The sequence below is a fragment of the Anomaloglossus baeobatrachus genome, assembly GCF_048569485.1.
Source record: "Anomaloglossus baeobatrachus isolate aAnoBae1 chromosome 5 unlocalized genomic scaffold, aAnoBae1.hap1 SUPER_5_unloc_17, whole genome shotgun sequence".
Lineage (NCBI taxonomy): Eukaryota > Metazoa > Chordata > Amphibia > Anura > Aromobatidae > Anomaloglossus > Anomaloglossus baeobatrachus.
This window is the reverse complement of record NW_027441792.1, coordinates 214,868-286,956: the sequence shown is the minus strand read 5'-3', so window position 1 is coordinate 286,956 and position 72,089 is coordinate 214,868. Positions and strand designations below refer to the sequence as shown.

The 72,089-nt window shown below is 44.9% G+C and overlaps 3 protein-coding genes across 5 annotated transcripts in view; all 3 read right to left on the bottom strand.

Moving 5' to 3' along the window:
• The window catches only part of LOC142258901 (uncharacterized), an 18,734-nt gene extending 7,691 nt beyond the window's left edge, over positions 1 to 11,043 (bottom strand). The window contains exon 1 of the mRNA XM_075331461.1: positions 9,872 to 11,043. The gene's annotated coding sequence lies outside the window, so the exon portion shown is untranslated. The remainder of the gene's footprint in view (positions 1 to 9,871) is intronic.
• A 1,031-nt stretch (positions 11,044 to 12,074) lies between these two features.
• On the bottom strand, positions 12,075 to 68,218 carry LOC142258911 (uncharacterized). The gene is made up of 5 exons (XM_075331471.1): positions 68,005 to 68,218; positions 67,808 to 67,921; positions 59,506 to 60,878; positions 58,652 to 58,654; positions 12,075 to 15,321 (listed from the first exon to the last, which is right to left on the bottom strand). Exons 1-5 carry the CDS (start codon positions 68,135 to 68,137, stop codon positions 14,470 to 14,472), a joined length of 2,475 nt encoding a protein of 824 aa, XP_075187586.1. The 5' UTR covers positions 68,138 to 68,218; the 3' UTR covers positions 12,075 to 14,469.
• On the bottom strand, positions 15,544 to 38,326 carry LOC142258908 (gastrula zinc finger protein XlCGF66.1-like). Of its 3 annotated transcripts, XM_075331468.1 has the most exons (6): positions 38,267 to 38,326; positions 18,610 to 18,759; positions 18,301 to 18,480; positions 18,096 to 18,219; positions 17,907 to 18,020; positions 15,544 to 16,713 (listed from the first exon to the last, which is right to left on the bottom strand). In XM_075331468.1, coding segments are annotated over exons 2-6 (498 nt in total). In that variant the 5' UTR covers positions 18,688 to 18,759; positions 38,267 to 38,326; the 3' UTR covers positions 15,544 to 16,711. The 3 variants fall into 3 exon arrangements, with proteins under 3 accessions (XP_075187583.1, XP_075187584.1, XP_075187582.1); XM_075331469.1 differs by having other exon boundaries at positions 15,544 to 18,042; XM_075331467.1 differs by having other exon boundaries at positions 15,544 to 18,020.
• Positions 68,219 to 72,089: the final 3,871 nt, after the last annotated feature.

Here is a 72,089-nt window from a genome sequence, read left to right as displayed (position 1 = left end):
TTTCCCCCAACATTTGGGGGGAAAAAAGTGCGTCTTATGGTCCGAAAAATACGGTATATGTTCTGTTATTTTTATTGCGAAATACACTCCCACCAGGTGTCTTGCGCGCACCTTGAACCCCCTCTCAACAGGTGAGAGAAGCTTAGAGAAGTAACCAAAGATTCTCTATTCCCCCCCTTGCAGCTGCAGCAAAACCACAGAGATACTTGTCTCTGAAGTGTGTGCTTGGAGCGCAAAAGGTGCATTCTTTTCCACCATAGTTAACGCAGGTGAGTGTTGTAGATCATGTTTCAATTGTGTGAAGGCTTTTTCCTGTTCGACACTCCAGGGACCAAAATAATCATCATTATCACCTTTTAAAAGATCATACAAAGGTCTGGATTTGTCAGCAGAATTTTCAATGAAATCCCTTGAATAATTTACAAGTCCTAAAAAATGTCTTAGTGCCTTGTGTGATGTTGGAATTGGAAGGGATGCTATTGCCTCTATTCTGTCCTGTAGGGGTAGCCTTTTACCTGGACTTAGCAGAACTCCTAAAAATCTGACCTCAGTCTGCATCAGTTTGACCTTTTTGGTATTCAGTTTCAATCCTGCATCATGCAGAAGCTCAAACAACTCTGCCAATAGAGAAATATGCAATTCCTCATCCTCTGTACATAGCAACATATCGGCCACATATTGCAATATACATTCCAGATGAGAAAATTTTGACAAAAGTTTTGCTAGCGCCTGATGAAAAATGCTTGGCGACATATGCGCCCCCTGAGGTAGCCTACAGAACATGTATTGTTGATCCAGATGGTTGAACGCAACCTTATATTGACAACTTTTCTCAATCGGTATACTGAAAAAAACATTATTGATATCCAATACTGAGAAATACTTTGCCTTTGCATTCAATCTTGACATCATGTTATGTGTATCAGCTACAATCGGTGCAACATTGGGAGTAAATTTATTGAACATCCGTAAGTCCAATATCATCCGATAGCTACCATCGCTTTTCAGAACACACCACAATGGATTGTTACAAACAGAATTTGCCTTACGTATGACACCTTGATCCAACAATTCCTAAATAATTTTAGACATCGGAGCAATTGACTCTGGGGGCAACTTATACTGACGCTGTGGAGGCGCATCCCGCCCTTCCACTTTCACCACTAAATCCTTCATAGTTCCTACTTGATTTCTGTACTGACCCCATAGAGAAGGAAACCGTTGTACTATCTCAGTCAATACTTCATTACCACCAGTTTCAGGCCACAAATGATCAGAGGACACTACATCGTTCAAACAACCGTTAGAGTCTTTCCAAATTGTTTTGTTACCCAAATCAATAATCCAGCCATGCTTTTCCATAAAATCAGTGGCAATTATGTTCTCAGTATCCCGACAACACCAGATATCCATTTTTGTTTCCACAGAACCAGGTATTTCCAGAAAAACATCCTGAGCTAAAGTTACCGTTGTTCCATTTTTGCCACTGAAACCAACAATTGCACATACAGGGGAATCTGGCTTTAAATGTAGATCAACATTTGTTATGCTCAATTGCGCACCTGTATCAAGGAGAAACATTACTTCCTGGCCGTTAAGATGTACCTTTAAAAATGGTCGACCACAGCTATCCATTGAAACTCGAGTGACAAATTCCAGTGGATGGAGCCTGGGCACCGGCTTTGCTAGTCAGGAAGATGGAGAAGGAAGAAGAGCAGCAGGTGTCTTGTTCCTTGCATTCAACTCCTTTATGGTCATTTCCCTAATTTGTTTGGTCAGTGGTGCATATGGTGATTGGTTATTCCTGTAGTCAGTATGAGTGGGTGTGTATGAAGGAGGAGGCGCTGAAGATGGGGGAGGTGCGCTTGATGTAATTGGCATCAGTCCATTCTCTTTACCCAGCTTTTCATCAGCTCTCGCCCTTAGGAATTTCTTACATTCCCACTTAAGGTGGCCAGGAAGGCTGCAGAAGAAGCAATGAATGTTGCTTTTTTTGCTTGCCCCCCCTGAACCCTTGTTCTTAGAATTCAGTATGGGTCTCTTGTTCTTATTATTTTGTTTTTTCTGTGATACTGTTTTGTCATCATTTGTCTCCTTTATCATGGCTATTTTTGACTTTACCTGATTTTGCTTCATTTGTCTCCGTATTCTATCAATAAATGTCGTGGCCTCCTGTAGATTGTCCATCCTAGAAGCGATTTCGAATGAAGCAGGGTCAAATTTTTTAATTTTTTTTTAACAAAAGCTTTGACCATGGAAGTCGGTTCTTGTTCAGATCCGATTTCCATTATCATTCGGTAAGCTTGTTCGAATTTGACCAAAAAAACAAAAGGGTTCTCTTGTATGTGTGTTTTAAGATTTTCTAAAATTTCAACAGTTGGGGTACATTCTCCTGTTGTGAATAGAATTAACTGTTTCAGCCTATCTTCCTTTGTATCATGGATCAGGTCATTGTGTTCATTTGTCCTAGGTGTGGCTTGTAACCTTTTTGTCATATGAGAGGGAAGCCATACCCTAAATATTTTATTCCTTTGATCATCCGTAAGATTGTATTTATCTGCGTTCGATTCAAAAATGTCCGCATTATGGAAGGCGTCCATTTTATCATCATATTTGGGTATGTCTTTTATGATTTTCATTAATTGGTCATGGATTTTAATATTAAGACAGGCTGCTTTTTCATGTAATTTCTTTTTACGTATTTCTTCCTCGTTCAGACCCTCATCCACAGTTGTGTTCAACTGTTCAGGAACATCTGAACCTGAGGCAGGTGATGCTGAGGCATCCCTTTGATGTTGTCATGTATTGGCAGACACATGTTTTATATCTTTACGTAATTTTGATATTAAGTCTGCTCTAGTTTCCAATTGATCTTCCAAATTTTCAATATGTTCAGCCAATATTGAACAATTTGGACAATCTGTTGTTTCTGCATCTGCTATGTGTGTGTCCGTTGTATTGGTTATGTCTGTAACCATGCAGATGGTGTGTGTTGGCTGTGCCCCACTGTTACGGGGGGCTGTCTGATAACCTAAAGGAGTATCAGACAGTCAGGGTCCACCGTGCAAAGACTCTGCTGCAGACTATGGCAGAGTGCAATACCTCTGTTAACTCACAGAAGGATATAATAAGTAAGTAAAGCAATTCCTCCCTTACTTGGAGGGTGTGTGGAATGATCTCTGTTAATAATCACAGAGACAAAGGCAATGTGTGCGAAATGGCACCTACCTAGGTCCGCTCTTCTAGTGGTGCAAAAGAGACGAACAGCAGCGTAAGCCGCACAAAGCTCCTACCTGCGTTCGCTCCACTAGTGTGCGAGGACACGAACCACTAGATATGGCACCTGCCTAGGTCCGCTCTTCTAGTGGTGCAAAAGAGACGAACAGCAGCGTAAGCCGCACAAAGCTCCTACCTCTGTTCGCTCCCCTAGTGTGCGAGGATACGAACAACTGCCAGACGCAGTATAAGGAACGTTACCCTAGCGGCAACGTCCACCTACGAGTCGAACCACAAGGCCCAGCCAGACCATGTGCCTCAGGCACCTGCCTATGTCCGCTCCCCTAAGAGGTAAGGATACGGACAGCAGCCGAAGCTGTAAGGTATAAGAACGCTACCCTGCCGGTAGCGCTCACCTAGCATAGACAGAGGAATGCCTAGAGGAACGCGCACAGAGCGTCTACTCTTATGCATGAACCAAGAGGACTGAGCGCCATGCGGCGTGTGTCAGGGTCTTATATAGACTCTGTGCCTCATCCAAGATGGAGGACACCAGAGCCAATCCGCTGCCAGAACGACAGGAGTGACGTCATGCTGGCCTATCACCGAGCAAGGCATCACAAGCACATGACCAGCGACCAATCTGCATAGAAGGTGTCAGAGACATGTGACCTCGTGTCAGCGATGATGTCACCCGCACATGTGCAATGGCTCCAAGATAGGACTTAGTCTCCGGCGCTCGCACATGTGCAGTAGCAAGAAATCTGGACTTAGTCTCCAGAGCTCGCACATGTGCAGTAGTAAGAAATCTGGACATAGTCTCCAGTGCTCGCAGCAACCGTAACAGTACCTCCCCCTCAAGGGCCCCCCTCCCGGCGACGCAGGTAATCGGCAACTAAGTCGGGAGCATGGACAGCCTCCTCAGGCTCCCAAGAGCGATGTTCCGGGCCGTAACCCTCCCAATCTATCAAGAAGAACCTGCGCCCTCTAACCATCTTAGAACCAACTATGGCTCGTACCTCATAGCTAGAGCGAGAGGAATCAGAGGCAGGAGAGTGCACTTCACGAGCGTGAGGTAAAATAGCCGGCTTTAGCAGTGAGACATGGAATTTGTCATGAATCTTAAGATGGACGGGTAACTTCAATTGGTAGACTACAGGATTTACCTGTCGAAGAACCTCATAAGGACCCAGGAAGCGAGGAGCAAATTTGACAGAGCTCACTCTAAGTCTCACGTGTTTTGCAGAGAGCCACACAAAGTCCCCTGGAGAAAAGACAGGAGCCGGGCGACGAAACCGATCGGACACCGTCTTCATACGGTCCTTAGCTGCTTGGATCGACTCTTGAGTCCGATCCCAAACTTCTCTGGCATTAGTTGCCCAGTCGGCCACAAGAGGAGGAGGTGCAGCAGCGGGAAACGGTACCGGTACCCTAGGGTGTTGCCCATTATTGAGTACGAACGGTGTCTGCCCAGTGGCCTCAGCCAGCGAATTGTTAAGGCCAAATTCTGCCCAGGGTAGGAGGGAGGACCAGTTATCGTGGTTCTCAGCAACAAAGTGTCGAAGGTATATAATCATAGATTGATTGGTACGCTCAACCAAACCATTGGTCTCCGGATGGTATGCCGAAGAGAGATTCAACTCAATTTGCAGAAGGCTACAAAGATCTCGCCAGAAACGGGAAGTAAATTGCGGGCCTCTATCACAAATGATACGATCTGGCATCCCGTGAAGCCTAAAGACATGCTTGAGGAATAGTTTGGCTAGTACCCTAGAAGATGGGATTCTCGATAACGGTACGAGATGAACCATCCGGGAGAAATGGTCCGTAATGACCCACACAAATCTATGTCCCTGTGAACATGGAAGATCACCCACAAAGTCCATGCCTACCACCTCCCATGGCCTATCTGGCACTGGTAAAGGATGCAAGAGTCCAGCCGGTCTCTGCCGTAATGGACGGTTGCGAGCTCACGAGTAGCAGGAACCGACATATCTCTTGACGTGGCTGGCTAAGTGTGGCCACCAATACCACCTCTCCAGTAACTCTCGTGTCCGCCTAATACCAAAATGCCCACCCACCTTTGAGGTGTGGGCCCATGACAGTATATCATTCTGTCGATCAGGCGGAACAAAGGTCTTGCCCAGTGGGATTTGGTCTAACGTCACAGGGGAGAGCGTATGAAAAACCCTGGAGGGAAGGATAAGACGAGGTTCGTCAATCTCCTCCTGGGTAGAAAGCATAGAGCGAGACAGGGCGTCTGCCTTGTTATTCTTACTCCCAGACAGATAGTTGATGGAGAAGTGAAAGCGGGAGAAAAACAAGGACCAGCGGGCTTGGCGAGGATTCAGACGCTGAGCGGTTTGTAAGTACGTCAGATTCTTATGGTCTGTATAGACCTGGAAAGGATGTTTCGCCCCTTCCAGCAAGTGACGCCACTCCTCCAAGACTAATCTCAAGGCGAGCAGTTCCCTATCCCCAATGGTATAGTTTCTCTCTGCTGGTGAAAAGGTTTTCGCAAAGAAGAAACACGGCCTTTTTCTACCTGCACCGTTCTTTTGATACAAGACCGCACCAGCACCCACTGAAGAGGCATCAACCTCTAAGAGGAAGGGCTTACTCTCATCGGGTCTTTGAAGAACGGGAGCAGTTGAAAAGTGTCTTTTTACTGCCTCAAAAGCCTGAGATGTCTCAGTAGACCAGGCTTTGGGATTAGCACCTTTCTTAGTCAAGGCCACCAAAGGGGCCACCAAAGTAGAAAAATGGGGTATGAACTGCCTGTAATAATTTATGAATCCTAAGAAGCGTTGCACCGCCTTCAAGGAATGAGGTTCGGACCATTGCAGGACAGCAGAGAGCTTCGCAGGATCCATAGCCAGGCCCTCTTGTGAGATAATGTAACCCAAAAAAGGCAATGAGGACTGCTCGAATACACATTTCTCGAGTTTAGCAAACAATGAGTGCTCCCTTAAACGGGAAAGGACACGAACGACATCCTGACGATGAGTCTCCAGATCAGGAGAAAAAATCAGGATGTCGTCCAGATACACCACTACTGAGGATAACAGTAAATCCCTGAACACATCGTTTACGAAGTCCTGAAATACTGCGGGTGCATTACATAACCCAAAAGGCATGACGAGGTATTCATAGTGACCGTCTCGGGTGTTAAAAGCGGTCTTCCATTCGTCACCCTTTCGAATTCGTACCAAGTTATACGCACCCCGCAGATCCAACTTTGTAAAAACTTGAGCTCCTCTCAATCTGTCAAAGAGCTCCGAAATTAAAGGTAACGGGTATTTGTTCTTTATTGTGATTGCGTTGAGACCCCTGTAATCTATGCAGGGACGCAAATCACCCTCTTTCTTCCGAACAAAGAAAAACCCAGCTCCCGCGGGAGAGACAGACTTACGAATGAACCCCTTCTCTAAATTCTCTCTTATATAGGTCGACATGGCCTCCGACTCAGGTATCGACAGGGGGTAAACCCTGCCTTTAGGTGGAACCGAACCTGGGATAAGGTCTATGGCACAGTCATACGGCCTATGGGGTGGAAGAACCTCAGCACCCTGTTTGGAGAACACGTCAGCAAAATCCAGATAGGGTGTAGGTATGGGAGAGAGATCAGTATATGCAACCGCAATGACCTTAGGTGGTAAGGGAAGACATCGGGACTGACATTTTGAACCCCAACTAATAATGCTGTCAGACTCCCAGTCAATGTGAGGAGCATGAGTCCGAAGCCATGGGAGACCCAGAAGGATGTCGTCTATACCCTCAGGCAAAACAAGAAAAGAAATCTCCTCTATGTGACCCTGAGACAGGGAAAGGCGCAAGGGAACTGTCCTCAATGTAATGGAGTCAGACAACATAGTTCCATTAACAACACGGACAGGAATAGGCGCCTCTAACATGATAGAGGGAATATTGTGTCCCTTTACAAATCCTGAGGACACAAAAGTCCCGTCAGCTCCGGAATCCACAAAAGCCATAATAGGCCATGTATTCTCAGATAACGAGAGCTGACCTGGGATACAACACTTAGAGGGTGCAGAAGACGTCTCTAGTAACCCCCCTCTAATGGTTACTAGGCCAGGGAGTTTCCCTGACGACTAGGACACTTGTTGGCATAGTGCCCAGCCTGACGACATACGTAACATATAGGAGGACCAGACTTGCGTAGTCTGGAAGACGTATGACCTAACTCCATAGGAGTGGGAGATGTTTCAGATGCTGAGGAAGATGGTAGTGGACCCTCAACAACTGGAATAGCCCGATGCTTAGGGCGTGAGGAAGAGACCTCGAGTCTACGTTCCTTATGGCGTACATCGATCCTCGTTGCTACTGTGATCAAGTCCTCCAGAGAAGCAGGGACCTCACGAGTAGCAAGAGCATCCTTGACATAGCCTGCCAACCCTCTCCAGAAGATAGGAATCAACACCTTCTCTGGCCAATCTAGTTCTGCCAGAGTTCTAAAAGCAATGGCATAAGAACTAGTGGATAACGAACCCTGAGATAGATCTAACAGTCTCAGAGCCGCATCATGGGTAACCTGCGGACCCATGAATACCGCCTTAAGAGCATCAAGAAAGTCTTGATGTCTCAGAGTAACCTCATCAGAGCGCTCCCATAGGGGAGTCGCCCATTCTAAGGCTTTGTCCTGAAGTAAGGAGATGATAAAGCCTACTCTGGACCTCTCCGTAGAGAAGCGAGAAGAGTTGACCTCTAGGTGTATCTGACACTGACTAATGAAACCACGACATGATCTGGCATCGCCAGAATATCTGTTTGGCAGAGCAAGTCGAGGATCATGTGCAGATGTCACCATGGTCTGAGGTTTATCCTCTATACTCTTGAGCCGTGACTCAAGTACTTGTATGTAACGGTGTAACTGCTGATATTCTGCCATAACTGCCAGACCCTTGGCTCAGTCCTAATGTTACGGGGGGCTGTCTGATTACCTAAAGGAGTATCAGACAGTCAGGGTCCACCGTGCAAAGACTCTGCTGCAGACTATGGCAGAGTGCAATACCTCTGTTAACTCACAGAAGGATATAATAAGTAAGTAAAGCAATTCCTCCCTTACTTGGAGGGTGTGTGGAATGATCTCTGTTAATAATCACAGAGACAAAGGCAATGTGTGCGAAATGGCACCTACCTAGGTCCGCTCTTCTAGTGGTGCAAAAGAGACGAACAGCAGCGTAAGCCGCACAAAGCTCCTACCTGCGTTCGCTCCACTAGTGTGCGAGGACACGAACCACTAGATATGGCACCTGCCTAGGTCCGCTCTTCTAGTGGTGCAAAAGAGACGAACAGCAGCGTAAGCCGCACAAAGCCCCTACCTCTGTTCGCTCCCCTAGTGTGCGAGGATACGAACAACTGCCAGACGCAGTATAAGGAACGTTACCCTAGCGGCAACGTCCACCTACGAGTCGAACCACAAGGCCCAGGCAGACCATGTGCCTCAGGCACCTGCCTATGTCCGCTCCCCTAAGAGGTAAGGATACGGACAGCAGCCGAAGCTGTAAGGTATAAGGGTATGTGCGCACGTTGCTTTTTACCTGCTTTTTACCTGCTTTTTTGCTGCTTTTTCTTCTGCGCTGTTTAATGCCAAAATGGATGTGTTCTTCTATTCAAGCAAAGTCTATGGGATTTTGGGTTTCTTGTTCACACTATGTTGTTCAAAATGCTGCCTTTTTGTGGCAGAACTTTGGTCAAAAACTCAGCTTTGCAGTGCAAAACCCAAATGGCAAAAACAATTGACATGTTGCTTCTTTGAAAAGCTGAGTTTTTGACCAAAGTTCTGCCTCAAAAAGGCAGCATTTTGAACAACATAGTGTGAACAAGAAACCCAAATTCCCATAGACTTTGCTTGAATAGAAGAACACATCCATTTTGGCATTAAACAGCGCAGAAGAAAAAGCAGCAAAAAAGCAGGTAAAAAGCAGGTAAAAAGCAACGTGCGCACATACCCTTAGAACGCTACCCTGCCGGTAGCGCTCACCTAGCATAGACAGAGGAATGCCTAGAGGAACGCGCACAGAGCGTCTACTCTTATGCATGAACCAAGAGGACTGAGCGCCATGCGGCGTGTGTCAGGGTCTTATATAGACTCTGTGCCTCATCCAAGATGGAGGACACCAGAGCCAATCCGCTGCCAGAACGACAGGAGTGACGTCATGCTGGCCTATCACCGAGCAAGGCATCACAAGCACATGACCAGCGACCAATCGGCATAGAAGGTGTCAGAAACATGTGACCTCGTGTCAGCGATGATGTCACCCGCACATGTGCAATGGCTCCAAGATAGGACTTAGTCTCCGGCGCTCGCACATGTGCAGTAGCAAGAAATCTGGAATTAGTCTCCAGCGCTCGCACATGTGCAGTAGTAAGAAATCTGGACTTAGTCTCCAGTGCTCGCAGCAACCGTAACACCCACCCACCATGGAGTTATAAGTATAAACCATGCCTAATACATTCTGTATCTTTTTCTGCAATTTTTTCACAGTAAAGATCTTCTTATCTATCTTAGTATTCTCAATTTCACATTGCTGGTACAGATTTGACCATAATTGAGCATCACTATGCTCATGATCAAATGTATACTCCACATTACTTTTCTTAGAAATATCATGAATAAAATCCATTTTCTCACCTATATGTAGATGTAGATGCGTTTGTCCTGGAATGGGTCCAACCGTCTGTGGATTGATGGTCTTTGTGTCCTGGAAGGATTCTCCTGGGGATTTCCTGGATTGATGGTCCTGGATGGATCCTCAGATGTCCGTCAGGGCACGACTCATACGACCTTCTTGCGGTGGAATTACGTCAATCCTTGTCACTCTTCTAAGGTTCACTTTGATTTAGACGCAGTGTGGGTCTTTTCCTACAGTCTTTTGAACAAACACGTTGCTCCTCCTCACTGCCCCCCCCCCTCTTTGGACAAAAGGCCAGGGAAGTGTAACGGAAGAAAAGTCCCGTAAACAAAAAAACAGCAAGAACTAACGTGAAAGTGAAAATTCACCACGCATGCCAAAACGGGAAAGACACCTGTGCCTCTCAATCAATCAGGCTGAAGCTCGCCAAATGTGGAAAAATTAGGATTGGCATATATACTTAGCCAGTATATAATGATTGTTTAGAGAGAAAATGAGGTGCAAAACATATGGGTTTATTTAGAGTTAAAAATCATTACAGAAAAAGAATGCTTGGCTTAATTAAAATTGAGTAATAAGAAGAAAAAGAAAGAGTCCATTTATCTTACATAGCTGTGATGTCACGGCAATCTTCCATCAGCCTTTGGTTGAGAATGGTGGGGACATTCTGAACCCATAGAATATGACCCCGCTTATATACTATTTTGCTACAGCGCTACTCACTCCACTGACTAAACATGGTTCTGCAGTGTCTTCGGAACCCAATATACACCTCATTCCCATTCTTGGTTTTGCATGATGTAACCATCGAATATGAGTTCTAAGTTGTATGTATATGTCATGCGCAGCACTTGTTTACCAGAACAAGGGTAGTTAACCTTTAACCTAATGTAATGTACAGTTAGGTCCATATATTTGGGACAGTGACACAATTTTCGCGAGTTGGGCTCTGCATGCCCCCACATTGGATTTGAAATGAAACCTCTACAACAGAATTCAAGTGCAGATTGTAACGTTTAATTTGAAGGTTTGAACAAAAATATCTGATAGAAATTGTAGGAATTGTACACATTTCTTTACAAACACTCCACATTTTAGGAGCTCAAAAGTAATTGGACAAATAAACCAAACCCAAACAAAATATTTTTATTTTCAATATTTTGTTGCGAATCCTTTGGAGGCAATCACTGCCTTAAGTCTGGAACCCATGGACATCACCAAACGCTGGGTTTCCTCCTTCTTAATGCTTTGCCAGGCCTTTACAGCCGCAGCCTTCAGGTCTTGCTTGTTTGTGGGTCTTTCCGTCTTAAGTCTGGATTTGAGCAAGTGAAATGCATGCTCAATTGGGTTAAGATCTGGTGATTGACTTGGCCATTGCAGAATGTTCCACTTTTTTGCACTCATGAACTCCTGGGTAGCTTTGGCTGTATGCTTGGGGTCATTGTCCATCTGTACTATGAAGCACCGTCCGATCAACTTTGCGGCATTTGGCTGAATCTGGGCTGAAAGTATATCCCGGTACACTTCAGAATTCATCCAGCTACTCTTGTCTGCTGTTATGTCATCAATAAACACAAGTGACCCAGTGCAATTGAAAGCCATGCATGCCCATGCCATCACGTTGCCTCCACCATGTTTTACAGAGGATGTGGTGTGCCTTGGATCATGTGCCATTCCCTTTCTTCTCCAAACTTATTTCTTCCCATCATTCTGGTACAGGTTGATCTTTGTCTCATCTGTCCATAGAATACTTTTCCAGAACTGAGCTGGCTTCATGAGGTGTTTTTCAGCAAATTTAACTCTGGCCTGTCTATTTTTGGAATTGATGAATGGTTTGCATCTAGATGTGAACCCTTTGTATTTACTTTCATGGAGTCTTCTCTTTACTGTTGACTTAGAGACAGATACACCTACTTCACTGAGAGTGTTCTGGCCTTCAGTTGATGTTGTGAACGGGTTCTTCTTCACCAAAGAAAGTATGCGGCGATCATCCACCACTGTTGTCATCCGTGGACGCCCAGGCCTTTTTGAGTTCCGAAGCTCACCAGTCACTTCCTTTTTTCTCAGAATGTACCCGACTGTTGATTTTGCTACTCCAAGCATGTCTGCTATCTCTCTGATGGATTTTTTCTTTTTTTTCAGCCTCAGGATGTTCTGCTTCACCTCAATTGAGAGTTCCTTAGACCGCATGTTGTCTGGTCACAGCAACAGCTTCCAAATGCAAAACCACACACCTGTAATCAACCCCAGACCTTTTAACTACTTCATTGACTACAGGTTAACGAGGGAGACGCCTTCAGAGTTAATTGTAGCCCTTAGAGTCCCTTGTCCAATTACTTTTGGTCCCTTGAAAAAGAGGAGGCTATGCATTACAGAGCTATGATTCCTAAACCCTTTCTCCGATTTGGATGTGAAAACTCTCATATTGCAGTTGGGAGTGTGCACTTTCAGCCCATATTATATATATAATTGTATTTCTGAACATGTTTTTGTAAACATCTAAAATAACAAAACTTGTGTCACTGTCCAAATATTTCTGGACCTAACTGTATATAAGCTGTTCATGGCTAATCACAGACCGTTGCTAAGAGACCAGATGAAGAATAGCACTGGCTGTCAGCCAGTTAGCGATTTATCATGTCAGGTGCTTTGGCTAGAAATTCTTCAAACTCACAAACACACGTCTTAGGGATGAGGAGTCTATACATTCATACAAGCTAAAGGCCTGTATTTAATGAGTTCAAATAATCATTTTTAATAAACTCATTATTTTACAACTGGTCTGATGATATCATTATTCCCTTTTTGAGAGTTTAATGCCCTCTTTTCAGATCTGGATAAGTTATAAGGAATATTTCCGCATCGGGTTTTTAACAGGTTGAAATCCTGAAGCACCATTTCACAGAATGTGTGTAAATTGTGTCCTTTACTTTCCGTAGGATAAAAATGAGAGGTCCTTCTAAGGTCAGTGTGTAAGAATTGATCGGTGACTAAATCACCTGAAAGTGCACTATTGGATGTCGCCCTACCCGCCATAATGGTATAGTGTCTCTGCAGAGTCAATTTTCTAATAAATGTCTGTAGATCGGTAAATAAATCAAATTATTTTTTATTAAAAGTGGGACAAAAAGAAAGGCCCTTATTAAGTAAAGAAATTTCAGCAGTAGGTGTATAATCTGAAAGATGAAATATATTATTTGTCTTATTTAAGCATCCAGCAGATGAACTTTTTTCCATTTTTATCTTTGTCTTGGCTCCAGCTCTGGTCCCTCTGTAACGCTTTTTTTTTTTTTTACCGACTTGGGAGTTAGATAATTGGTTATCCCATTGTTCTGACCGGGGGTGGCCTTGGGTAAAAAAAGCACCAATGTTGCAGCATTAGTGCAATTATCAATAGTGATAAGTTTTTTATGATCAGGTAGAGTAGAGGATGAACCAGGGATTGCAGTAAAATCCTCTGTATTATCATGAATGGTGAGATCAAGCAAATCAAATGAAGTATTGCTACATGTATTAGATACTAGAGGGTTAATATTTCTATCAGATGCCAGAGGCTTAAGGGGGCTTTACACGCACCGACATCGCTAGCGCTGTCGCTCGTGAAAGCACCCGCCCCTGTCGTTTGTGCGTCACGGGCAAATTGCTGCCCGTGGCGCACAATATCGCTAGGACCCACACATAGTTACCTTCCTAGCGACGTTGCTGTGGGCGGCGAACAACCTCTTCGTTAAGGTGGAAGTTCGTGCGCCGTCATAGCGACGTCACACAGTGGCCGACCAATAGAAGTGGAGGGGCGGAGAACAGCCGCATTAACGACATGCCCACCTCATTGCCGGAGGACGCAGGTAAGCTGTTGTTTGTCGTTCCCGGGGTGTCACACGTAGCGATGTGTGCTGCCTCAGGAACAACGAACAACTTACGTCCATAACGACCAACGAGATTTTGGAAATGAACGATCAACGATAAGGTGAGTATTTTTGATCGTTAACACTCGCTCGGAGCTGTGACGCGCAACGACGTCGCTAACGACGCCAGATATGCGTCACGAATTCCGTGACCCCGACAACATATCGTTAGATATGTCATTGCGTGTAACGGGGCCTTTAGATACAGAGTCAACTATTCCAATCTCCTTAAAGGAGCTGGAATTAGCTGCCATCAAAGAAACCACAGATCTCTTTCCTCAATTTATCGATTCGCGTCTGAATGATAGCCAAATCCTGTTCTGTATCAGTGTTCAATTTGTCTGTATTGGTATGAAAAACCTTATTTCCATCCGAGGACAGAGTATTTGTCCCCATAAGCGTTGTATTAGTAGTGATAGGAGCAATAGAAGAAGAAATGTGTATTTTATTAACCTCAATAGAAGGAGGAAGATATGAGTGTTTCTCATGGACTGTAGGGGGGTAGTTAGTGGTCCGTACAGGAGGGATCGCTTGGTCAATGTTTTGTGAACTATTGTCTTTAACACTGACTAGTATTGGAGATGACACACTAGGATCCGTAGAATGCTACTGAACTGCTGAAACCTAGTCTTCTTATATCTACTGTTGGTGAAACCCCTTGTGTGGTTAGAACCACTCATGGTGGAGCCTTTTCACACAGGCTTCTCCCCTGTGTGAATTTTGTGATGTCTAACAAGGACTGATTTCTGAATAAAACATTTTCCACACTCTGAACATGAAAATGGCTTGTCCCCGGTGTGAAATTTTTGATGCTCAACAAGTTCTGATTTCCGAATAAAACATTTCCCACACTCTGAACATGAAAATGGCTTCTCCCCTGTGTGAGATCTTTGATGCCAAACAAGTTCTAATTTCTGAATAAAACATTTCCCACACTCTGAACATGAAAATGGCTTCTCCCCTGTGTGAATTTTCTGATGTCTAACAAGTTCTGATTTCCGAATAAAACATTTGCCACACTCTGAACATGAAAATGGCTTCTCCCCTGTGTGAATTTTGTGATGTCTAACAAGGACTGATTTCCGAATAAAACATTTGCCACACTCTGAACATGAAAATGGCTTCTCCCCTGTGTGAATTTTGTGATGTCTAACAAGGTCTGATTTCTGAATAAAACATTTTCCACACTCTGAACATGAAAATGGCTTGTCCCCGATGTGAAATCTTTGATGTCCAACAAGTTCTGATTTCCGAATAAAACATTTCCCACACTCTGAACATGAAAATGGCTTCTCCCGTGTGTGAATTTTCTGATGTGTAACAAGGTTTGATTTCTGACTAAAACATTTTTCACACTCTGAACATGAAAATGGCTTCTCCCCTGTGTGAATTTTCTGATGCCTAACAAAATCTGATTTCTGAATAAAACATTTCCCACACACTGAACATGAAAATGACTTCTCCCCGGAGTGAGATCTTTTATGCCCAACAAGTTTTGATTTCTGCATAAAACATTTTCCATATTCTGAACATGAATATGGCTTCTCCCCAGTGAGAGTTTTTTGATGATTGGAATTTTGGTCTTGTTTGAAAAGATCAGATGACAGAGCTTTCCGAAGAAGGACTGGAGGTAAATTTGGGACAACATCATGTTCTTCATATGTATTATGTGTGATATTGTCATTATCGGTTATAAATTCTGAAGATATTAGAGATCCATCTGAACTCCCAATACAGTCATGTGCTAAAAATAAACAGTATGTTATTATTTTTTAATCATATTATCTTGAAAGTTCATTTATTTTTTTAAACCATAACATCAGAAATTAAATTAGGAAAAAAATGTATTCTTAATCTGTTGGCCAATTTTGACATCTGTTACTTCTTCGTTAATTCAGATCTCCCATTCCTAGCACCAGTTCTCTGGAATGTGCTACAGTAAATAATCTGACTGATTGTCACAATGTGACTGCAGGATAATGAGGGACAGGGGGCTCCTATACTGTCCCTCACGCTAGAGGACCCTAAGCTATTCCTAACCTCTGGAATACCCCTGAAGATGGAGATGCTGGAGTCTCGTGCCTTACTATTCTGCTGATGAGATCTAATCTGTAATCCCCAGAGGAAGGAAGGGGCAGAAATATGATGGAAACAGAATAAGACAGACGGGAAACACAGATTAAGACAGATGAAACACATCGCAAACTCACAGAAACAAACAGTGAAAGACTAAGGAGAAAAGAAACAGCAGGAAAGCAGCAATAAAAAGACAACAAGGGTTAACACCACAACAGCTCACAGTAATAATGCACAACAACCACCCGTAAGTCTGGATCACAACACTTGACCAGATCAGTATAGGTAAGCTATAGCTGGCATTAATGAAATAGTCCAGCCAGCATATACAGGAGGGGGAGCAAATGATACTTTCTACTCTACAGCATGTGATCAAAGACATTAACAAGCAGCCCCGCAGAGAATAACTCTTGTTAGCCTGCCTAAGTCTGTGGTTCGACGCCTGTGTCTCCCTGCGCTGCTCACAGACATCAGAGAAGTTAACATGCAATGTATAAGAAGCTATAATTTCCATAGATCCTGACACCGCCATGACAGTTGGCAACCCTGCAAAAATCTCCTTGCAACAGTGATCCACAACATAGACATTTTCAGAGATTTTTTTTCGAAAATAAAAGTTACAGACAGATACCAGATATTTAACGGGGTTGTCCGGGACAACGATTGTGGCGATGTACACTGGAAAATTACGTCAGGGACTGGAGTGAGATTTTTGGCATAGGAATGTCCCAGTTTGGTATGAATTAGAGAAACCGTGTCATCACACCCTTGTTCTGGCTGAGCTTTGCTCATTTTGGCAAAGCTGATTAAAATTGGCGTGAACACACACACCAGCCTGTCTCCTCTTCACCTTTATACTCCTGCAATTAAGACCTTTGGTCACATGACGTGATGTCGAAAAGGTTTTTAAGCAGTCCTATAATCGGCATATAAACACTGGGGCACCTAGGAGAATGGGAGCCCTGTGAAATTGCCCACTTTGTTCTCCCTTTCCCTTAATGCCAGTCCTGCATGCCAGCCTGTCTTCTTTTCAGTTCTTTAGGGGTACTTTGCACACTGCGACATTGCTATCCGATGCTAGCGATGCCAAGCGCGATAGTACCCGCCCCCGTCGCACATGCGATATCTTGTGATAGCTGCCGTAGAGAACATTATTGCTACGGCAGCTTCACACGAACTTACCTGCCCTGCGACGTCGCTCTGGCCGGCGACCCGCCTCTTTCCTAAGGGGTCGGGTCGTGCGGCGTCACAGCGACGTCACACGGCAGGCGGCCAATACAAGCGGAGGGGCGGAGATGAGCGGGACGTAAACATCCCGCCCACCTCCTTCTTTCCGCATAACCGGTGGAGGCAGGTAAGGAGATGTTCCTCGCTCCTGCGGCTTCACACACAGCGATGTGTGCTGCCGCAGGAACGAGAAACAACATCGTATCTCTTATTGGTGCGACATTATGAAAATGTCCGACGCTACACAGATCACCGATTTAAGACGCTTTTGCGATCGTTTATCGGCGCATCTAGGCTTTACACGTTGCGACGTTGTTACCGGCGCCGGATGTACGTCACTTTCGATTTGACCCCGACGATATCGCAGTAGCGATGTCGCAACGTGCAAAGTACCCCTTAGACTCCTGCAATTAGTAGACCTTTCGTTACATCATGTCACATGAGTTTGAAGTCATCAGACGTCCCAGAATAACACTGATGGGGTTCCTAAGACAGTGGAGTGCCTGAAAAATTGCTCCCAAAGCTGGCCCTGACTGTAACTAGGGCTTATTTTTGGAGTTGGGCTTATTTTTCAAGTATTCTCCACAAATCCCGTAAATTCATACTAGGGCTTATTTTTGGGGTAGGTCTTATTTTCAGGGAAATAGGGTATTCACGAACCCTCTGCAGGTCTTTGAGTTGCCTTCACAACAACATAGAGAAGGGACTAGAAACAAACAGCAGAAGAATCAGAAGCAAAGAAAATACAGCTGAAAAAAAACAGAGCAAAGTCTAAAAATGTAAATACAAAATAAGTGCAGAAAGTACATGAGTAGATATCTCTTACAGGATAGAGCTGGAGGAAACACATCCTGAGGAACATCGGGATCTTCTTGGTTACAGTCCTGTGGGAGAAGAGGATGGGGACATCTCTCTGGTGTTGTCCTCTTACTGGATAGATCTGGAGGAGACACATACAGGGACTGAATTCAATACAGATAATTATAGGCCGTGTGTATTTACTCCTGTCTATTACCTGGTGATGTGAGGGGCTGGGGAACCTCCATCATGATGTCCTTGTACAGATCTTTGTGTCCTTCTAAATACTCCCACTCCTCCATGGAGAAATAGATGGTGACGTCCTGACACCTTATAGGAACCTGACACATACAATGATACCGTCACCCCCGATCCCTTCATAGCGTTACTGTATAATGTCCCAGCATTCCCAGCAGTGTCACCTCTCCAGTCAGCAGCTCAATCATCTTGTAGGTGAGTTCTAGGATCTTCTGGTCATTGATGTCCTCATGTATCGGGGGGTGAGATGGAGGCCCCGTGATTGGACTCAGGGGTCTTCCCCATCCCTCAGATACAGGGGCCTGACAGCGCTCACTAGAGGTCTTCTTCACTACTGTGTAATCCTGGTTATGGAGAGACACAGTAATAAATCTCACTACAGACATTTCCAGAGTCCTCACCTCTCCAGTTCTGTCCATCTGTTATTCCCATAGATAAGAATGATGTAATGTGACGTCATCAGAATCTCTCACCTCTCCAGTAAGCCGGAAGAGGATCTCTAGGGTGAGGTGTAGTATCCTCTCCGCCATCTTGTCCCTGTCCATATCCATCCTTCACGGGGAAATCAGGAGAATTCTCTTATATAGATTAAAACCACTGAGAGGATCTGAAATTATCAGGACCTGAATGGGAAGGAGATGAGCCCATATGTAACATACTGCAGATAATAAGGGAGGTGAGATATCACTTGAGTAGGAAAAAAATATCTACATGAAATGTGCTATATAAGTAGTAAAACTGACTGATAAAAGTAGAACATTATTTTTATAGCAATATAAATACAATGAAAAGTGATGAATTATCCATATTGCACCTAGAATGGTATTAATGAAAATGTCGGCTCATCAAGGAAAAAACAAGTCCTCACTCAACTCCATCGACGCATAAAGAATAATGTTACCGATGTCAGAAAATGGCGACGCAAACTGATTTTTTCTAGAAAAGTGATTTTTATTCACCACTAGAGATGAGTGAACCTGAAGTTCAGTGTCCGGTACAAACTCAGAGTGGATGCTTTACATATGTAAACCACTCTCGCGATTATCGCCGTGCTCGGGTACGCTCGGTGCTCATCCCGGTGCGAGCAGCTTGCAGTGTTTATCGGCTTGCACTGGGGGTAACAACAGCATGATCGGAAGTAGTGTGCACCCCCCCAAAAAAAAAAAAAAAAAATAGAAAATAAACTAACCAACTCTCCTATGGACGTGAACTGTTTATGGCTGCATGTGGGTGGAGATGCAAACTGCCCAATTAATGACTTCAAATGAAGTTTAAGTCAAGTTCAGGTCCTAGTTTCACCAAACACATTTACCAATGTGTAATAAAAACAGACTTCAAGCAACAGTCTCCTTATTAAGCTATGGTGGATAAAGGTTTATCTCCCTGTCAAGCTTCACACGCCTCAGGGCCCATGTAGGGAGGTCAGAACAAGGGCTTTATACTCAAAAAAGCCCCAAAAATCCTACTAGGGCTTATTTTCAGGATTTCATGGAAACAGTGTAGAAAAAACTGATGGTGCCTTCTCCCTCATACACAAAGGTTATGTCATCACTGCTGAGTCATTATATCAGCCCCAGTTATAAAAGAAGTAAGATGAAAATAACAAATATTTAAATACAGAACTAACCCCCTCCCCCCGAATGTGTGAACTATAGGACGATACCACTGTCAATCCAAATCTTATTAGCTCCAATCAGGTAAAGAAAACAGCCATATATACAAAATAATAAGTGTTACAAAATAGCTAAGAAATATTTACATGTGGTCATAAACATACAATAAACATATAATATGACAGTGTCCGGCTTTCAGTCATAGGGATGGCCCCGATGAGGTTTTAGTTATTGCTCAGTATACAGTGATCAGTGGTTGTATACGTGCTCTCGGTACTAACTGACAGCAGGTTCTAATGCTGAGCGGTATATACTGTATTTTTCATTTTTTAATATGCACCGGATTATAAGACGCACCCCAAATTTAGAGAAAAAAAACAAGAAAAAAAACATGGGGTCCGTTTTATAACCCGGTGGTGTTTTACCGGAGGGGTGTGGCAGCGGTGGTCACAGGAGGCAAGGGCAGTGCTGGAGTAGGCGATGCTGCGGGTGGTGCAGAGGAGGACCCAGATACTCACTGCGGGCTGTGGCACTACTCTATCCTGGTACTGTGGGTTCTGCTCTTCCTGGGGCATCGGGCTCTGCTCTTCTCTGCACTGGGGCGTCAAAGAAATGGCGGCGCCTGCGCTAATGACAGCTTGAGCTGAGATCTCCATCTGTGCATGCAGCGACTCTGGGCACCATTAGTTGAAGTACTCCCCGTCCTTGGCTGCCCAGATGCCTGCCATTGCCTGCTACAAGGATGGCGGTCGTACAGATACACGCCGCAAGCCACAAAGATGCCAACCACCGGCCACACAGATGCTATATTCAGATTTTAAGAAACACCCCTAATTTTTCTCCCAAAGTTTTGAGAGGAAAAGTGTGTCTTATAATCCGAAAAATACGGTATATGGTAATAACAGACATTTCCCTTATTTTCTCACCAGTATCGCTCAATATCAGCAATAAAAACTCGATGCTGAAGTTGGTTTCTTATTGGTCCAGTTTCTTATTCAGGGCTGAAGTCGGTTTCTTATTTGTATTTTTTTTTTCCGTTTTAACAACAAATGTAAAACAATCACAATACAGTGTGGAGTCATTAACCCTTTCCGTAACGCCCTTCGATGCCACGTTTTACCATTTTTGTTGGTGCTTTTCAGTGTATTCACATCTTAGCTCCACACTGCAGTGTATTATATTGGTTTTATTTTTGTTGCTAAAAACCTGTAAAACCCCCCCCCCCCAAAAAATATATATATATATCCCACCTATCTAGATTTTGACGGTTGGTGACTGTTCACATTCAGTCATCAGGCCCTGTCCACAGGCTATTTACTTCATGCAGCATTTGCTTGGACCTGTCCCGCCCACAGCCATGACTCAGTCACGAGTACGGGATTGAAATAGACCAGGTGAGTGCTGCTAAGAGCAGTTCTGCTATTTCATATGTGAGGCCGTTTGGCACATTTTATAAAAATATTTTAGCGTAGGACTGCCCCAATAGAGATTTGCCGTGACGTGGCGGGGTAGCTCAAGAAATTGCAATTTTTTGCCAAAAGTCTCAAATTTATAAAAAGTACAGTTGGAATTTTCTAGTGCTGTAGTGCACATTTAGTGCTAGCTTTTTTGTTTTTTCACCATGTCGCATTTGCAGGGCCCCTAAGGTACCTAAACAGCAGAAACCTCCCACAAGTGACCCCATTTTGGAAACTAGACCCCTCAAGGATTTTAATCAGGGGTATAGTAAGCATTTTGAATCCACAGGTAGTTCATAAAAATGTTGCTGAAGCAGCAAATTTCTCACTTTTAGACTATGTGCCCACGATCCGGCGCCACTGTGTCTAGGACGCAGTGCCAGCCCTCCTGCAGAGATATGAATGTTGTCCATGGAAGAACGCAGCTGCCCGTGCCCACAATCCGGGTTCAGTGCGCTGTGGTCCATAGCTATAGTGTCACTGCAGAGAACACTCTTATCTCCACAGCAAACAATTAACATGCTGAGGCTCAGGAAACCACGCCACAAGTCAGTTTATGCTACAGAGAAAAGAAGCACAGTGGGCAGGAGATTTCCAAAAATCCTTCCACTGCACTTGTGCTACACAATGCAGCGTTCTGGACGCAGTCCAAACACTCTGCATCCAAAACGCTGCAAACACTGATCATGGACACATAGCCTAAAAAGCTAGTATGAATGGATGGATGGATGGATAGATAGATAGATAGACAGAGGTAAAACACACATAGATGAGTGTCCCACCCCCCTGCATATTCTAAGCTGGCACCGTTTAGTTAGTGACTTTCATGTGGCACTAAAGGGTGTTTAGTAGAGATGAGCAAGCCTCTGAAGACTCGAGTTCAGTTGGTTCGTCGAACGGAGGCTCCGTTCGAGTTCGGTTTGGCGAACCGTTCAACGAACCTCTTGAGCCCCATTGAAACCAATGGCAGACAAACACATAAAAACACATTATACATGTACACATACAGTTAATAAACATTGCCATAACACTTACAGGTCCCCGCGACGCGTCCTGCACTCTGTCTCCCGCCGCTTTTCCTTCCGATAATCGCTGCGTTCTCCCGGTAACCAGCACTGATGATAGGACCTATCATGACGTCAAAATAGCATGTGACCAGTCGCGTGTCTATTATCTCATTGGCTACAGACTGGTCACATGGCTATGACATCATGCTAGGTCCTGTCAGTGCATTTCTCCGGTACGCGGTGCTCGTTTGAGCATGTCCATGTACCGGCAAAATGCTCTGGCACATGGTCGACTCCCCGTTCCTGCATGTGGGCGCTCTTTACAAAGTCAGCCACATGCAGGAACTAGTTGTCACAGCCGGTAAATAGCGGCATCGGGAATCACGTGATTGGAGCACCGTTGATATGGTAACCTGTCTGTCAGCAGTGACGTAACCGCTTACAGCCAGCAGCCTCTGCTCACTCACGAAGTGACTAGACTGCACAAGGAGCAGCAGCGTCTTCCTCCCATGCAGTGCTGCTGATGGAGCAGAGCTGCATGGGTTGAAGCAGAAAGAAGACAGAAGACCATGGATCGTGGAGGGCTGACAGGGAGTAATAAAGATGGAGTCTCTAAGTGTGTCTGTGTATTTATTTCTATTAAAGTACTTTTTCTCTGTGTGGTGTCTTTTTTTTTTTTTAACCCTTTATTGGAGATTCTTAATGGCCGGGTCAAACTTGCCTGACATTAAGAATCTCTGGCTTAATACTAGCTAGTAAAACAAAGCTAGTATTAACTTATTACCCAGCAAGCCACCCGTCACCAGGGCAGCTGGAAGAGTTGGATACAGCGCCAGACGATGGCGCTTCTATGAAAGCGCCATTTTCTGGGGCGGCTGCAGACTTCAATTCGCAGCAGAGGGGCCCAGAAAGCTCAGGCTAACCTGTGCTGTGGATTCCAATCCCCAGCTGCCTAGCTGTACCTGGCTGGACAAAAAATGGGACGAAGCCCACATCGTTTTTTTTTTAATTATTTCATGAAATTCATGAAATAATTAAAAAAGGGCTTCCCTATATTTTTAGTTCCCAGCCGGGTACAAATAGGCAGCTGGGGGTTGGGGGCAGTACCTGCCTGCTGTACCTGGCTACCATACAAAAATATGGTGAAGCTCACGTCATTTTTTTTGTAGTTTTTTGACAAAAAAAATAAAAAATGCTTCCCTGGATTTTCCATTGCCAGTGAAGGTAACACCAAGCAGTGGGGGTTAGCAGCTAGTAGCTGCTTGGATTACTCTTAGCTAGCAATACAAAAAATGCAGAGGGAGCCCATATATTTTTTTTTTAATTATTTATTTAAACAACTAAAAAAAAAAAAGAGCATCGCCGGTATTTTGATTGCCTGACATCACAGTGCTGTAAAAATAAATCTTTAAAAAAAATACCGTAGCGCTCCACGGTATTTCTGATTCTCAGCGCAGATAAAGCAGACAGATACGGGTTGCCACCCTCATCTGCCTGGCGTTACCTTGGCTGGCAATCAAAATACAGGGAAGCCCATTAATTTTTTTTATTTAAAAAAATAGTTAAAAAAAAAAAATGACGTGGGGTCCCCCCATTTTTGATAGCCAGCTAGGGTAAAGCAGACTGCTGTAGCCTGAAAAACACAGCTGGCAGCTTTACCGTGGTTGGGGATCCAATGTGGAGGTCACCCCAGGCTCTTTTTTTATAATTATTTTATAAATAATATTACAAAAAAAATGTAGGGTCCCCCCATATTGGATCACCAGCTAAGGTAAAGCGGACAGCTGTGGTCTGGTATTCTCAGGGTGGGAAGGTCCATAGTTATTGGTCCTTGACAGCCTAAAAATAGCAGGCCGCAGGCACCCCAGAATTGGCGCATCCACTAGATGCGCCAATCCTGCGCTTCACCCCAGCTCATCCCGTGCCCTGGTGCAGTGGCAAACGGGGTAATAAATGGGGTTGATACCAGCTGTAAGGTCACCTGACATCAAGCCCAGCAGTTTGTGATGCCATGGCATCTATCAGATACTCGACATCACAAACTGTCAGTACTAACAAAAAAAATAGACAAATAAAAATGTATTTGAAAAAACACTCCCCAAAACACTCCCTCTTTCACCAATTTATTGTAAGGAAAAAAAATAAGGGGGTCCCACGACGACTCTGGACCGTCTAGAATATGGGGGGACACGCTCAGGGAACGTATCCCCCATTTTCTAGGAGTGCAGACCCTCCATGTGAGGAGTGTGGTTGCAATGAATCTGCACCCACTCTCCCCGGGTCCACAGCAGCAGAGTCCATGTCGTAACTGTTGCTACCAAAGCTGCAATGCCCTGCTCATGAGGTAAGAGCATGCCTAATAAGGAGAACTATTCTACATTTCTAAATATTGGTATTTGCTGATATTATTGCTATTCCACCTACTATATATTGGGGATAGGATCTTGGAGATGGAATACCCCTTTAAGTCCAGTTATTCAGCTGAATGAATACTAAACAACAGAGCTCGCTATTTAGATATGTTTTCTTGTGGCGTATAATGGACTCTCATGTTTGGTAGTCGTTCAGCAGGGCAACTATAAAATCAAATACCTCCATTTGGAAATGTAGTATAGCTCTCCTGATCAACTATGCTCCTTACCTCATGAGCAGGGCATTGCAGTTGCTTACATATGCATGGTTCCCGCACTCACTGTGTCTGAACACAGGAAGCTGAGCTGCGGCGTCTATTGTGAAGGAGGGGGCCGTGGGGGATCAACGCTGCACAGGTACCGTGGGACACCGGGGAACACCGGTGGTGTTATAGGGGGTGACCTAGCAAGGCCTGGGGAGGAGTTTGCCATGACACATGCGACAGAAATCAGAGGAGTAGGGTGAATGTGGCCGGTGCGCTGCTGTGCGCGCGGCCATCTTTGATTTCCGGGAGGGGGTCAGGGGGGGCACTTTGGCGACACCGGGGGACCGGAGGGGACCGTGGAGGAGATTTATCTCTCATCTGACATGTTTGTTCATGCCAGATGGGAGATAAATAATTTTTTACAGGCGCTGTCATTTACGTGATCATCGGTGTACGGGAAAAACCGGCCTGAATCATGATCTCCAGGGTCTCAGCTACCCCCTGAAACCCCTGAGATTTTCTGATGCTGGGGGGCGTTATTCACTTTTTTCTGCCTGCTGTTTATAAACGGCAGATCAGAATAAGGCTACATTCACACGACCGATCCGTTTTTGTGGTCCGCAAAAAACGGTCCGTTTTTTTCACAGATGCATCCGTGTGGCATCCGTTTTAGTTCCGTATATGGTCCGTATGTCATCCGTTTGTCATCCGTGTGCCTTCTGTTTTTTTGCGTACTGCAAAAAAACTGAAGGAGGGAAAATAATAAATTTACCTAGGATCCATAGCTTCAACTTACATGAGGCGGTCACATGTTCACTCCAGTGCCATTTTCTACTGCTTTTCACAGCGTAGAGCGCTCTGGTGATTTTCCTGTGCTTGTACACACACTTCATATCAGTCTTTTATGTCATTATAATGGCAGAAAGACACATAATGTCCCACTCTCCTGCATTTTGTAATTTTGCACCCTTTGGTGCCTTTTATGTGGCACTAAGGGGAGCTTAGCCTTGTATTTAGCCAAAAAAAAAAAGCTAAAAAAAAAAAAATGACGTGCGGTTCCCTCTATTTTTGATAGCCAGCTAGGGTAAAGCAGACGGCTGCAGCCTGCAGACCACAACTGGCAGCTTTACCTTGGCTGGTAATCCAAAACTGAGGGCACCCCACGCTGTTATTTTAAATTAAATAAATTTAAAAAAAAACAACACGTGGGGATCCCCCCAAAATTGGATCACCAGCTAAGGTAAAGCGGACAGCTGGGGTCTGATATTCTCAGACTAGGGAGGTCCATTGTTATTGGACTCTCCCCAGCCTAAAAATAGCAGGCCGCAGCCACCCCAGAAGTGGCGCATCCATTAGATGCACCAATCCTTGTGCTTCGCTCCAGCTTATCCCGTTGCCCTGGTGCGGTGGCAAACGGGGTAATATATGGGGTTAATACCAGATGTGTAATGTCACCTGACATCAAGCCCTGGGGTTCGTGATGTCAGGCGTCTATCAGATACCCTACATCACCAACCCGGTCAGTAATAAAAAAAAAAAAAATAGACGACAAACACATTTTTTTTTTTAAAAAACACTCCCCAAAACATTCCCTCTTTCACCAATTTATTAGAAAGAAAAACAAATCTAGGCTGGTGTAATCCAAGGGGTTCCGATGACGATCCATACCATAGTCAATGTCCCAGTCAATGAAGAACAGAATGTTCCATATTGGCTGGGAGAGCAATACAGTGACCTGAGCTAACATCAGTAGGTCAGCCCAGGTCACTGCAGGGCATGACAAGTGCTGCTGTCAGGAGGATAGCGATGTACATTACCTGCGGTGATCGCTGCACTCCTGATAGCAGAGCTGTCACTGAGTTCAATGACCGCCGCCTTCACAACCAAGTATCGCGGGTGCCTGTGACGTCACTGCTAGTGCTAGTGACAGTCTCGGGTCAGCAGCGAGAGGAGATGTGACAAGCGGCGGCCATGGAGGACAGTGACAGCGCTGACGTCGGGAGGGCAGGACTTCATTACCGCAGGTAAGGAACTTCACTAACCTCCTGACGGCAGCGTTTGTCATGCCCGCGGCTGCTGTCACTGCAGTGTGGGCAGCTGTGGACACCGTACAGTGCGGGCATATGCTGACACTGCAGTGACAGCAGCCGCGGACACCGTACAGTGCGGGCATATGCTGACACTGCAGTGACAGCAGCCGCGGACACTGTACAGTGCGGGCATATGATGACACTGCAGTGACAGCAGCCGCGGACACCGTACAGTGCGGGCATATGCTGACACTGCAGTGACAGCAGCTATGGGCAGCCGCGGGGCTGGAGCCGGATACAGACTGCAGCGGCAGCCGACGGAAGTCACGCGGAAGTGATTCTGTGTGGCTTTCGGGGATTTTTGCACACGTAGCCAGGGTAAACATCGGGTTACTAAGCAAAGCGCTTTGCTTGGATACCCGATATTTACCTTGGTTACCAGCTTACCGCAGGCTGCCAGCGATGGCTCCCTGCACACTGTAGCTGTAAAAAGCCACGCTTTTGGTGATCGAACCGTTCTCGAACGTAACTCGAACTGTCGAGCTTTTAGCAAAAAGCTCAAGTTCGAGCTCGAGCTCGAACACCCCCAAAATCACTCGAACATGAAATTGTTTAGCCTTATAGTTAGCCAAAAAATAAATAACTTAAAAAAACGACGTGGGGTTCCCCCCCATTTTTGATAGCCAGCTAGAGTAAAGCAGACAGCTGCAGCCTGCAGACCCCACTTATCAGCTTCACTTTGGCTGGTGATGCAATTTGGAGTTTACCCCACACTGTTTTTTTTAAATTATTTCTAAATAAATATTTAGAAAAAAAAACAGTAATTCCATATTGGTAAATAAGTCAAATATATGCTGGAATTAACATGTGCAAAAGATTATATTTTTATTGTATCAAAATCATGTGTGTACAGGGTTAAAAACACTTAAAATCATTCCATGACAATGGATTATACACAACTGAATCTTCTCACAAAAATCAATATAACATCAAGGATAATTCCGCAGTATACAATAAATGATGTATTGATACAGACCCAGCCTATACAGATAGAGACGAGACAACAGATGTAATACTTGTCTCCTGTATCTAAATCAATAGCACCCAATAAACCAAACATTCATCTATGCATGTAATTACAATGAACAAAATTAAAGGCACATATTGAAGCAGTGACAAAGCTGGGTTCCTGAAGAAAAAAATGCCAACAATATAGGCAATCCCAGATGGAATTAACAATACTGCAGCATCTCATTATAATAAACATGGCAACAAAAAAAGTTCCCAACACACAAATGCTGATTTTATATATATATATATATATATATATATATATATATATATATATATATATATATATATATATATATATATATATATATATATATATATACACACTGTGTGCATAATTATTAGGCAAGTTGTATTTCAGAGGATTTGTTTATTATTGACCAACAACTATGTTCTCAATCAACCCAAAAGACTCATGAATGTCAAAGCTTAATATTTTTGGCAGTTGGAGTGGGGTCTTTATAGACTTGGCTATCTTAGGAGGATATCTGTTCGTGCAGATAACTAATATTGTGCAGAATTATTAGGCAACTTAATAAAAGACAAATATATTCCCATCTCACTTGTTTATTTTCACCAGGTAAACCAATATAACTGCACAAAATTTAGAAATAAACATTTCTGACATGCAAAAACAAAACCCCAAAAAATTAGTGACCAATATAGCCACCTTTCTTTATGATGACACTCAACAGCCGACCATCCATAGATTCTGTCATTGCTTGATCTGTTTACGATCAATATTGCGTGCAGCAGCCACCACAGCCTCCAGACACTGTTCCGAGAGGTGTACTGTTTTCCCTCCATGTAGATCTCACATTTTATGAGGGACCACAGGTTCTCTATAGGGTTCAGATCAGGTGAACAAGGGGGCCATGTCATTATTTTTTTATCTTTTAGACCTTTACTGGCCAGCCACGCTGTGGAATAGTTGGATGCATGTGATGGAGCATTGTCCTGCATGAAAATCATGTTTTTCTTGAACGATACCGACTTCTTCCTGTACCTCTGCTTGAAGAAGTTGTCTTCCAGAAACTGGCAGTAGGTCTGGGAGTTGAGCTTCACTCCATCCTCAACCTGAAAAGGTCCCACAAGTTCTGATGATACCAGCCCATACCAGTACCCCACCTCCACCGTGCTGGCGTCTGAGTCGGAGTGGAGCTCTCTGCCCTTTACTGATCCAGCCTCTGGCCCATCCATCTGGCCCATCAAGAGTCACTCTCATTTCATCAGTCCATAAAACCTTTGAATAATCAGTCTTAAGATATTTCTTGGCCCAGTCTTGACGTTTTATCTTATGTTTCTTGTTCAAAGGTGGTGGTTTTTCAGCCTTCCTTACCTTGGCCATGTCCCTGAGTATGGCACACCTTGTGCTTTTTGATACTCCAGTCACGTTGTAGCTCTGAAATATGGCCAAACTGGTGGCAAATGGCATCTTGGCAGCGTCACGCTTGATTTTCCTCAATTCGTGGGCAATTATTTTGCGCCTTTTTTGCCCAACACGCTTCTTGGACCCTGTTGGCTATTTGACATGAAACGCTTGATTGTTCGTTGATCACGCTTCAAAAGTTTGGCAATTTCAAGACTGCTGCATCCCTCTGCAGGACATCTCACAATTTTGGACTTTTCAGAGCCCGTCAAGTCTCTCTTCTGACCCATTTTGCCAAAGGAAAGGAAGTTGCCTAAGGCTGTGTGCACACGTTGCGCTTTTTACCGCGGAAACGCTGCGTTTAGAACCGCAGCATTTCAGTGGCAAATTGCATGCGTTCAGCTTTCCCAGCAAAGTGTATGAGAAAGCCGAAAAATCAGTGCACACGCTGCGTTTCTAAACGCAGCGTTTTGGATGCCAAAAATCGGTGCGGAAAGAAAAGCAGCATGTCACTTCTTTTGTGCGTTGTGGCTGCGTTCTCTCCCCCATTGAATCAATGATGTGGGTCAGAACGCAGCTACACCGCAGTGAGCTGCTTTTTTGCTGCGGTCCGCGGGCTTTGTCGGCATCCCAGAACGCAGGAATTTACCTAGAAGTGAGGTCGAGGTTTCCTGTTGACCTCACTTCCTGGCAAAGTCCTGGAAAGCCCCCGGTGTCGCCAAAGTGCCCGCCCCGACCCCCCTCCCGAAAATCCAACATGGCCGCTCGCACAGTAGCGCACCGGCCGCAACCTACTCCTATGATTTCTGTCGCATGTGCCTTGAAACATGCGACAGAAAAATGCCCCCCAGGCCCTGCCAGGTCACCCCCTATTTCCCCCGGTATTCCCCCTTACCTGTCCGGTCGCAGCGCTGATCGCCCGCGGCCCCCTGCTCCTTCACAGCACACGCCGGTCAGTGCGGTCACATGAGCAGAGCAGCTGACAGCCAGCACTGTGTTCAGAGAGCTGTGCTGGCTGCTCGCACTCTGCAGCTGTGACCCGGGGAGAGTGGATGCAGATTTTTGGCACCCACTCTCCTCAAATGGAGGGTCTGCCCTCCTAGAAAATGGGGGATACGTTCCCTGAACGTGCCCCCATATTCTAGAAGGTCCAGAGCCGACGTGGGACGTCCAAATGGATTTCTGCGGACCCATTTTTTTCAAATTTTTTGATTAAATTGGTGAACGAGGGAATGATTTGGGGAGTGTTTTTTCTAATAAAAAATTTTTTGTAATTTTTTTTTGCTTTCGTTTACTGTCAATTAGTTATGTCTGGTATCTGATAGATGCCATGACATCACTAATTGCTGGGCTTGATGTCAGGTGACATTACACATCTGGTATCAACCCCATTTATTACCCCGTTTGCCAACGCACCAGGGCGCGGGATGAGTTGGGGCGAAGCGCCAGGATTGGCGCATCTAATGGATGCGCCACTTCTGGGGCGGCTGCGGCCTGTTATTTTTAGGTTTGGAAGAGTCCAATAACCATGGCTCTTCCCACCCTGAAAATACCAGACCCCAGCTGTCAGCTTCACCTTGGCTGGTGATCTAATTTGGGGGGACCCCACGTTATTTTTTTTTTTAATTCTTTATTTATAAATAAAAAAAAAAGCCTGCGGAGCCCTCCAAATTGATCACCAAACAAGATGAACCTGCCAGCTGTGGTTTGCAGGCTACAGCTGTCTGCTTTACCCTGACTGGCTATCAAAAATTGGGGGGACCCCACGCCATTTTTTTCATAGTTTTTTTTTTTTGATAAATACTAAGCTAGGCACCCTTTAGTGCCACATGAAAGGTACTAAAGGTGCCAGCTTAGAATATGCAGGCGGGGGTGGGACGTTGTATATATTTGACATCCATTCATCCATTGACGCTTTTTTTGGCTGTGTGCCCACAATCAGGGTTTGCAGCGTTATGGGCGCTGAGTGTTTTCCCTGCGTCCATAACGCTGCGTTGTGCAGTAGGAGCACAGTGGAAGGATTTTTGGAGATCCCATGCCCACTGTGCTTCTTTTCTCCGCAGCATAAACTGACCGGTGGCGTGGCTTCCCGAGCCTCAGCATGTCAATTTATGCTGTGGAGACGAGGGTGCTCTCTGCAGGTAGAATAGAGCTAAAGTCCACAGCAGCCTGAACCCAAATCGTGGGCATGGGCAGCTGCGTTCTCCCGTGGACAACACTCACATCTCTGCAGGAAGGCTGACACTGTGTACTAGACGCCGTGTCGCTGGATCACGGCCACATAGCCTAAAAGTGAGAATATTGTTGCTACAGCAACATTTTGGGTGAAGTAGCTGTGGATTCAAAATGCTTAATATACTCCTGAATAAAATCCTTGAGGGGTGCAGATTCCAAAATGGGGTCACTTGTCAGGGTTTTCTGACATATAGGTACCCAAGGGGCCCTGCTAATGTGACATGGTGCGCGAAGTTTATTTCAACTTTTCCAAAATTCAAATGGTGCTCCTTCCATTCCAAGCCCTCCCATTTATCCCAACAGAATGTGGAGAAGGAGGAAATGACATCACAGGTTTTTTTTTCCTAAGTTCTGTGTTCAACCAACTTTATTAACACTGACAAGTCTTAAAAAACGCACCTAAAAAAAGCATGAAAAACGCATGCGTTTTCGATGCGTTTTTCTCAAAAAGCATTGTTTACAATTCTCCCCTCCAGAGGGTGTGTTTTTTTCCGCGCTGAAAAAAAAGCAACGTGTCCACATAGCCTAATAATTAAACACATCTTATATAGGGTGTTGATGTCATTACACCGCACCCCTCTTCATTACAGAGATGCAATCACCTGATTTACTTAATTGGTATTTGGCTCTCAGCCTATACAGCTTGGAGTAGGACGACATGTATAAAAATTATCATGTGATCAAAATACTCATTTGCCTAATAATTCTGCACACAGTGTATATTTGACTTATTTACCAATATGGAATTATTGGTGCCATTTGGATACCACCCAGTTTTGTTGTAGTCTCATTATCAGATACCTGACATCACTAGCCCAGTTAGTAATAAAAAAAATGAAGATGACAAGAAAATATTTGAAAAAGCACTCCTCAATACATTTCCTCTTTCACCAATTTATTGAAAAGAAAAAAATCAGGTCCGCTGCAATCCATTTTGGAGGACCCACGACTATTCTGTACTTTCCAGAATATGGGGGTACGCTCAGGAAATGTATCCACTATTTTCTGAAAGAGCAGGCACTCCATGTGAGCAGTGTGGCTGTAGTGACCTGAGAATACTGCACTCACACTACCCCAAGCCAACAGAGTGACCTCCTAGTATCCTCATTTCAGAATATGGGGGGCACACTCAGTGAATGTATCCTCCATTTTCTGGGGGTGCAGGCACTCCATGTGAGCAGTGTGGCTGCAGTGACCTGAGAATACTGCACTCACACTCCCACGGTCCACAGCACGGCAGTGTGAGCTGCAGTAAACTCAGTGTCACTGTGTGCAGAGCTGGCTGAGAGCTGCTCTGCGCGTGCGGCTGACATTTCTTCTGATGACAAGGAGAAGCAGGAGTGGCGGGAGATCGACATGCAAGAGAGGTACCGAGGGGCCCAGGGATGACTTTTTTTTGCCTCATCTGATATGTCAGGGGTCCGGGAACATGACAGATGAGGCAGAAATCAGTGGAGGAGGATGCGTGCAGCCGGCGCGCAACACATGTGGTGGACATGTTAGGTGATCATGAGGGCAAGGGGGAGGTGGACCGAGGGTGGGGGGCACGTTGCCACACTGGGGCAGCGAGGGAGGACATTTATCTCTCATGTGACATGTGATCAGGGGGAGATAAATCATTATTTACCGACCCTTCCTTTTCCTGCAATGTGATCACGATTCTCCTTTGTATACCGGTGACCACGTGACCGGGGAGCGGAAAAACAGCCCGAATCGTGATCTCCAGGGTCTCCGCTACCCCTGCTAGCTGACACCCCGGAGATTATCCGACACTGGGGGGCGGTATACACTGTTACCTTACCGCCATTTTAATACGGCGATATATAAGAAGTGCCCTTCACTACTAATGTTTTACTCTGTACGGCGGTCGTAAAGGGGTTAAACTGCATGTACAAAACAATATGAAAATGATCCCACAAAAACAGAGACCCTGCACCTACCTCCACCTGCAGAGCCGCACACTAGATATATAATACCCTGCACCTACCTCCACCTGCAGAGCCGCACACTAGATATATAATACCCTGCACCTACCTCCACCTGCAGAGCCGCACACTAGATATATAATACCCTGCACCTACCTCCACCTGCAGAGCCGCACACTAGATATATAATACCCTGCACCTACCTCCACCTGCAGAGCCGCACACTAGATATATAATACCCTGCACCTACCTCCACCTGCAGAGCCGCACACTAGATATATAATACCCTGCACCTACCTCCACCTGCAGAGCCGCACACTAGATATATAATACCCTGCACCTACCTCCACCTGCAGAGCCGCACACTAGATATATAATACCCTGCACCTACCTCCACCTGCAGAGCCGCACACTAAATATATAATACCCTGCACCTACCTCCACCTGCAGAGCCGCACACTAGATATATAATACCCTGCACCTACCTCCACCTGCAGAGCCGCACACTAGATATATAATACCCTGCACCTACCTCCACCTGCAGAGCCGCACACTAGATATATAATACCCTGCACCTACCTCCACCTGCAGAGCCGCACACTAGATATATAATACCCTGCACCTGCCTCCACCTGCAGAGCCGCACACTAGATATATAATACCCTGCACCTGCCTCCACCTGCAGAGCCGCACACTAGATATATAATACCCTGCACCTGCCTCCACCTGCAGAGCCGCACACTAGATATATAATACCCTGCACCTGCCTCCACCTGCAGAGCCGCACACTAGATATATAATACCCTGCACCTGCCTCCACCTGCAGAGCCGCACACTAGATATATAATACCCTGCACCTGCCTCCACCTGCAGAGCCGCACACTAGATATATAATACCCTGCACCTACCTCCACCTGCAGAGCCGCACACTAGATATATAATACCCTGCACCTACCTCCACCTGCAGAGCCGCACACTAGATATATAATACCCTGCACCTACCTCCACCTGCAGAGCCGCACACTAGATATATAATACCCTGCACCTACCTCCACCTGCAGAGCCGCACACTAGATATATAATACCCTGCACCTACCTCCACCTGCAGAGCCGCACACTAAATATATAATACCCTGCACCTACCTCCACCTGCAGAGCCGCACACTAGATATATAATACCCTGCACCTACCTCCACCTGCAGAGCCGCACACTAGATATATAATACCCTGCACCTACCTCCACCTGCAGAGCCGCACACTAGATATATAATACCCTGCACCTACCTCCACCTGCAGAGCCGCACACTAGATATATAATACCCTGCACCTGCCTCCACCTGCAGAGCCGCACACTAGATATATAATACCCTGCACCTGCCTCCACCTGCAGAGCCGCACACTAGATATATAATACCCTGCACCTGCCTCCACCTGCAGAGCCGCACACTAGATATATAATACCCTGCACCTGCCTCCACCTGCAGAGCCGCACACTAGATATATAATACCCTGCACCTGCCTCCACCTGCAGAGCCGCACACTAGATATATAATACCCTGCACCTGCCTCCACCTGCAGAGCCGCACACTAGATATATAATACCCTGCACCTGCCTCCACCTGCAGAGCCGCACACTAGATATATAATACCCTGCACCTGCCTCCACCTGCAGAGCCGCACACTAGATATATAATACCCTGCACCTGCCTCCACCTGCAGAGCCGCACACTAGATATATAATACCCTGCACCTGCCTCCACCTGCAGAGCCGCACACTAGATATATAATACCCTGCACCTGCCTCCACCTGCAGAGCCGCACACTAGATATATAATACCCTGCACCTGCCTCCACCTGCAGAGCCGCACACTAGATATATAATACCCTGCACCTGCCTCCACCTGCAGAGCCGCACACTAGATATATAATACCCTGCACCTGCCTCCACCTGCAGAGCCGCACACTAGATATATAATACCCTGCACCTGCCTCCACCTGCAGAGCCGCACACTAGATATATAATACCCTGCACCTGCCTCCACCTGCAGAGCCGCACACTAGATATATAATACCCTGCACCTGCCTCCACCTGCAGAGCCGCACACTAGATATATAATACCCTGCACCTGCCTCCACCTGCAGAGCCGCACACTAGATATATAATACCCTGCACCTGCCTCCACCTGCAGAGCCGCACACTAGATATATAATACCCTGCACCTACCTCCACCTGCAGAGCCGCACACTAGATATATAATACCCTGCACCTACCTCCACCTGCAGAGCCGCACACTAGATATATAATACCCTGCACCTACCTCCACCTGCAGAGCCGCACACTAGATATATAATACCCTGCACCTACCTCCACCTGCAGAGCCGCACACTAGATATATAATACCCTGCACCTACCTCCACCTGCAGAGCCGCACACTAGATATATAATACCCTGCACCTACCTCCACCTGCAGAGCCGCACACTAGATATATAATACCCTGCACCTACCTCCACCTGAAGAGCCGCACACTAGATATATAATACCCTGCACCTACCTCCTCCTGCAGAGCCGCACACTAGATATATAATACCCTGCACCTACCTCCACCTGCAGAGCCGCACACTAGATATATAATACCCTGCACCTACCTCCACCTGCAGAGCCGCACACTAGATATATAATACCCTGCACCTACCTCCACCTGCAGAGCCGCACACTAGATATATAATACCCTGCACCTACCTCCACCTGCAGAGCCGCACACTAGATATATAATACCCTGCACCTACCTCCACCTGCAGAGCCGCACACTAGATATAATACCCTGCACCTACCTCCACCTGCAGAGCCGCACACTAGATATATAATACCCTGCACCTACCTCCACCTGCAGAGCCGCACACTAGATATATAATACCCTGCACCTACCTCCACCTGCAGAGCCGCACACTAGATATATAATACCCTGCACCTACCTCCACCTGCAGAGCCGCACACTAGATATATAATACCCTGCACCTACCTCCACCTGCAGAGCCGCACACTAGATATATAATACCCTGCACCTACCTCCACCTGCAGAGCCGCACACTAGATATATAATAACCTGCACCTACCTCCTCCTGCAGAGCCGCACACTAGATATATAATACCCTGCACCTACCTCCACCTGCAGAGCCGCACACTAGATATATAATACCCTGCACCTACCTCCACCTGCAGAGCCGCACACTAGATATATAATACCCTGCACCTACCTCCACCTGCAGAGCCGCACACTAGATATATAATACCCTGCACCTACCTCCTCCTGCAGAGCCGCACACTAGATATATAATACCCTGCACCTACCTCCACCTGCAGAGCCGCACACTAGATATATAATACCCTGCACCTACCTCCACCTGCAGAGCCGCACACTAGATATATAATAACCTGCACCTACCTCCACCTGCAGAGCCGCACACTAGATATATAATACCCTGCACCTATCTCCACCTGCAGAGCCGCACACTAGATATATAATACCCTGCACCTACCTCCACCTGCAGAGCCGCACACTAGATATATAATACCCTGCACCTACCTCCACCTGCAGAGCCGCACACTAGATATATAATACCCTGCACCTACCTCCACCTGCAGAGCCGCACACTAGATATATAATACCCTGCACCTACCTCCACCTGCAGAGCCGCACACTAGATATATAATACCCTGCACCTACCTCCACCTGCAGAGCCGCACACTAGATATATAATACCCTGCACCTACCTCCTCCTGCAGAGCCGCACACTAGATATATAATACCCTGCACCTACCTCCACCTGCAGAGCCGCACACTAGATATATAATACCCTGCACCTACCTCCACCTGCAGAGCCGCACACTAGATATATAATACCCTGCACCTACCTCCACCTGCAGAGCCGCACACTAGATATATAATACCCTGCACCTACCTCCTCCTGCAGAGCCGCACACTAGATATATAATACCCTGCATCTACCTCCACCTGCAGAGCCGCACACTAGATATATAATACCCTGCACCTACCTCCACCTGCAGAGCCGCACACTAGATATATAATACCCTGCACCTACCTCCTCCTGCAGAGCCGCACACTAGATATATAATACCCTGCACCTACCTCCACCTGCAGAGCCGCACACTAGATATATAATACCCTGCATCTACCTCCACCTGCAGAGCCGCACACTAGATATATAATACCCTGCACCTACCTCCACCTGCAGAGCCGCACACTAGATATATAATACCCTGCACCTACCTCCACCTGCAGAGCCGCACACTAGATATATAATACCCTGCACCTACCTCCTCCTGCAGAGCCGCACACTAGATATATAATACCCTGCACCTACCTCCACCTGCAGAGCCGCACACTAGATATATAATACCCTGCACCTACCTCCACCTGCAGAGCCGCACACTAGATATATAATACCCTGCACCTACCTCCACCTGCAGAGCCGCACACTAGATATATAATACCCTGCACCTACCTCCTCCTGCAGAGCCGCACACTAGATATATAATACCCTGCACCTACCTCCACCTGCAGAGCCGCACACAGATATATAATAACCTGCACCTACCTCCACCTGCAGAGCCGCACACTAGATATATAATACCCTGCACCTACCTCCACCTGCAGAGCCGCACACTAGATATATAATACCCTGCACCTACCTCCTCCTGCAGAGCCGCACACTAGATATATAATACCCTGCACCTACCTCCACCTGCAGAGCCGCACACTAGATATATAATACCCTGCACCTACCTCCACCTGCAGAGCCGCACACTAGATATATGGCTGCTCTGTGCTTACAGGACCTGTGATGATGTCACATGGAGGGGAGGAGTCAGGGGTCACATGATCAGCTCCTCAGTGCATGCAGGACTCTGCTGTGCTGGTTGTCATGGTGCTGGATGAGGGGGAGTTTATGTGTGGGGTCAGGAGGGGTTTACAGTGTGGATGTAGCAGAGCCGTGTGTGTACGAGGTGTACGGAGCGGAGCCGTGTGTGTACGAGGTGTACGGAGCGGAGCCGTGTGTGTACGAGGTGTACGGAGCGGAGCCGTGTGTGTACGAGCAGAAGTATTTACCTCAGCCACAGTAAGCGAGGGTCCCTGAGCTTGTGAGGGGTAGTAAAGTCTGAGGGGGCAGGGAAGTGCATAGTTTAAACACAATGTCATAGTTTGGATTATCCTTGCAAGTTTCCCATTGTTTTTTTTTTGTTTTCTACTTGTATCTGTACGGTTCATCCCCATGTAATAGCGGCTCCATGGACAATGCTACCAGGTTGTGTCTTGTCAGATGTATGCCTGCCTTGAGCAGCCGTTGGAGGGTGAATATGTCTGCACTCGATGTCAACGTGTTACATATTTGGAAGCCCAGGTAACTGATCTAAATATGCAGCTCACAACACTCAGGAGCATTGCAAACCTGGAGAGGAGTTTAGAGCTCACTGAGCGGCTCTGGCTGGGGCCAGTGCTATGGAGGAGGGTGGAGGAGGGGAAGGTCAGGACCCAGAGGTAGGTAGCTGGGTAACAGAAGAAGAGGTAGAGGGAAAAGTGTCAGGGAGCCTGGTCCTGATCTGGCACAACCTTGTAAATAGGCCTGTTTGGCTGATATTAGGAATGCAGGCCCAGGACTAGGATCTCTACAGCAGGACGTTGCTACTAGCAAGCAGGAAAATGGCTGCTGTAGGAAGGAGGGAAATAGGAGTGCAGCAAAGGCCAGACAGATGTTGGTGGTCGGGGACTCTATAGTTAGGGGGACAGACATTGTCATCTGTCGCCGAGACCATGAATGCCAAACAGTGTGTTGTCTGCCGGGTGCTCGGGTTCGGCATATTGTGGATCGGATAGACAGATTGCTGGGTGGGGCTGGGGAAAACCCAGAGGTCATGGTGCACATTGGTACTAAGGACAAAGTTAGAGGCAGGTGGAAGGTCCTTAAAAATGATTAGAGGGAACTAGGAGAGAAGTTGAAGTCCAGGACCTCCAAGGTGGTGTTTTCAGAAATACTACCGGTGCCACGAGCATCACTAGAAAGACAGCGGGAGCTTAGAGAGATAAATACGTGGCTTATAAATTGGTGCAAGAAGGAAGGGTTTGGGTTCATGGAGAACTTTTGCTGACTTCTCAGTTGGCTACAGGCTCTACGGTAGGGACGGGCTGCACCTCAATGGGGAGGGTGCAGCTGTGCTGGGGGAGAAAATGGTCAGACGGATGGAGGCGCTTTTAAACTAGGATCTGGGGGAGGGAGGGTAGTGGAGCAAATAAGTAGATTGTTGTGTCCCATGAATGGGAACAAACTGTTGTATATACAGTATTTCTTGCATTGCGTATTTTTACTCCTATCAGGAAATTCCTTTATTGTTACTATGTAGATTTAGACTGTATGAAGTTTGTCCCTATGTTCCTCCCTTAGTTGGCTTCTGTACAGAATGCTCCTCTCTTCTTCCTCAGTGTAGTCTAGAGGAACCATTGCTGAAGACACATGTACAGATTATTCCTTTTCACCTGCCTTTACTTTGTACTTAATACAAGATTCTAGAAGAAAACTACAGCGTTTCTCCTTGTCTTCCTACAAGTCATCCTTTCTGGCGACGTTTAAAACTATCTGTTGATGCTTTGAAGTGTGAGTACAAGCATACAGTTATCTAAGGGACTGATAATTAGAGCGCTTGGGATTCACAGCTTCTAGGAAGAGACAGAATAGGGATAGATAGAGCAAATAGAGACAGTGAGACAGTAGGTGTCAATGAAGATTTGGAGGGGCTGGGACATGCAAGGAAAGTAGGGAGGCAAGGAGTAAGGAATGTGTTAATAGTATTAAATATCTACTGGCAAATGCAAATAGTCTTGCAAAGAAAATGAATTGGAAACTCTTATGTCAATCATGGATTATGATGTGGTGGGCATTACGGAAAACGAATGAGAGTCATGACTGGGTGACAAACGTAGAGGGTTATACTACATTCAGGAAAGATAGGAAAAACAAAAAAGGTGGAGGGGTATATTTATAAAATCCAACCTAAGACCTGTGCTCAATGATGACACTGGGGGGAGCTGCAACAATGTAGAGTCAGTATGGGAAAATGTACATGGGGAGGGGAATAACGGAAAGCTGCTAATTGCAGTTTTCTATAAGCCTCCTAACATACCTGAACAGGTAGTGGGTAAAATCCTGCAACAAATTGAAAAAGCAACAAATAATAATAATAATCGGGTTCTTATTATGGGGGATTTCAACTATCCAGACATTCGGTGGGACATAGAATCTTCTGTGCTAAAAGCTGTAATTTCTTATCTACAATTCAAGACAATTATCTCTCTCAGATGGTAGATGAACCGACGAGGGGAGATAAATTGCTAGATCTGGTCCTGTCAAATAGACCAGATATAATTTCAGATCTACAGGTCTGGGAGCATTTGGGCACCAGCGATCATAATATAGTAAGCTTCAAATTATTATTCAATAGAGCATTTGAAAGGGGAAATGCTAAAACCTAGAATTTTAAGAAAGCTGATTTCAACAAATTAAAGGAAAAACTTAATTGTGTTGATTGGGGCAATGTCATGGTTACTGGGGATACCGAACATACAGTAAATGGGGCAAGTTTAATGATATACTCATAGAGTCCTGTAAAAACTTATACCTTCTGGTATAAAATGTCTAGGAATAAAAACAAAACCTCTATGGATAAATAAGACAGTACAAAGTATAATAAAACAAAAACAAATGGCATTCAAAATCTTGAAGGCTGAGAATACAGAAATAGCATTTCAGGAGTATAAGAATCTCAAAAGGAAATGTAAAAAATAAATCAAGCAAGCAAAATTAGCTACTGAAACAAAAATGGACAAGGACATTAAAATAAATCTCACATTTTTTATAAATATATTAATGCCAAAAGGAAAATAAAGGATGGTATGGGTTCCTTAAAATATAATAACCAGTTAATTATAGAGGACAAAGAAAAGATTGAGATATTAAACAGTAACTTTTCATCTGTGTTCACCAAGGAACAGACTGTTCAAGGGAGCATTCAACAAGTCAAAAATCAAAGTTCACCACCTGATATTAATTTAACACAAGAAGAAGTAGGCCTGCATCTGAGTAAATTAAATATTGACAAATCCCCTGGGCCAGATGGCATTCATCTACGAATATTGAGTGAATTGAGCTCAGTAACTGACAGACCACTGTATCTCATCTTCTTAGACTCGCTTGTACCAGGATTGGTTCCTCAGGATTGGAGGATTGCTGATGTGGTACCAATATTTAAGAAAGGTAAGAGGGTGGATCCAGGCAACTACTATCCAATAATTTGTAAAAATATATTGCAGAAAATAATATAATAACTGACAGACAGCATGGATTCATGAAAGATAAGTCGTGTCTAACTAACATGTTGGGGTTCTATGAGGAGGTAAGTGCAAATATGGATATTGGTAAAGCAGTTGATGTGATTTATTTGGACTTTGCAAAAGCATTTGATACTGTACCACATAATAGCCTTATATTGAAGCTCCAGAAGCAGGGACTAGGGGAAACTATATGCACATGGGTAAAGAATTGGCTAAAAGATAGGAAACAAAAGTAGTCATAAATGGTATATTCTCTAAATGGGCTATAGCCAGCAGTGGGTTACCGCAGGGATGTGTGCTAGGACCGATCCTTTTTAATCCCTTTATTAATGACCTTGTGGATGGGATTGATAGTAAAGTGTCAATCTTTGCTGATAACTATGTAGGATATTAAAAAGATGTCAGAATGGGCAGACACTTGTCAAATGAGATTTAATGTTAAGAAATGTAAATTAATGCACCTAGGATGGAGAAATCCTATAGTTGCATATATATTAAACGGAAGTAAACTCGGGACTACAGAGCAGGAGAAGGACTTGGCTAATCAGGATACAAATAAGCTGAGCAGCAGCACTCAATGTCAGGCAGCAGCTGAAAAAGTAAACAAGATTTTAGGGTGTATAAAAAGAGAGATTAGATCCTGTGATCCCAACGTATTGTTACCTGTTTATAAATCACTTGTAAGGCCACAGCTAGAATATGGATTCAGTTTTGGGCTTCAAATTTTGAAAAGAACATTCAGAAGTTAGTTTAAAGGCAGGGGGCATTTGTGCAGATTTTAAACAAGTGCTGATTTTAATAAGTGCACAGCAGTTATTCATGGCATGAATCTAACATTCATCTCTCATCTCTTCATACAGGTATATATAATCAACTCATCTCCTCTCATCTGCTGAATTCTAACTCCGCTTTCTGCTTATAGCAATGAAATGGTATATATCATTATTTGCAACTGAGCTTTTTCTTGGATGTTTAAATTTCATCCCACTTGCTCCTGAGGTTTATGATCCTGCTAGCATGCAAGCATGTTTGTTGTTATTACAACTTATTGCCTCTTTTTGTTTAAAGTTAGATGATTGATTAACGCGCTAAACTGACACAGATCTAAGCACAAACCTTAATATATAAGTAAACCTAGCTAAGGGTAAGCATTTATGCAGGGGGCATTTGTGCAGATTTTTTTAATAAGTGCACAGCAGTTATTCATGGCAGTTGTACAGGGCAGGAGACAGGTAAGGCTGCTTTCACACATCCGGCTTTTGCAATGCGGCACAATCCGGCACTTTGCAGGAAAACCGCAACCGTTTTTTTTTTGCTGCCGGTTGCGTTTTTCCTGCATAGACTTTAATTAGTGCCGCATTGTGCCACATGGGCTTGCGTTCGGTCCGGTTTTTGCCGCATGCGGCAGATTTAGCCGATGCGGCGGCCGGATGGAACGTTCCCTGGCACGTTTTTTGCTCCGGCAAAAAAAAACCGCATCGCGCCGCATCCGGCCGATGCGGCGCTTTTCCCAATGCATCCCTATGGATGCAAAAACCGCATCCGGCCGCCGCATGCGGTTTTTGCCACTGCGGATGCTCAGTAGCATGCCGCAAGCGGCAAAAACCGGACCGGCCGCATGTAAAAAACGTATGCAAAGGATGCGGTGTTTTCACCGCATCCGTTGCATAGGCTTCACAGCCGAATTGAGCCGCACTGCTCAAACCGGATGTGTGAAAGCAGCCTAAGGCATGCAAAACAATCAAACAAACTTGCTCCACATTTTGGTGTATTGCAACATGTTTCCACCCTATGTATTTGTACCATTTATATGCTAGCTGCTTCAATCCCTCATTTCTGCTGCTCTTTCACACACCCAGTACACTCCATCTATATCAGCCCTTCTCTCCTCTCCTCTCCTATGTACTGCTCTCATGCTCCTTTTCAAAATTATAAACCATCAAGATCCATTCACACCCACCATGCAACGTAATAGACACTCTCAAAAATCTCTTATCCACATGCTCACTCTCTCTATTCTCCTTCTCCTTTTAGCAGGAGATATTGCACCTAATCAAGGACCTTCTTATAATAGTAAGCTCAATTCCTTCCCTGGCATATTCAGAAAACCCCTAAATCTCATTAATATTCCTTGCATACCTTCTGTCTCTTTTAACTGTGCCCTTTGGAACTTTCGCTCAGCATGTAACAAACTCTCCTTCATCCATGACTTCTTCCTTTCCAATTCCGTTAACCTCCTGGCTCTTACTGAGACCTGGATTCAGCAGTCAGACACCACCGCAGCTGCTGCTCTCTCATATGGAGGCCTACAATTTTCTCACACCCCTAGACTTGACAACAGATCAGGTGGAGGTGTTGGTCTGTTGCTTTCCCCAAACTGCACTTTTCAGGTCAACCCTACTGTTCCCTCACTTATCTTCCCTTCTTTTGAGGTCCACACTGTCAGGCTTTACAGACCCTTCTCCCTGCAAGTAGCAGTTGTGTATCGCCCTCCAGGCCCAACAAGTCAGTTCTTGGATAATTTTGCCACCTGGCTTCCACATTTTCTAGCCTGTGACCTCCCCACTCTTGTCATGGGGGACTTTAACATCCCCATTGATGATCCCCTCTCCCCAGCTGCCACTCATCTTTTATCTCTAACCTCCTCTCTTGGCCTTTCACAACTAACTAACTCTCCTACACATGAAGACATGAAGGTGGGAATATGCGGGACCTGGTCTTCTCCCGTCTCTGCTCAGTGCATGATTTCACTAACTCCCCTCTCCCACTCTCTGACCACAACCTTCTTTCATTCTTGGTCAAGAGCTGTCAACCCACTCAGGACACCCCCACTTACCTCCCATATAGGAATATACATGTCATTAACAACCAGAAATTTCTGAAGAAGTTGCAGTCATCACTGGCTCCAATATCCTCCCTCTCATGTCCTGACTCTGCTGTAAAACATTATAATGAAACCCTACAGAGCGCCCTAGATGAAATTGCACCTGCTACACGCAGAGCAACTTGGTGCAGACGGCAGCAGCCCTGGCACACGTTGCAAACACGCTTTCTCCAGCGGTGTTCCAGGTGCGCTGAACGCTTGTGGAGAAAATCCAATCTAGCCGAAGATTTCATCCATTATAAGTTTATGCTCAAAACATACAATGCTGCCCTTCACCTCTCCAAACAAGAATACTTTAACACCCTCATCACCTCTCTAGCCAACAATCCTAAACGACACTTTGATACTTTCCATTCCCTCCTAGGACCAAGAGTTCTGGCCCCAACCACCAACCTGAGTGCAGATGACCTGGCCAATTATTTTGAAGGAAAAATTGCCCATTTACGCTAGGAAATTTCCTCCCAGCCTCATAACACCACACATAACACCACACATTGTCTGCCCTCCTACACTTCATCTAGCTCACTTTCACTCTTTGATCCAGTCACAGAAGAAGTCACCAGGCTCCTCGCATCTTCTCGCCCTACTACCTGCACCAGTGACCCTATTCCCTCACATCTCCTTAAATCTGTCACCCCAGCTGTCACCACTCACCTAACTAAAATATTCAATCTCTCACTCTCCTCTGGTGTCTTTCCCTCCTCCTTCAAATATGCCAGCATACACCCATTACTTATAAAACCATCCCTGGACCAAAATTGTGCCGCTGACTACAGACCTATCTTTAATCTCTCATTCATCTCCAAACTCCTGGAACGTCTGGTCCACTGCCGTCTAATCCGCTATCTGTCAGATAATTCTCTCCTCGACCCTCTACAATCCAGTTTCCACTCTTTACATTCTACTGAAACTGCTCTTACTAAAGTCTCTAATGATTTACTAACAGCTAAATCTAATGGTCACTACTCCCTGCTGATCCTCCTGGATCTCTCTGCTGCATTTGATACTTTGGATCACCAGCTCCTATTCACTATGCTCCGCTCTATCAGGCTCAAGAACACCGTTCTTTCCTGGTTCTCATCTTACCTCTCTAACCGCTCATTCACTGTATGCTTTGCCGGCTCCACTTCCTCTCCTCTTTCCCTTACGGTCGGGGTTCCTCAGGGTTCAGTCCTAGGCCCCCTCCTGTTCTCTCTATACACAGCCCCTATTGGACAAACAATCAGCAGATTTGGTTTCCAGTACCATCTCTATGCTGATGACACCCAACTGTACATATCTTCTCCTGACATCACCCCTGCACTATTACAAAATACTACCGATTGTTTGTCCGCTGTCTCCAACATCATGGCCTCCCTCTATCTAAAACTGAACCTGTCAAAAACTGAACTTCTCCTGTTTCCTCCCCCTCCTAACCTTCCGAAACCCAATATTACCATTTCTGTGTGTGGCTCTACCATTACGCCCCAGCAGCACGCCCGCTGTCTTGGGGTTATATTTGACTCCGATCTTTCCTTCACTCCCCACATTCGTTCACTTGCTCGTTCTTGTCACTTCCACCTCAAAAACATCTCAAGAATTCGACCTTTTCTTTCCGTTGACTCTGCAAAAACTCTTACTGTCGCTCTCATTCATTCTCGCCTGGATTATTGTAACTCTTTACTAATTGGTCTCCCTGTTACTAAACTCTCCCCTCTCCAATCCATTCTGAATTCCGCAGCCAGGATCATTTTCCTCTGCAACCGCTTCACTGATGCCTCTGCTCTTTGCCAGTCATTGCACTGGTTGCCTGTCCGTTACAGAATCCAATATAAACTTATCACTCTCACTTACAAAGCTCTCCACGGTTCTGCACCACCCTACATCTCCTCCCTCATCTCTGTCTATCACCCCACCCGTGCCCTCCGCTCTGCTAATGACTTAAGACTGACATCCTCAACAATTTCGAACCTCCCACTCCCGTCTTCAAAATTTCTCACGAGCTGCGCCTATGCTCTGGAACACACTACCAAGAGAAATCCGATTAATTCCCAACATCCGCACCTTTAAGCGGGCCCTAAAAATGCATTTCTTTAGACTAGCCTATCAACTCACTGCCCTGATCTAATTTAGTCCCTTTCTGCCCTTCAAAAAACTTACTTCCAGTTCTCATCCCCTGTACCTGTATAAATTCTCACCGACGGGTTCATGCAGCTGGTTTTGAATACCCTATTAAATCGATGGCTGGACCATATATGACAAGCTTTTCTCCCCCCATTCACCTTTTCTGTCTCTCCTATTTCCTCATAGACTGTAAGCTTACGAGCACGGCCCTCACTCCTCCTGGTATCTTAATTTTGTTATTTTGTATTGTCTCATATTGTCTGTACATGTCCCCTCTTAATTGTAAAGCGCTGCGGAATATGTTGGCGTTATAGAAAGAAAACGTATTATTATTATTATTGAGTCCTCTCCTTTGATACAATTTTCTCTTTTGATACAATTTCCACATCTCGTCAGTACTAATCCCGTCTATTTTATCCCAGGGAACACCATCCTTCATCAGGGCCATAAAAATATCTCTCCTGGTGACACGGGATCTATGATTTTTACTACTTTTGACGTTGTTACACTGTTCTTCAAAATTAAGCTGACCTCTCTTGGGACCCCATTCTCCCAGACCCCCTAACTGTTGGATCACCTCCAATGTATTGGAGATGGGTTTCCCAGTCTGATTTACCATTAATGCCATCATGACATGTTTATAAGCTGGAGGGGCATTTCTAATGATACAATTTCTAATAGAAACACTTACAACAACTTGCATGTAATCATCATGTGTACTTGCTGAAATAGCATTTTTCATGGCCTCCTCCTTCAATCTCCGAGCACAATCTTTCAATGTAAACCATGGTTTTTCATTGGACGGCCAGTCCACCTCAGATGGGTATTTATGCTGCAATGCCATAGCCACAACATCTATCATAATACACACCACATGTGGTCGCTGAACTATCAAGGAACAAAATGCCTCCTTCACTACAGGCTCATGGCTGAGTTGAACAAACTTTGGTCCATCCACAGCATCCAGCTGTACTCCATGAGCCCCCGCCTGCCACTCCACAGCATCCAGCTGTACTCCATGAGCCCCCGCCTGCCACTCCACAGCATCCAGCTGTACTCCATGAGCCCCCGCCTGCCACTCCACACCATCCAGCTGTACTCCATGAGCCCCCATCTCCCATAATCTGACTATCCAAGTTATCAAAGGTTCATTTGGCATTTGTGAAAAACGATCATGAAGCTGACTGCAATCCTCTACCATATTTCTGTTCTGTTTACCTGTAGCTGTTTCTAAGACTTGTCTATGGTATATAGGATGAACTCTTATTTGGTTAAGAGGAGGATCAATTTCCTTCTCCCAACTGAAATGTTCATCCTCCTGTTCTGGATCGGTGACGTTTTCAGAATCAGTTGAGTTCTGTACGTCACCATTCCACTCATCTGAGTTCCCCTCTGTCCCGGCTTTGGCTATGGCCAAAGCTAATTCCTTTCTATTCTCCTTTCCTCTCTTCTTTCTGTATTTATACTGCTCTATACATACAGCAGACTTGTCTGCATCATGCTGATATCCATCACATTTGTCCACTGACAACTTATTCTGACACTGTGCTGTGACCAATGCTGTCTGGACCTCACACAACTGTCTCTCTAATTCCTGAACTATTGTTACCATACGTATTTTTTCCTCATGCTGTTTTCTATATGCAGACAACAGGATCCATCCACGCCTACCAACAGCACCCAATTCTTTACCTTTCTCCACTTTCACTTTCTGCAAGCATTCAACCACATCAACGAGTTCAGCATTTTTCAAACATTTTTCCCATGGTTCACTCAAACCAACACTGTGCGACCACTTGGTTGCTAAAATATCAAAGGGACTCTGTTCCCAACCTGGAATCTCAATGCATTCACTCACAACCACTTTTTTCTTAAAAAGAGGCATATTTTACGCAATATCACACTAACAAAAATACTCAAAGCCTTCTGCGTATATCCTGTTCACAGCGCCAAATGTTTTGCTATATTTTTAGCACTAAGGTTCAGATACGGCTTTAAAGAAGGCAAATAAGTAATTTTATTATAAAGGTTAATATGAAATACAAACTTAAAGGAAAAGTATGATATTGCGTACACTTTTGTATATTGAACATACAAAGGTTAAGTACAGTTAAATATACTTACATCACCAAGGAGCTTTGGACATCATCTGTCTGGAAGTCAGAGAAGCATGACATAGACAGAGGACTCCTGGACATCACTGCCCGGACGTCTCACGGAGGCAGGAAACACGAGCTTCTGTCTGTGTGTCTATACTTCAGCTGATCTTATAGAGGCTTGAACAATATTATAAGCCTTAAAGTTAATGTGTTGTAGTCTTATTGATCCATGCTCTTTGATGGCCAGTCATTGGGCATAGATGAATCAGAGATAGGGCTGGTTCACACTAAGCGACAGCGACAACGAGGTCGCTGTTACGTCACCATTTTCTGTGACGTAACAGCGACCTTGTAAGTTGCTGTTATGATCGCTGCTTAGCTGTCAAACACAGCAGCCGAAGCAGCGATCATAACCGCGAGAGCAGGGAGTCGCGCACACTGCTTAGCGCTGGCTCCTTGCTCTCCTAGCTACAGTACACATTGGGTTAATTAACCCGATGTGTACTGCAGCTACATGTGCAGAGAGCAGGGAGCCGCGCACACTGCTTAGCGCTGGCTCCTTGCTCTCCTAGCTACAGTACATATCGGGTTAATTAACCCGATGTGTACTGCAGCTACATGTGCAGAGAGCCGGAGCCTGCAGCACAGGCAGCGTGAGAGCTGCGGACGCTGGTAACTAAGGTAAATATCGGGTAACCACCTTGGTTACCCAATGTTTACCCTGGTTACAGCTTACCGCAGCTGCCAGATGCCGGCTCCTGCTCCCTGCTCGCTTCATTTCGTCGCTCTCTCGCTGTCACACACAGCGATCTGTGTGTCACAGCGGGAGAGCGCCTTTGAAGAAAACGAACCAGGGCTGTGTGTAACGAGCAGCGATCTCGCAGCAGGGGCCAGATCGCTGCTCAGTGTCACACACAGCGAGATCGCTAATGAGGTCACTGTTGCGTCACCAAAACCGTGCCGTAGCAGCGATTTCGGAAGCGATCTCGCTATGTGTGAAGCACCCCATACACCACACATCAGATAATGGGGTAATAAACCCACAGACATTCAAATCTCCCAAGAATACACATCAGGTATTTGAGCTAGGTAAATGGATATATTGTCTGTCTGTGTATATAGCAAACACCTAAAACATCAGATTGTTGAACTAAAGTAAATCATAGTTTCAATTTCAATGGATAGCAAACACACAAAACCATCAGATATTTGAGGTAAGTAAATCATAAGGTTTCTGTTACAATGGTATATTGTCTGTCTGTATATTCAAGACAAACACACAGAAACCTTTAAGCATACACAAGATTTTGTAACCATGTACTTTGTCTGTCTGATTAATCAATATGTTATAGTATAACATAATGTATAGACTCAAAAAATAGCCATTTTTATATTTGCAATACAGCGTGTATGTGCGATATCGTCAGTGTGTGTGTGAGTGTATGCGATCGGATGTGTGAGTGTATGCTGTCTGATGTGTGAGTGTGTTCTGATGTGTGAGTGTGTGTGTGAGTGTATGCGATCGGATCTGTGAGTGTCGGCAGAGGAGCACGGCGTGCAGCACAGCTGCTGGGACCGCCCACCGGAGGGCACAGGGAGAAGTGAGGTGTGTGTGTGAGTGTATGCGATCAGGTGTGTGCGTGTATACTGTCTGATGTGTGACTGTGTGTGAACGTAAGAGATCGGATCTGTGAGTGTCGGCAGGGGGCAGAGGAGCATGTCGTGCAGCACAGCTGCTGGGATCGTGGGGTGGGTGTGTGTTTGTGTGTGAGTGTGATCTGATGTGTGTGTGAGATCTGATGTGTGTGTGAGATCTGATGTGTGTGTGAGATCTGATGTCAGCCAGACGCAGGGGAGCACAGCTGCAGGGAGATCACAGGGAGAAGTGTGTGTGTGTGTGTGTGTGTGTGTGTGAGATCTGATGTCAGCCAGACGCAGGGGAGGCGTGCAGCGTACCTGATGGGAGATCACAGACGGATCTGGGAGCCATACAGACGCCCTGGGCTGGTAAGTATGACGATCCTGGGATGGGGGGGGGGGTCTGCTTTTTGTGGGGGGTAAACTTACCCCCAACCATGTCTCCTCGAGAATAAGACACCCCCTGAAAATAAGACATAGTGCTTTTTTCAGGGCAAAAAAAAATATAAGACAGTGTCTTATTTTCGGGGAAACAGGGTAGCTCTGTGTGTTATTAGGTTGATCCCAAAGAGAAAGGTCACTGGTTGGAATCGAGGAGAAAAACCGGATCATCCAGCTAATCAATAGCGGTCTCTTGGCCAAGAAAATTGGCAAACTGCAACTTTTGTGGCCATGACAGTTGGAAGAATATGAAGTGAAGTCCGTCCATCCATTCAAAAGCCAAGAGGTGACATCCAGGCAAAATATTGGAGTCAACAAGTAGAAAAGTGGAAAGAAGAAGATTGGAAACGGGTGATTTGGAGCAATGAGATGAAAGTCAATAGACGGCCCTAATGGGAGCAAATGGGTCTGGAAGAAACAAGGGAAAAGAGGGGCAAACGGATCGAGAAATTGAAGGAACTGTCAAGTTCCATGGTGGAAGCCTGATGATATGATGGTTTCTCAGTCAAAAGCGATACTTGACCAGGATCGATGGTGTTCTCAATGCTGAGCTATATGTGAAGATCCTACAAGACAGACCGTTTTTTTTTTTGTTTAATAATATGCACTGGATTATAAGACACACCATATATTTGAAGGAGGAATATAGAAAAGAATGTTTATATTGTTAAAATGAGGGTCCGGCTTATAATTCTAGTGCCTCTTATATTAACTCGCTAGTGGAGGCAGGGTAGGCGATGCTGTCTGCATGAAGGAGGGGTGTCACGGCTTAGGAGGGTCAGCGATGCTGTGGGCTCAGAGGAAAGGGTGTTGTGGCTCAATAGGGTCAGTGTGTAGAGGGTCGGCAACACTGCTGCGGGCTCGTTGGGTGTCAGGGTGGTGGGCACCATTGATCTGCCAGTGGGTTCGCAAGAGGGGGTGTTGTGGCTCAGTGTGTGGCAGCGGAGGGTCGGCGATACTGCGGACTTGTGGGGTGTCGCGGCGGCAAGGACTATTGATCTGCTGGTGGATTGCGGGCTGCTTTGAATCACCTGCAGTTGACGAGATAGACTTCAAGAAAATTGCCGCGGAGCAGGCGCATGTGCAGATTAATGTGATGGACTTCAAGAAAATGGTCATGGAGTCCTATTTGCGCATGTACCGCCTCCACAGCCATTTTCTTGAAGTCCATTTCATCAACTGTGGGAGATTCAAAGCAGCCCGCTGGCAGATCAATGGTGCTCACTGCTGCGACACCCCACAAGCCTGCAGTATCGCCGACCCTGCGCCACCATTGCTGCCCTGGTAAACCATATGCGGTTTGTAAAATGCACCCCCATTTTTCCCCCAGTTTTGGGGGAAAATAAAGTGCGTCTTACAAACCGGAAAATACAGTACTTCATACATTCGAGTACTATGGGTACAAAAAGGACAAGATATTGTTCCAGCAGGACAATGACCCAAAGCATATGGCAAGATTGGGGAAGAAATGGCTCAATGACAATGAAGTAGAGGAGATGGATTGTCTCCACAGTCCCCAGACATTAAGGCTATGTGCGCACACTGCGTCTTTTTGACGCTGCGTTTTTGTGCGTTTTTGGCCGCTAAAAACGCACAAAAACGCACCTGCGTCGAAAAAACGCATCAAAAAAACGCATGCGTTTTTGCCGCGATTTGGTGCGTTTTTGGCTGCGTTCCCACTCAGCTTCTTCCCACTCCTCACAAGGAGATACAGGCTGCTTGAGAGGCTGCACAGGCATTCCTCTGACAGAGGAAACAATGCAATCTCTGCTGAAAACGCTGAGGGCTTCCCTGCAGGCTGATCTCAGAGAAATAGTAAGAGAGCTGAAGGAAGAGATCAGGTCTCTGGGTGATCGCACAGAGCATGTAGAAACTAAAATGGCTGAATTTGCAACATCACATAACAATCTGATAGATGCTAACACAGCTTTGGAAAAGGAGGTGGAGGCACTGAAACTTAAAATCAGTGATATAGAGGACAGATCCCGAAGAAATAACCTAAAAATCAGATCGATTCCCTCATCAGTAGCAGATAAAGACCTCCAGGAATACTTCCACAAGTTTCTGCAGCTTATACTCCCTGGATGGGACACCAGAGACCTGATAGTGGACAGGATTCATAGAGTCCCTAAATACAAAGGCATAGATCCAGCTCTGCCTAAAGATGTCCTGGCTAGACTTCATTTCTATAAAACAAAAGAAGCTGTGCTGCACACACTGAGGGGAAGTCCAGCCCTGCCAGACACTTTCATGGGACTAAAAATCTTCCCAGATCTTTCTGCTACAACTCTTAATAAAAGAAGAGAATTTGCCCACCTTTCTAAACTCCTTAGAGATCAAGACATCAAGTACAAGTGGGGTTTTCCGGTGAAGATGATAATTTTCAAAGATGGAGGCACTCACATATGTCATACTCCTTCTCAGCTGGGCAAATTGCTGGATGACGGGGGAATAGCCCACCCACCAAACCCTGATGGGCATGAGAATCAAAGAGGCCCTCCAGACAGGATTAACCCTGAATGGTCAGTAGCTTAGCTAGGACTCCTTCCTGCTTATGGCACCTGCTGTCCCTGCTCCTGTGACACGGGATGTCACGTAGCCACCCTGATGTTCTCGCCTATGGCGAGCGGTTATACACCGGGCACCCTACTCGGGGAAAACCGGTGCTGTTAGAACTTTTTTGTTTTTGTTCCTCTTCTCACAAATGTTCCTTAATTTTTTTCAAAAATTTCTCTCAATGCCTTGCTGGTCTAACCCCTCTCATCCCTGATGGCGTCCCTAGGAATTCAAACCCCCCTGCGGCTCCAATATGAGAATTAAGATATTGTCTATTAATGTGAACGGACTCAACTCCCCAGCAAAAAGGTCAATGATGTGGAGAGAGGTGAAGGCATCTAATTGTGATATAGCGTGCATTCAGGAGACCCACCTTCTTTCCACAGATAATAAACGGCTACTTCATCCAAGGTTCCAACACGCCTTTTTTGCTAATTATTAAAAAAAAAGAGGAGGCGTGGCCATTTTAATAAAGAACTCAGTGGCGTTTAAATTGATAAATGTCAGTTATGGAGCGGATGGAAGATATATTATTCTGTCTTGTTATATCAACAGCGTCCCTTATACCTTGGCAACGGTCTACTCCCCAAATTCATCACAATTGACCTTTGCTAGGAAATTTTTCCAAGCCTTCGAAGATACTGCCACAGGGGCGGAAATCATCTGTGGAGACTTTAATATACCTGTTATACGCTCCATGGATTGCTCCAACATCAACATCCCACATGCTAAGGAACTTAAGCATCTCATCAATGAATTCCATTTTCATGACATCTGGAGATATTTGCATGCATCAGAAAGAGACTATACATTCTTCTCTTCCAGGCATCGCTCATACAGTAGAATTGATTTCTTTTTGGTCGACAGCATATCTGTAAGTAATTGTGTGGCAGCTGATATTGGTTTAATTACTTGGACAGATCATGCGCTGATCTCTTTGTCTGTTCAGGGTAGCTTTAATGTTCAAAATTCCCCTAGGTGGAGACTGAATACCAGTTTGCTTGGTAGGCAGAAGGTACTTGATGAAGTAGAGTCAGTGTTAACAGAATATTTCAAACTTAATAATAATGGGGAAATTTCTGACGAGACCCTGTGGGCTGCTCATAAAGCAGTAGTCAGGGGGCAGCTCATAAAAATAGCCTCCATCCAAAAACGGGAAAAAGACGCAGATATTAAATATATATTAACCCGTATTCATCACCTTGAATCCCTGAATAAAGCCAAAGCAACCCCTAACTTGACTAAAGAAATTGTAACCCATAGATTCCAACTAAGATCCCTACTCCTGCAAAAATACAAACATAATCTTAAAAAAAGTAGATCAACATTTTATGCTATGGGGGATTGAGCGGGGGCCTTATTGGCAAGAAGGTCGAAAAAACGTGAGATTCAACCTAAAATAGAATTCCTCAGGGACCCAAACGGAACAATCACTAGACAGCCCATTGAAATAGCAGAAGCATTTGCGAAATACTATGAGGCCCTGTATAATCTAAAATATGATTCCAACACATCACAGCCAACTCAAGTGGATATATAGGTTTTCCTAGACACCTTGGATCTTCCCCGGGTCTCAGATGAGCAATTAGAGGAACTTAATCTTCCCTTTACTACACATGAAATCCTAGGTGCCATCAAAATGACTAAGTCTAACTCTGCCCCGGGCCCCAAATGGTCTGCCATACGAATATTACAAACAATTTATATCCACTCTGTCCCCCTTTATGTTAAAAATCTTCAATTTTTGGCAAAATAAAGGGTCAATTTCCCCAGACAACTTAGAAGCGATTATTATCGCACTACCCAAGCCAGGGAAACCTGCAGACACCCCGGGTAATTTTAGGCCCATTTCACTCCTAAATTGTGATTTGGGTTGGGATTGACAAAATTTGGATTCTTGGGGAAAATCAAGTCATCCATTCTAGCTCTCTACTCTCACCCAAATGCGTCAGTGTTGGCATCGGGGTTTCTGTCATCTAAATTTCAAATAAGTAATGGCACTCGCCATGGGTGTCCATTGTCTCCCGCTATTTTTGCGTTAGTGGTAGAACCTCTGGCAGAAGCTATACAAAAAAACATAGGCATTTCTGGTATGAGTCGGGGAATTTGAACATAAACTTGGTTTATACGCAGACGATGTGATAATTTCCTGTTCTAACCCTGTAGTTTCGATTCCAGCAGTGGTGAACACATTATCGAACTTTTCTAAAGTGTCGTATTATAAGCTTAATGCGGCAAAGTCTTTGATATTGACGTTTAATGTACCGGTGGAAGCCAGGAGTGCGCTGGAGGGGGCCTTTCAATTCACATGGTGCAACAGGGGGATACCTTATTTGGGTATTAAGCTGACTCCATCGCAGATGTTGATTAAAGAAAATTTGTAACCTTTGATCCAAAATTTAGAAAAGGAATTGGGAAGGTATGAAAAAATATCGTTGTCCTGGATGGCCAGGATACAGTCCTTTATTTTGGGTAAGAAAAACAATTTATTGTATGTGCTCAGATGCCTACCCATCAAAATTTCTCACAAAACCCTGATGAAACTTCAATGGTTGACTAACAAATTTGTATGGGGTAATAAAAGGCCTAGGGTCGCAGGTAAAGTGTTATACCCCCCATATGGGGGATTGGGCACCCCAAACATAACGGCATATTATAAAATGTTACTAATTGAATCACTAAAGGAATGGTGGCGTCCAGGTAATTCACATAGATGGGCTCAGATTGAAAATTTCCTGTCTCGCCAGGGCTCGGTGAGAAGAATGATAAAAGCAGAATATTTGAGCCGTTCACAGTTTTCCCCGTGTGTTCCCACCATGTCAGCCTCCCTGGAGGTCTGGCGAAATGACTTGATTCATAAGATTCAGACTCCTCTTTCAGAGATTTCCCTCAAGTTGTTGGAATCTCAAATCCCCTTTTTGAATCTGGCCAGGTGGGAGGGATCGGGCATTACAGTGCTGGCGGATCTATACTTTGATTTGGTTCTTAACCCCTTTAATGAAATAGTACGGGAACACCCCTCTTTTAAGGGCTGTTTCTATCAACACATCCAAATTAGTCATTTTCTGGCCTCTAAATTTCCTCCAAAGTTGAATCCTCTGTTACCTACAACAAAGGCTTTGGTATTTAAAAAGAAAATTAAATCCAAAGGTATCTCCTCGACATACAAATGGCTCAATAACCCCCCCGAAGAGCAAAAATCTCCTTATATGAATAAATGGGACGTGGAGTTGAGTGTCTCCACCTCTCCTTCAAACTGGCACTCGGCATCAGCAAATATCCAAAAATATTCCAAGTGTATAAATCATCTGCAGCAACTGAAAAAAGTACACCTGGAATAGTATCGGTCCCCAGCCAACTTAGCACAATTCCTCCCAAATTATTCGCCACATTCTTGGAAGGGCTGCCTCCAAAGGGGTACTCTTGGTCACTGCTGATGGGCTTGTCCCAAGGTTTTCTCGTTCTGGTTGGAGGTGTTTGGCCTGATGACAGAGCTGACAGGCAATCCTATTAATCCGAATCCAGGTCTGCAGTGCTAAACGTGGGTATAGAGGAGTTCTCTTGGGAATCCAGGGGTTTATTAGTTCACATTCTAGTTGCTGCCAGATATTGCATAAGTAGCTATTGGAAATCCCCAAAGACACCTACATTAGTTGAACTATATAACCGAATTAATCTCCAATGCCAATACGAGTTCTGTCTGGCTCACTCCATCCGCGCCAAAAACAAAATACTACAGATTTGGGACAGGTGGCTAAACTCTGTATATGCTTCCCCTGTCAGGCATCGGTTTCCAGGGCAAACTGATAATAAAAAGTGGGTCAAATAAGGTCAAAGAGAGTGTGACGCAGGGAGTTCACCCGTACCACATTTCAATATTCAAGGTGTTTATATCTCTGTTGTTGTTACTGCACGGGCTACCCCGGAATGCCATCTAATTCCCCCCCACCTCCCCCTCCCTGGTTGCCTCTTTGCAACCATCCATGGTTCTCCCCCTCCCCCCACCTCTCTCTTTCCTCCCCTTTCTTACTCCCTAGTTCTGGTTGTTTGGAACCCTCGTTTTGAGGATTAAAGAGTAAATTGGTAGGTTGACGCTATACATATTGGGTATTGATTAACCTAAAAAAGTTGCAACATGCATCAGACATGAGTTGGTGGATTGATAGGAAATATGAATCATAATCAAAGGTGATACTACCACATGTTACAGCGTTATTCCCTTTGTGTATTATTGCCAATGATACCTGAATTTCTTCTTTTTGTAATGTAACTTCCTACATAAAAATTGATTGGATAAAAAAAAAAAAAAAAAAGAAGGAAATGTGAGATCTATTTCAAAGAAGGAAGGACATTTCAATATCACTTCTATAGGAAAGAGAAACTTAACGGTATCCCCAGTACAATTCAATTTATCACAGATTAATGATTTCCCTTGGGATATGTGGACAAGTGAAATAAAGAAAGATAAGGGTTTGTTAGATTTATTAACAAAACAATTAGAGGAAGCAGAAATTATATTCCGGCATGAACAAGGTAAACTGGATGATATTGAGCACGAATGGAACACAATGTCAGGTAAAACTTGGTGTAACAGTTTTTGAAAATCAGTACATACCGGGTCACAGACTTCTGTGAAGACAGCAGTAGGGAATATTTTATTTATTCCTATTATAATCATATTTTTATTAGTTTTGGTTTGCATTATCTATCAAGTTATTGTGATGTGCAAAAGATATATAAGAATATAAACATAGAGATGAAGAAAGAAGATAATATCCTAAGAGAAATGCTAAGATGCAAACACATGACTCTTTGACAAAAAGCTTCATGTTGGTTGGTTGCCAATCAAGGTGTTGGCCCAGGATCTTCAAAAGAATGAATGTGATACGAATGGTGAGAGAATGAATTATGATTTCCAGGGATTTCTCAAAAATTCATTTCTGGGGGGATTCTAAAATAATAAGGGTTCATGAATATTTTTAATGAATCTTACATTTAAGCCATTATGGTTTGAATGTACAGGGTTAAATTTTAGAGTACGAATGGATTTTGAAGAAGCTGGCCAACCTCCTGTTGGTAATTATTCAGTATGACAGTTCAAGGCTGTTTTCTCCTAGCTAGAACTGTAATTAGTTGCAACATTGACAAGGAGACATATACATTACAGGCTGCCAGGACATATGGTGAACTAAAATATCCATAGTAAAGCCATGAGAGTGTTTCAAGCTATGTGCAAATATCCATTACAACTTAAAGCTCATATTCAAATATCGATAATTGCATCATGCAAAACCAAGATTGGAAATGAGTTGTATATTGGGTTCTGAAGCTCACTATAGAACCATGTTTAGTCACAAGTAGGTGAGTGATAGCCAAAGCAAAACAGTATATAAGCTGGCCACGGCTCATGGGAGATAGAAGGCTCTACAATTCTCACAAGGAAGCTGATGGAAGACTGCCAAGAAGCATCACTGCCGTGACATCACAGCTATATGTAAGATACAATGGACTCTTTTTAAATACTCAATCTTTCACTAACAAGGCATTATTTTACTGTATAATTTTTAATTATTTTTGAATTTTAAATAAACCCATGTATTTTACCTCATTTTTCTTTTCTGAATAATCCTTAAGTGATTATTCACATCAATCCTATTTTTAACAGGGATATAGTCGGGAAATAATCATGTTTATCTGAGAAACCTCCCTAGGGGTTATGTTATGGAACAATCTGTTTAAGGCATTTACCTTTGTGCCTTTCCCTTGATTCCCTTTTGGACATACTTGTGTACTATTGTTTTATGATTTCTTCCTGTTTGTGGGATTGCTAATTTTTGTAATAAAGATGTTTTATGGGGTATTTTGTCTTAGTGTTTTTTTTTATTTGAGGACCCCTTGATTATCTGATGTATATATTATACCCCTGTGTGAGATCTTTGATGCACAATAAGTTCTGATTTCTGAATAAAATATTTCCCACATACTGAACATGAAAATGGCTTCTCCCCAGTGTGAATTTTCTGATGTGTAACAAGATGTGATTTCTGAATAAAACATTTCCCACATTCTGAACATAAAAATGGCTTCTCCCCTGTGTGAATTCTTTGATGCTCAACAAGCTGTGATTTCTCAATAAAACATTTCCCACATTCTGAACATGAAAATGGCTTCTCCCCTCTGTGAATTTTCTTATGTCTAACAAGGACTGATTTCTGAATAAAACATTTCCCACACTCTGAACATGAAAATGGCTTCTCCCCTGTGTGATTTTTCTGACACAAAACAAGATGTGATCTAAGACTAAAACACTTCCCGCACTCTGAGCATGAAAATGGCTTCTCCCCTGTGTGAATTTTCTGATGTCTAACGAGGACTGATTTCTGAATAAAACATTTACCACACACTGAACATAAAAATGGCTTCTCCCCTGTGTGATTTTTCTGATGCGTAACAAGATGTGATCTCCGACTAAAACACTTCCCACACTCTGAACATGAAAATGGCTTCTCCCCTGTGTGATTTTTCTGATGCGAAACAAGATGTGATCTCTGACTAAAACACTTCCCGCACTCTGAACATGAAAATGGCTTCTCCCCTGTGTGATTTTTCTGATGCGAAACAAGATGTGATCTCTGACTAAAACACTTCCCACACTCTGAACATGAAAATGGCTTCTCTCCTGTGTGAGATCTTTGATGCCAAACAAGTTCTAATTTCCGAATAAAACATTTCCCACACTCTGAACATGAAAATGGCTTCTCCCCTGTGTGAATTTTCTGATGTCTAACAAGGTCTGATTTCTGAGTAAAACATTTCCCACATTCTAAACATGAAAATGGCTTCTCCCCTGTGTGATTTTTCTGATGCGAAACAAGATGTGATCTCTGACTAAAACACTTCCCGCACTCTGAACATGAAAATGGCTTCTCCCCTGTGTGAATTTTCTGATGCGAAACAAGATGTGATCTCTGACTAAAACACTTCCCGCACTCTGAACATGAAAATGGCTTATCCCCTGTATGAGTACTTTGATGTGTAACAACATGTGATTTCTGATTAAAACATTTCCCACATTCTGAACATGAAAATGGCTTCTCTCCAGTGTGAATTTTTTGATGATTGGAATTTTGGACTTGTTTGAAAAGAACAGGTGATAGATCTTTCCTAGGAAGGACTGGAGGTATATCTGGGACAACAGCATGCTCTTCATATGTAGCATGTGTAATAATTTGATCATCTGTTTTAACTTCTGAAGATATTACAGGTCCATCTGAACTCCCGATACAGTCATCTGCTAAAAATAAACACAATGTTATTATTATTATTTAATATTATTTTGAAAATATATTTTTTCAACCATAACATCAGAAATTAAATTAGGAAAAAATGTATTCTGAATCTGTTTTCGAATTTCGAGATCTAAGAGTTGCATCATCGTTAATGCGGACCTCCCATTACTGTCTCGAAGATATCTCTCCAGTAGCAACAGTTCTCTTAAATGTCAAACAGTAAATAATCTGAGTGACTATCACAATGTTACTGCGGGATAACAAGGGACAGGGGGCTCCTATACTGTCGCTCATGCTAGGAGACCTTAGGCTATCTCTAACCTCTGAATTACCCCTGAAGGTGGAGATGCCAGAGTCTTGTGCCTTTATATTCTCCTGACCAGATCTAATCTGTTATCCCCCAGTGAAGGAAGGGGCAGGAGTATAATGACAACAGATTAAGACAGATGGAAAAAAAAAATTCAGACACACTGCAAACTCACAGAAATAAACAGTGTGAGACTAAGGAGAAAAGCAGGAGCAAGAAGGCAACAACAAAAAGACAACAAGGCTTAACACCACAACAGCTCATAGTAATAATGCACAACAACTATCCGTAAGTCTGGATCACAACACCTCACCAGACCAGTATAGGTAAACTATAAATGGTATTAATTAAATAGTCCAGCCAGCATATACAAGATGGGAGCGAATGATACTGGCTCCCCTACAGCATGTAATCAAACACATTAACAAGCAGCCCAGCAGAGATTAACTCTTGCTAAACTACTTAAGTCTGTAGTTCGATGCCTGCGTCTCCCTGCGCTGCAACACAGACATCAGAGAAGTTAGCAGGCAGAGTGTAGTTTCAACAGATCCTGACGCCGCCATAACAGTTCGCAAAACCTGGAAAATCTCCTGTTACATTGATCCACAACATAGACAATTTCAAAGAGGTTGTTTTTTCAAAGACAAAAATAAAATAGTTAAAGCCACATGCAATAAATAATTATTAGTTCCTATGTGACAATTCACCTGTATCCGATCCATTCCCCAGTTCCTGCTGCTGCGCGACTGATCAGGGAGGAGTAGTGACCATAAAAAGCACATCTGGCATTTTTTATCAATTTTTCTCTTTACAGCATTTACTGATTGTTGTAATTAGTGATGAGCGAGTGTATTCGTTACTATTCACAGAATAGTATGGTACATGAGGAGCAGGAGGAGGGGAGATAGGAAGTGGCATATGATGAGGCGGAAACACTGGTAGAAGTTGGGCTCACTATTCTTGGCATGTGTAGAATGTGTGATGTTACAGTTTGCGACTCTATCCCAGCCTCCACCAGGTTCACTCAGTGTGCCATGACAGATATTTATCATCCCTGTCCACAACAACTTGTCTACGTGTTTGTTGTTAGGTGGACCTTCCCGGTTACGGCGTTGGTCATAGCACAGTTGAGATTGTTTAAACACGTACTTGTGTAACGAAGGGAAGGCACACCGGGCAAAATAGTGGGGGCTGGGAACACTCTAACATGGGGCAACCACAGCCTAGAGATCACGGAAACACTGTGTTCCCACAAACCTAAAAGGCAACATCTCCATGGCTAGATATTTGGCAATGTGTGAGTTTAGGTTTTGTACCTGTGTGTGCGTGGCTGGGTATTTACGCTTCCCTTCCAAGTTCTCAGGCACGGACAACTAGACACTTCGCTGGGACAAGGAAGTGGATGTGGTTGATGTTTGCTGTGTCTGTTCAATCACAGCTTGTGCGCAGGATGTATGAGTTCCTGCATCCTGTACAGCAGATTGTGAAGGACGTAGCACAGTTGACATGGCAGCGGTTTGACCCGCAGACACAAATTTAGTATCCTGGTGTTCTGCCCACCTACTGTCTGTCTGCAGTTTCCAACGTCATTTCTGCTCATTATTTGAAACTTCATTTTCCAAAACTGAACTACTTCTATTCCCTCCATCTTCTAACCTCCCCTCTCTGTATGTGGTACCACGATAACTCCTAGGCAGCAGACTCGCTGTCTGGGGGTTATGCTCGACACTGATCTCTCCTTCACCTCCTACATACAATCTCTTGGCCGCTCCTGTCGCTTGCACCTCAAGAACATCTCTAAAATCTGCTCCTTTCTTACCATGGAAACTACAAAAATCCATACCGTGGCCCTGATCCACTACTGCCTTGACTACTGCAACTCTCTATTAATCGGTCTTCATCCAACTAGACTCTCTCCTCTACAGTACATCGTTAATGCTGCAGCCAGGGTCACCTACCTGGCTAACCGTTACTCGGATGCTTCTGCTCTGTGCCAGTCATTGCACTCGCTGCCCATATATCACAGGATCCAATTCAAATTGCTTGTTCTCACCCACAATGCTCTCCACAGTGCGGCACCCCCCCCTACATCTCCACCCTCATCTCTGTCTATCACCCTACCCGTTCTCTATGCTCCGCAAACAATTTTTGACTAACATCCACACTAATCCAAACCTCACACTCCCAGATCCAAGACTTCTCCTGAATTGCACCAATCCTCTGGAATGCTCTGACCCAAGAAACCAGGACGAACCACAACTTACTCAGCTTCAGACGTTTTCTAAAAACACAGCTTTTTAGGGTGGCCTATCACACTCCTAATTGAATTAAATTCACATAGTCCATCCACGACTTCTCACAACATAACTCTCCATCAAACTCCACCCAAAAGCATCTCAAAGATTGGCTGACTGGTTCAGGCAACCTTTATCTATCATCCATTTCTTTGAGATGGATGGATTGTCATTGGAAATGAGCACCTGTACCTTGTCTCCCCCACCACCTCATTGTAGATGTAAGCTCTCATCAGCAGGGTTGTCTTTTTTTGCTATAATAATTGTATTTTCCATAACTGTTACTTGCTTAGATATGTGCCTCTGAATTGTAAAGCGCTGCGGAATATGTTGGCGCTATAGACAAAAAGATTATTATTATTGGCTTGGCTGCCATGTGGTTCTGCATACTGGTGGTGCTCAGGTTACCTTTGCCCTGGACTCTGCTCAAATTGGATGGCAGATGCTACAGATTACAATATTTTTCTCTGAAGGACTTTCAGAAAAAAAAACTTCCAGACAGCGGCTGAAGGAATCCTTGCCCTGACTTGGTCCACAGTGGGGGTGCACTTCGGAACAGTTGACCAAGTTCTCACTCTGGGCAAACCACTACCCCTTGGTGCCTGTGTTGGTGGACATATCCATCTTCCTTTGTGTTGCTGTGCTGGCTATGCATGTCAACGGTCCAGGTTGGATCAGTGGACTCATCATCGACCACCTCGTCTTCCATCTCATCCTCCTTCCCAGTTGAGTTTGTAGGCGGACTTGATGGAAACTGTGTCTCATCATCAGCAGCCTCCACCTCTGGAGACAGTAAATCAAGTTCCTCAAAGTGGCTTTCTTCTGGCTGTAGGTCCTCAAATACTTGTGCATCAACACACGCCACCACCTCCCGTGACTCTTCAATGCTGCACGGTGAGAGGCCAGAGCCAACCAAAGCATATGTACAAAACAGATCCTCAGAGTGGCCAAGCTAGGGGTCATAAGTCTCCTGTGACTGATGATGGGGGGAGGAAGGAGAACCAGGTTGAAGATTAGATGGGCCACCCTTCTGTGTATCCACAGTAGACTGTGTGGTCATGGAAGATTTGTTGCTGCTTGAAAAATGCAAAGAAACCTTGTCTGCCATCCAAGACAGAATCTGCTCTCGCTATTCTGGCTTACACACGTTTACGTTCCAGACCGGAAAATTTGAGGAGGATGGCAAAGCCCAGTGCCATAATGGGCACATTGTAAACTGCTATGGAATATGTATTTCATCATCTGAGTCTCAATGGGGGAGGGACAGCCCAAATGTATAAGTGAGCACAGTCCCTCCCAAATGTATGTTACTGGGCCACCTCAGGGCCCTCACCAAACTCAGCTTTCCTGACACCTGCAGGTCCTCTGAAAACTTGAATTGAGGGCCACAGAATGAAATGAAGGAGGAGGAGGGTAAAGCCCAACGCTACAATGGGCACATTGTCAACTGCTATGGAATATGTATTCCATCATCTGAGTCTCAATGAGGGAGGGACCGCCCAAATGTATAAGTAACAGGAGTCCCTCCAAAACGTACAGTACAGACCAAAAGTTTGGACATACTTTCTCATTCAAAGCGTTTTCTTTTTTTCAAGACTCTGAAAATTGTAGATTGGATAGGACAATGACCCCAAACACACCTCCAGGCTGTGTAAGGGCTATTTGACTAAGAAGGAGAGTGATGGGGTGCTACGCCAGATGATCTGGCCTCCACAGTCACCAGACCTGAACCAAATCGAGATGAAGGCAAAAGGGCCAACAAGTGCTAAGCATCTCTGGGAACTCCTTCAAGACTGTTGGAAGACCATTTCCGGTGACTACCTCTTGAAGCTCATCAAGAGAATGCCAAAAGAGTGTGCAAAGAACCTAGAATATAAGACATATTTTCAGTTGTTCCACACTTTTTTGCTAAGTATTTCATTCCACATGTTAATTCAGAGTTTTGATGCCTTCAATGTGAATCTACAATTTTCATGAAAACTCTTTGAATGAGAGGGTGTGTCCAAACTTTTGGTCTGTACTGTATGTTACAGGACCACTTGAGGCCTCTCAAGTGAATAATCAAGATACCAATGGGCGCGTTCTAGCTGGCCTTGTAAAGTACTGGGGATCAGCTAACTAGAAATTATGTATGACAGAGGCACCTACAAAATGTATAAGTCAGGCCCCTCCCAATTATAAAAGTAAAAAAAAGTCAAAAACACTACATGTGAACAAAAGTTAAAAGGGACTTTTTTTCTCTGGTTTATTTAGCGTTATATACAATTGATAATGCAGGAAAAAGTTTCTTAACGTTTCTGGCCTGTAAAATGCAATTTAGGTTAGGTGTGGTAGGTGTTCATGTGCATCTGTAAAAGTGGGATAATACTGTGACATCCTCATTCCCAGAAACCATATGTGAGTCAGAAATGCATGCAGGCATATCCTCCAGGCTCTCCCCATTCAGTTTCATCAGTTTTCCATCCATTTCATCCTTTTCCTCAGGCCCCCAGACCTCTTTGTTGGGTCCAGCAGAAAATTATTCGCATTTGCCATTGACTTGCATTGTACTCCCTATTCAGAACGAATACACGAATATTACAAAGTACTCGTTACGATTATAGCGATTACGAATATTACAGTACTCGCTCATCTCTAGTTGTAATTAATTTTATATTTTCAGCTTGAGAAGAGTAACAATACAGCAGTGATGGGGAACTTAATAACTCTTCAGCATCCCGCAATCGCATCACAGGGCGCAGACAGGAGTTGGTATGTGTGAGTTCCATTTTGGTGATGCTGTCAAAAATGGACATGCAAGTTTAAAAAGCTAAGGGGTACTTTGCACGCTGCAACATCGCTAGCCGATGCTAGCGATGCTGAGCGCGATAGTACCCGCCCCCGTCGCACATGTGATATCTTGTGATAGCTGCCGTAGCGAACATTATCGCTATGGCAGCTTCACACGCACTTACCTGCCCTGCGACGTCGCTCTGGCCGGCGACCCGCCTCCTTCCTAAGGGGGCGGGTCGCGCGGCGTCACAGCGACGTCACACGGCAGGCGGCCAATAGAAGCAGAGGGGCAGAGATGAGCGGGACGTAAACATCCCGCCCACCTCCTTCCCTCCGCATTGCCGGCGGGAGCCGCGGGACGCAGGTAAGATCTGTTCATCGTTCCCGGGGTGTCACACACTGTGATGTGTGCTGCCTCGGGAACATTGAACAATCCCTCCCACTCCAGGAAGTGGATGTTCGCCGCCCACATCAAGGTCGTATGGAAGGGTAAGTACGTGTGACAGCAATTAATCGTTTGTGCTACACGGTCAACAAATTGAACGTGTCGCACATACGATGGGGGCGTGTCACATCGCATACGATATCGTATGCAGAATTGAAAGGTGGAAAGCAGGCTTAAGGATCATTGCCATATGTGCCCTGGCGTCGGAATACCGGGAGGTGTCCCCGGATCTGTTGTTTTGTTGTGGACTCCTTGCAGACTTTAAGGATTTATATTCATGTTTGGTGCTTTATCTTTGTGGTTCTAATAAAGCCCTTTGGATTGTTCCTCAGCCTGGTGTCCCTTACTGCTATGTTGCATACCCCGTCACAGTAAAGACACAGTGGCATCAAACCCTTGTTCTAGCCAAGCTCTGCCTATTTTGGCAAAGCTGGTTAAAATTGGCGTGAACACACACACACACACACAGACACACACACACACACACACACACACACACACACACACACACACACACACACACCAGCCTGTCTCCTTTTCAACTTTAGACTTCTGCAATTAAGAGACCTTAAGAGTCCTATAATTGGCATATAAATACTGAGGCCCTTAGGAGAATGGGGGCCCTATGAAATTGCCCAATTTGCTCTCCCGTTCCCCTAATGCCAGTCCTTCATGCCAGCCTGTGTCCTGTTCAGTTTAGACTCCTCCAATTAAGAGACCTTTGGTTACATCATGTCACTTGACTTTGAAGTCATCAAAGGTCCTCAAACAATTAAAATCAGAATACAACTGATGGGGACCCTAAGACTGGGGTTCCTGAGAAGTTGCACAGTTTAACTCCTCTGAATGCTGGCCCTGACTGTAACTAGGGCTTATTATTAATCCCAAAAAATCATGCTATGGCTTATTTACATGGTAGGTCATTTTCAGGAAACAGGGTATTCATGAATCCCCTGCAGGTTTTTGAGTTGCCTACATAACAACATAGAGAAGGCACTAGAAACAAACAGCAGAAGAAGCAGAAGCAAAGAAAATACAGCTGAAAAAACAGAGCAAAAAGCCTAAAAATGTAAACACAAAATTAGTGCAGAAAGTACATGAGTAGATATCTCTTACTGGATAGAACCGGAGGAAACACATCCTGAGGAACATCGGGGTCTTCTTGTTTACAGTCCTGTGGGAGAAGAGGACGGGGACATCTCTCTGGTGTTGTCCTCTTACTGGATAGACCTGGAGGAGACACATACAGGGACTGAATTCATTCCTTACATACAGATAATTATAGGCCGTGTGTATTTAGTCCTGTCTATTACCTGGTGATGTCAGGGGCTGGGGATCCTCCATCATGACGTCCTTGTACAGATCTTTGTGTCCTTCTAAATACTCCCACTCCTCCATGGAGAAATAGACGGTGACGTCCTGACACCTTATATGAACCTGACACATACAATGATACCGTCACCCCCGATCCCTTCATAGCGTTACTGTATAATGTCCCAGCATTCCCAGCAGTGTCACCTCTCCAGTCAGCAGCTCAATCATCTTGTAGGTGAGTTCTAGGATCTTCTGGTCATTGATGTCCTCATGTATCGGGGGGTGAGGTGGAGGCCCTGTGATTGGGCTCAGGGGTCTTCCCCATCCCTCAGACACAGGGGCCTGACAGCGCTCACTAGAGGTCTTCTTCACTACTGCGTAATCCTGGTTATGGAGAGACACAGTAATAAATCTCACTCCAGACATTTCCAGAGTCCTCACCTCTCCAGTTCTGTCCATCTGTTATTCCCATAGATAAGAATGATGTAATGTGACGTCATCAGAATCTCTCACCTCTCCAGTAAGCCGGAAGAGGATCTCTAGGGTGAGGTGTAATATCCTCTCCGCCATCTTGTCCCTGTCCATATCCATCCTTGATGGGTCAATCAGGAGAATTCTCTTATATAGAAGATCTCCATTGAGAGGATATTATAAGGACCTGAATGGGAAGGATATTGGCCGATATATAAAATACTGCAGATAATAACGCAGATAAGATATTACTTGGGTAGGAAAAAAAATGTCTACATGAAATGTGCTATGTAAGTAGTAAAACCGACCGATAAAAGTAGAACATTAATTTTATAGCAATATAAATACAATGAAAAGTGATCAATTATCCATATTGCACCTAGAATGGGATGAATGAAAATGTCGGCTCATCAAGAAAAAAACATGTCCTCACTCAACAAAATTGATGCAAAAAGAATTATGTTACCGGTGTCAGAAAATGGCGACACAAACTGACTTTTTTTTTACAAAAGTGATTTTTATTCACCACTAGAGATGAGTGAACCTGAAGTTCAGGGTTCGGTACGAACTAAGATTTTCCAATAAGGTGCAGAGATCGGATGCTTTGCGTATGCAAACCACTCTCGCGAGCATCGCTGTGCTCGGAACGCTCGGTGCTCAGCCCGGTGCGAGCTGCCTGCAGTGTTTGATCGGCTCACACTGGGGGTAACAACAGCGTGATCGGATGTAGTGTGCACCAACTATTGTTTCACCATACTTTGAATTTTTACTAAATTAACTGCACATTTTATGGTAAAATGAAAAACTATGAGTCATCTTTGAAGAAAAAAAAAATCCTTCATATGGCATGTGGGCAGAAAAATAAAAGAGCAGCGCAGCAACACACAAACATGTAGCAACGGAGAGGACGGCACAGATGGTTACTGCCTCTGCCTTCTCTGTCACTGTATGCACGGCTCTGCGGTGCAATGCAGCTGGAACAGCGAGGGACCTGACACCGACACCGATCTGTGTGAGAGCCCATCCACCATCGCTACTTGCCAACTGTAATTGTTTGGGGTGTGTTTTTTGGGGAGGTGACTGAGGTGTCTGCTTTCTTTTTGGGGTGCCTGCTTTCTTTGATAAAATTCCTGCTGTATTTTTTTAACTTTTTTAGTTGCTTGGACATTTACTTATGGAGCCGCAAGTAGGGTTTATTTTTGAAGTAGGGCTGTTATAACTTTTGCATTTAATCTACATTCTTTATTGTTTGATTTGCTGTACATGTTTCTTTACTAGGTTGTACTTTAGCTCCCTCTAGTGACCAAACTTTATCAGAACCAGCATTGTTGTTCATGCCTCTATTCTCCTCCCCTTTGCGGTGCATTCTGGGTCGGAAGTCTCAATTTTCTAATTACTCACATACTAAGGATATTCTCCATTTTATCCTCTTTGTGATAGCATCGCTGGTAAGGAAATCTATGTTTGTTGCCATCTGCAGATCTGGATTCTCTCTGCATTTACTAAGTTAGATTCAAGCTGCTTGTACATTTGTATGTATATTGTCAGGCTTCTGTATGCATGTTCCTTATTGTATTATACACGTGCTGGTTGTACATATCTCATTGTTCCTAGTTTCACCAAACACATTTATCTACTTACATAATCACCAGTTTTGTCCGTTCTCCTATTCCATCATGCACCGCGCCACTGTCAGTTGCGCAGGCGCAGTTCGAACTGCACCTGTGCAAGTTACACACATCCCCAGCAGATCCGCCCCCCCCCGCACATTACACAAGCGGCTCCCCTCCCATCCCCTCCCCCATTACACACGCGGCTCCCCGCCCCCGCACATTATACCCGTGGCTCCGCCCCCCGCACAATACAACCACAGCTCCGCCACCCGCACATTATACCCACGGCTCCACTCCCGCACATTATACCGGCAGCTCCGCCCCCCACACATTATACCCGCAACTCTGCCCCCCGCGGCTCCACCCCCCGCACATTATACCCGCAGCTCCACCCCCCGCACATTACAACCTCAGCTCCACCCCCCGCACAATATATCCGCGGTTCCGCCCCCACGCATTAAACCCGCAGCTCCGCCCCCCGCACAATATATCCGCGGTTCTGCTTCCCACACATTATACCCGCGGATCCGCCCCCCACACATTATACCCACGGCTCCGCCCCCCGCACATTATACCCACGGCTCCGCCCCCACACATTATACCCGTGGCTCCACCCCCCGCACATTATACCCACGGCTCCGCTCCCCACACATTATACCTGCGGCTCCGCTTCATACTCCCGTACAGCACAGTCCTGCAGATACAGAGCAGAGTCCCCTGGAGGTGCAGCTTCTGATCATGTGACTGATCACATGACGAAGACATCACACAGGTACTGTGAGCACATAGTTGCATCTAGATTGGAGTGGATTTTTGATGATCTCCCTGCAGCCTTCATTCTAGACAATTCAGTGCTGGAGTGAGGACCACAAAAAAACTCCAATCTAGACAGTTCATCATACATACACATATATATATATATAATATATATATATATATCTATATACATAATCTCCAGTTGTGTCCGTTGTCTTATTCCGGCATGCACCGCTGCACTGTCAGTTGCGCAGTTCGAACGATGCTCCAGCTTCCAGGTCCTCACTGCACGCACGGAAACACATGAGCTAATATACACACATAGCAGACACACATGGTTACACCGAGCACATACACACACATACTGTATGTCTTCAATCACACACACACTCACATACAAACACTGCTGTATACTCACCTGTCCGGGGCTACTGTCAGTGCTTTACTGCAGTTGAATGCAGTTGAATGCTTTGTGGCGCCATAAAGCATTCAAATGCAGTAAATCCATGACAACATCCTGCAGCGGCCGCTCCGTACACCGGACGCTATTATGGAGGGGTCTGTGTGACTGCGGACTGCAAGAAGCAGCTGGAGGCAGTGCGGGAACGGAGGAGAGGTGAGAATAGCTTTTATTGTGTGTAAGCAATGGCATAATAGGTGACAGAAGGGAACCAGCAGGAGCACATTATTAAACAATGAGCTCATTACTGCAGGGCACCTTACTATACAATGGGGACATTATGGCAGAGGACATTACTATACAATGGGGACATTACAGCAGGGGACATCAGCCCCCCCACCAGATCTGTATGCCCCCAGCCCCCCCACCAAGATCTGTATGCCCCCAGCCCCCCCACCAGATCTGTATGCCTCCAGCCCCCCCAGAGCTGTATGTCACCATAACTGTATGCATCCAGCCCCCCCCCTCACCAGATCTGAATGCCTCCAGCCCCCTCTTCACCAGATCTGTATGCCCCCAGCCCCCCTCACCAGAACTATATGCCAACAGCCCCCCTCACTATATCTGTACACCTACAGCCCCCACCAAATCTGTATGACCCCACGGGAGTAGCAGCCACGCCTCGCAGTGGTACTGATGATTACAGATGTGCGATGTCACGGAAGAGTATGGAAGCGTGGCTGGGTATATCTGCAATTACCTGTCGCAGCAACATCGCTGAAGGCATGGCGATGTCAGGGAAGCACGGACATACCCGGCCACGCCTCCTTATTGCTCCGTGTGC

What these genes read in the sequence shown, in the direction of transcription:
- LOC142258908 (XM_075331467.1), bottom strand. Translation starts at nt 18,687, where the DNA reads ATGGATATGGACAGGGACAAGATGGCGGAGAGGATACTACACCTCACC. An exon ending in TCTTCCGGCTTACTGGAGAG is followed by an intron (nt 18,481 to 18,609) that starts GTGAGAGATTCT and finishes CTCCATAACCAG; the next exon opens with GATTACACAGTAGTGAAGAA. An exon ending in CCAGCCCCTCACATCACCAG is followed by an intron (nt 18,021 to 18,095) that starts GTAATAGACAGG and finishes TGTCTCCTCCAG; the next exon opens with ATCTATCCAGTAAGAGGACA.
- LOC142258911 (XM_075331471.1), bottom strand. Translation starts at nt 68,137, where the DNA reads ATGTGTCAGGTTCATATAAGGTGTCAGGACGTCACCGTCTATTTCTCC. An exon ending in CCAGCCCCTGACATCACCAG is followed by an intron (nt 67,922 to 68,004) that starts GTAATAGACAGG and finishes TGTCTCCTCCAG; the next exon opens with GTCTATCCAGTAAGAGGACA. An exon ending in GTTTCCTCCGGTTCTATCCA is followed by an intron (nt 60,879 to 67,807) that starts GTAAGAGATATC and finishes GTTTATTTTTAG; the next exon opens with CAGATGACTGTATCGGGAGT.